The 72089-nt window shown below is 37.6% G+C and overlaps 1 protein-coding gene across 1 annotated transcript; it reads left to right on the forward strand.

Moving 5' to 3' along the window:
• Positions 1–31420: 31420 nt before the first annotated feature.
• Positions 31421–46201, forward strand: LOC139471045 (uncharacterized). Its single transcript, XM_071253346.1, has 2 exons — positions 31421–32323; positions 46187–46201. The coding sequence occupies exons 1-2, from the start codon at positions 31421–31423 to the stop codon at positions 46199–46201; spliced, it is 918 nt and encodes a 305-aa protein (XP_071109447.1).
• The last annotated feature ends 25888 nt before the right edge of the window (positions 46202–72089 follow it).

Here is a 72089-nt window from a genome sequence, read left to right on the forward strand (position 1 = left end):
GAGGTTTGAATTGTCGGATGGAGGCGATAATAATTATTTCGTAAGGAATAGTCTGACATGGGTGCACATCTGTCATTTTGCAGTGTGGTGCACAAAACTTGCCTTGTAGTGTATACTTGACTGCAATGTCAAAATTCCTCTGATCAATAAATACAGTTTGTTCTTAAGGGTAATATTGTCGACGTGTCTGTCTTGGAGACGAGATGATGTAGAAGTGGTCCAATGCATCATTGATCACACGGGTGAGATGAAGTAAGACATGTAAACTGATGCACAAGTGATGAATGGCAGATGCGTTTTTGACATTTCGCAACAGCGGCAGCCCGACAAGAAGCCAGACAAATGTAATTGAACATTCTTCCGGGGGATGCATAATGACCATCCAGTTGATTATACTGTGTATGTAATTATTTCGACAAATAAATATAACTATTGCAGTGTCTATGTAAATTGTCTGAAGTACACGAAGTCTCTGCACAACTTATTATAAAGGGATAATTTATATATGTCAGCTTCTTTATTATGAGGAACACAACGTTTCGGAGTATAATCTTACACCTTCATAATGCCATTCAAACACTTATTTATTGTAACTACATACCTTAGGGAGATGACTTACGTAACAAAGTACACAAAACCTGTCTTACGTATAGCCTACCTCCGCGACGAACGGGCGGTCAGGCTCGCTGACTTGGAGGATGATGTTATCGTATCCCAATTGCGTCGACCAATGCAGATGTCAATCTCTCGATTATTTACAGACCGCCGTCATATAGCTGGATTATTGCGGAGTGCGGCGTTAAACAAACAGAGACAAATGGAAAATTGACACATACAACAGGTACCTACATGTGCCTTCCTACCTGTACCGTAAGTGAATGCAATTTGGCAAAATACATGTAGAAAAGCAATCCGCAATTTAGCATCGTCAAGGAAATAAGTACTTTTTACTATTTATATTATCTTATCAATGGTAACTTTCCATCATACATTCATTGCTATTCTTTTCCGTTAAAAGAGGCAATATAAGTACCATTTTTTTACATATGTGTAGTGATCTGATTTTAGATCTGGTCGGTTGGGTAGCCTTGTGGTTAAACGGTTGGCCCTTCACACCGCAAGTCTGGTTTGAGGGTACAACGTCAGATGGACATTTCTGGTTTCCCTCAGCTGGGACGTGGCGTAATACGACACCCCCTCACTCTTTCTTAAACCAGCAGTTATCAACAGTTCAACATAGAAGCCTATAAACACCCTACTTATTGTAAATGTAGGTTCCTAATCACATGCACATTGTTCCAACAGCGCTGCTGCATTGTATGTCTTCTGTCTAAGAAGACATACAATGCAGCAGCGCTGAATGGAACAATGTATTTGGTTTTGGCGTTACATGCATAAATGGAGTGACTTATTATGTTGATAACAATCAATGCAAAATTAAATACACTCTACAGTGTTTCAATATAGAAACTGAGATACTATGATTACTGATCGCAATATTCCTCATCAACATGAACAACTATATTTAGACTCCCTTTATCATATGATCGCGAACAGTATCGGCGGTGTAGTACGCGGGAAGCAGAAGGTCGGTGGTTCGATCCCCCGCCTCGTCTGGAATGACGTTTGGAATGAAAGGGATAAAACCAGGACTTGTCGCCTGTCCGGACCAGTCGCGTGCGCACACACACATCGCTATATAATAGAAATCGTCATGGACCTGATTTCAGCTGTTCTCACTGTATATATTTGTGTAATTTCTAAACCCAAATCAAACTGTATGGTGTTATATAAAACAATTAGCTTTGGGTGCTTTTGAAGCTTTGATATATTGTGTAATTAATCATTTTTTGTTCAGTAACATGTAAATGTTACATGTTTCTTCTGAGGGAACTTTTGTAGGCCGATCTGGGCATATGTCTACATATTTCACCAAGAGTGATTTATATGTTACTCAGTTCAGTGTTCATATTCCCATAATCCTTTACGGTGAAGCTAGGGGAAGCCAATGTGACCACACTTTCCTTTGCCAGTATTGGTATTTCTTGGCAAATTAAGTTAGATGTTCACATATGCTATAGTTATTGCACCAAGTTTTTCGAAAACTAGCAAGTCACCAAAACAAAGAAACTTCGCATCATTTCTCACCTTTTCTTGAGAGAGTCGTCGCCATTAATCAAACAATTTCAATAATTGATTTGTAATCTAGTGTAACAGACGGAGCAATAGAGATATATACAGAAACTTCTTTATCATAGATTGTAATACGACAAAATCGCTCAGATTAGATAATAACGGTAGTCGTGTAGTTGACAAAGGTCGAAGTACAAAGAACTGTGAGTCTTTCTGGACGGACTGTGGCCATAGTCTGCCGAGGAGCGTGCTAGTTTTGTGATGGATTACATGATTATACACGTATGTATTCTTGTTGAATCACTTATTATTGTGTCGTTTGCAAACTTGTATCAGCATCCTTCGATCAGTATAATTTAGATTGACCACATATGCAACAATACTGCGCCATCAGGTACAGCCCCGCACAACGTTTAATCGAGACAAGGGATACTCAGATCAGATATTTGATTTGACGCGGATGTTCCTGCATTTCCGAGCTGGTAAACGTAACTTGACTCCAGTCTGCGAAAGCTTCGAATGATCTCCCTTTTTCATGATTCCCCCTCACAATACGACATCGTCATGGTATTGGTTGAAAAAAGTGACCACCGGCGCGCTCGTTACCTTACTCTCTCGCTTTCGTAGTGTGGTTGTATACTCCTTCATTCACATGTGGTATTACATACACATTACTGTAGCAGCTGTTAGACGGTGTAAATGCTGTAACACGTCATTCGTGTGGCATCCACCACGGCTGAAGATGATACTCCACTCACAAAAGTATTGCAAGTATTATCTTCAGTCAACATACACTTTAAATGCTGCTCAAGACCACTATTGGTGTTCATGATACAGTTTGAATCGTACAATCGATTGCTTTTAGCAGATATTTCTATTGACTTTGGAAAGTGTCTTGTCCGTTTTATGTACGTAAAGTATTTTGTAGATGTTTACAGTGATGGGGGAACAGATATTCAATATGTTATCAGTCGCGATGCGCTCCCATCCGTTCCTGACACTTTAGCAACTTTAGCTGAACCAGTACCACGGCTTGTATCTGCATGCGCCGCGCGGTTCACTGAACCACGTATCCACGAACATACACTCTGGCGCCTTCATCCATGATCATTAACATCCTTGTCATCAAAGCAGTTGTCCTAAGATGACCAATCCGCCAATGAGGTATTGATAGCAGTTCTGTTTGTCATAGCATATGATATCACACTTACGAACGGCACGTGCCAAAATCAAAAACATTTGTTATAACAAAAGGCTAAATCTATGGAATGCTTTCATTCTCGCACTTTTTGCATATGTCCATTTAGCTTGTGTCGAAAGGTCGAATTCGCGAGGACTCGAGAATGCCTCTTACAGTACTGAATACAAATGTCACCAATTTTCGAAATAGATTTTCTTTACTTCATTTTAATAATAATTCATACCCACGAGTAACTGTCCTCCTTCCAGGAAGACCAGTCACTACCACCATGTCGACTTCAGTTCCACCCAGCGTGTAATCAGGCCTTTTGTCTTCCTCTACAACATCACCCCGGGGTTACATTCAGTGCCTATTATTCCAGAGAGGTCTCTTCATTGTAACTGGTGCTTGATTTAAATGACAATTCTGCCATGTCTTCCGGCATATCTGATTTGTCAGTGAAATGTCAGAGGCATCAGGAACAATGGGTAACAGATTCGTCTCTCATACTCTGCACATTACTCTGACGTGAACCTTGCACAATCGACATTTACAGCCATCTTGGCACTTCAACACCTACTTATGTAGAGTTACTTGTCAAGATTTAATGAGAAAAAAGAAATCCGTTTAAATGGATGGGTTGCTATGTACAGAGGTAGCAACAAGTCAGGACATGGTCGATCCCCTTCAGAACTGACCGACAAATGTGACAATTCCTGTCTTTTCAGAATGAAAAACTAATGTTGTTATATGCCATTCGGGTACCTGAATTTCTAAGTACATGCATATGCTTAGCTTGATTAGCCAGTTAAGATACTAACTATGGCTTTGACAGAACTACCGTATACACCCACAGACTGAGACAAGGATGTGCGACTAGGTACAACATTGACCGTTATACTGGATGGCTGCCCATGTGTTTATCACCATAGTTGAAAGAGCATTCTTCTGTCTGCTTATCCAATACATGTTCTCTCAATGAGATCTCTTCATTATTCATCACACAACATCCTAAAGAAAGTTTTCTTCTAATTTTATTTCTAAAATACATGCTTCTCTGATGCTGAAATAATTTAAGTAGCCAATCAATTTAATAGTATTTAGTACCACATGTAGAGTTATCGTGCAGTTTTATTCACGAAATGAGAACCAGAAACATCAATTGCGAAATGAATTGCCAATTAATGTTACAAATTCAAACAAGAAACCGCTGCTGACTTCGTCTTTTTGTCTCATTTAACTTTAAGAAGAGATTATGTGTTAGACTGGGAAAATGTTTAACACTTTCTCGTTCTGTGTGACTGTGTACTAATCTACTCATGGTGTAGCATCTACGGTGCATTTCTTATGTGTGTTTATGTTACACTCGGACTGGTATTTCATGTGATACATATATATCATATAATTATGCAGTAAATCGTTTATTATTATTGGTAATATCAATCATCACATTACAAATGATGTGCAAACAGTTAATGTATTAATATGCATTATATTGTGTACAATGTATTTTGAACCCTGAATAAACAGATTATTACAAAAATAAAAATAAAAATATCTGTTAGGCAGTACGACACGATGCATTCAACTATTATTTCATTTGTCATACTGACAAGGTAAAATAAACCAAATGAGCAAAATGGTTGCATAAATATTGATCGGTGCGTCTCCCTATGGAGGAAGACAGTATCAAGGGCATCATGGCTTACGCGCTCAACGTTAAAAGGATATCAATTGGTAATATGTCCTGGTATATTCGTATATGTAGTTATGTGTGTTATATGATCTTCGTACTTAAAACGTGTGAACAGGGCATTCTTCAAACTATAAACAATTGGTTAGTTTTATTGAAATAGGTATCTATTTATTGAAACAAGGGAACATAGATATTACTCCTTATCAAAGACCATTCCCAGCAGCATCTTCATATGTATATTCAAACACTGAACGATATTATTAGCTCGTCAAAAATTAGCTTAACGTGAATGTTTCAGTTATATACATTGAATACAGAATGAAACAACTGATCATTTTTTATCCAAACTACGCCTCAACGTTGATTTGCAAAATATAATGTAAATATGAAGTTCATATAGGAGATGAAAGTACATGTAGCTGCGTTTACGGACATAACATTATCTTAACCTAGCTTAGACTAGACTGAATCTTGTGGCTCATTTGTTTCTCTGTCTGGAAGGTCTCACAATGCACTGTCTAAGTCTACTCGTCAAAGAGCCTGAATGGTTTGCAAATGATAGCAGTCAAGGTCAGTACAGTTTGGAAGCCCATTTTTCCAATAAACTAATATATAAAGGTGTTTTGAAATAGACACATACCTTTTCAATAGACAGATGAAAAAGACCAATGACACACTTGAACACACAACTCGTCGTTCTACATCTATAACAGAAAACCGTTAGGTCGTTTTTGGAAGTTTATGGATCACAATAATACATAGCATCAATGTTAGCTTTAAGGTTCCTTTGACGTGCTGGCATGGTGAACGCACCCAAAGTAACCGAAATGCAAAGAATAATGTTCGCAACAAAGACAAGATGTTTAGAAACAGAACTAAACACAGTAATTAAGTGTAATCAGTCACATAAATCAGATAGCATAACCATTATATCACATGCACGTCTAGATGTACTGCAGTAAACACCACTGTACATGCAGCTGGGAGGGTCTGGTTCTTCACGCGATAGAAATATATGTTCACGAGGAAAGGTGCTGACACATTACGTCATTACAACGTTGCAATGATACAAGAGTGGAACAGCGACACCTGTACATACTGACATTGAAACATGGCCACAACATGTAGGTTGCACTTGTATTGTGTTCAATAACCTACTGCATAAAGGAGGCGTGAAAGTAGAGCTTTAGAGGTGATCCTCTGAGATCCTCTGAGATAGCAATGTGTAAATGAAGGACACCTCGTGTTTCTAGTCCCAAACCTTGAAGGCATAGTACGAATTGCGTGTCAGAAATGTTTTAGGAAAAATAAATTATGAAAATCATAATTGGCACTATACAATTCTTGCACCAGAATCAATGGGCACCTTGTCACGATACCAATTAAATCTAAGTCAATACAAGGATGGCATTAGTCTGTTCTAACGTGCTCTTGAGACAGAATTACGTTACTGTCGACACAAGCTCATCCGATCTAGCACGCGACGAACCATACTCCATCTCCCTGTCACTATCTGTAATTCAGATGTGATAAATAAATAACATTCCCAATATTATATTGGTCACACCAATTAGCAGCACATAACATAACCACATTACATGTCCGTTGTGGAACACAAGTGAACATATGTCGACAACAATGATGATATTTCGTAGACAAATATCATACGCCACGCTCATGTTTATACTTTACGAGCATGATTTCTCAACATGATTACATGTGACAAATGAAGCTTAACACAGATGTATCTATGAACGAGTGATGATAATATGTTGCGAAAATATAAATATATATTCGGGGAGTGAACCTTTGTGACTAGTTACTGGTTGCGCAGTTTATGTGAACTTTTAGGTGTGAGGATGCCGAACGGAAACGTTAAGAATAGTAAAAGCAAATGCCCTACTAAATGAGTAAGGCTTTGTGTTACTGTTCAGGGAAATAGAGCTGTGCTCTGTCAGCTTGTGAATGATGAATATGTGTTGACATCACAACCTGCAGTCGTGGAACTAGTGTCACCGTGGGATCTCCGTTCATGTTTTTTCAAGAAGTGACGATGCCCATGATTCATATACTCGGGACATTTCAAAACAATATGCAATATAAGTTGTTGAAGAATTCTTTATTTGAAAAAATATTCCGTTGCACATACCTTCAGCTACGTGCATGTATGAAAGCTTCAGATCTGTTTGCCAAATATGGAAAAAAAATCAAACACTTTCCAAAGAATTACGATCACAGGTTAATTCAATGTAAGGCGGGACAGCGAATGAAGCGTATTTTTCTGATCGTTCTGATGAATTCAATACTTGATTAACGAAATTACTCTTAATGAAACAACACGTTGAGTTGCCACGTACTCCAGGAAACTGCACCATTGATTGTCCACAAACTTATGGACTGGGGTGTACTTTTACATCCTGCTACAGGGGTCTCTCAAGATGGAACGTGACACGCCGTGTGACTGTAGTGAGGACATACAAGGACAGTCGTTACAAAGGCCCATATCAGGTCAGGCCAAAGACTCGTCACCAGTTCTGGAGAATCTCAGGTCATTGTAAACATGTTTAAGGTCTGACAGGAAGTCTTCAAATACAGAGGACATTCTCAAATAACAATTAATATTGGTGTTGACTGGCGATACAATGGTTTCAACGTTAGGCATATATAAATATGTGTCTTATACTTTTTGAGGATATCTCTGAGTCAACTATTGTCGACGGACACAAGCAAATTATTTCATGGTCCAGAAGATAGTATTACGTTGACATTAATTTGCAAACTTATATATTATATAACACTAACACACTGTTACAACAGAAGGTTAAGTGACAATAAAATTCAATAAATATCAGTCACTGGCATATCCTCTAAATGGAATACGTCATCAAACATATCTCCTAACAAAGTCCAGTTATGATAAATTTCCATGTTAGGATTAGTCGATGTTTTCCCCCATAAACAATTAAAACCACTACACTTTTGTCTTTATGTATTACCTTTTTTACTTGGGTTGATAGTAGTACAGTGAGTTAATAGTTCCTTTATGTCTGAGATACATTGAATTTGTCTGTTGAATGTCAGTGTGTTAGATACAGCTGTGTGTTCTGGATGGAACTACGGCTGTCATTGTCGTAGATGCCTGATGTGTTCGTGCTACTTCAGTGGTCGGTCTGCCTGTATTTGTCTCACTGCCTCCGTCCAGAGGTTATATATCTTGGTATTGCTTTCAGTACAAACAATATCTAAAGATTAAACACGTGTAATTGTCTTTTATCCTCGAATGCTATGAAATCAATAATAGCTAACTAAAATATCACGTCGTGTTTGAAGCGCTTGATCAATTGTGTAAAATACCATATCATCTTTCAGTTTAAAGAGCCGACAATTGTTTGAAGTGTGTGTTGACGATGGGCCAACTGCCATTGTGCTCGGTGTCAAGTTTCACGTGATGTGACAACTGATGCTGCTCCCGACGCTCAATGCATGAGTTCCTCATCCTCTCAGTCAACTACCGCTGTAACACACGTCGTTCTTGTCTTTCGAGGGAAGGTGTAGATCTCTTTGAACAGTCGCCATTCATAACTTCAGCTTGGTGCTTGGTCTCATGTACAAGTAATATACAATAATAATGTTCATCAATTACATATACTGGCTGAGCACTGTGTACAAATTCATTAACAGCAATGGAGCAATTCACTGCTAAACACTTAAGAGAAACCTGAATAATACCACATGTACACAGATTGCAAGACATTCGTCAGTAGTATGTTCAGCTTGGTGCCGACGTCGTCTTCTGACACAAAGTCGGTTTCATGTACAAGTGATATAGAATTATAACGAATACACAATACATATTAAAAAGTGGTCAAATGTAACAAATGCTACATTTGGTAATATTATAATGATCACCAAATGTATATACTGACTGAGTACCGTGCTTGACATATCTTGTAAAACAATCGAGCAGTGTACTGCTAAATACTTAAGATGCATCTTATTTCTCTAGACACCCGGGTTTAATTCGTAAGGCGACCACATGGATTGATAGATTGTAGGTCATTTTTCCTCGACGACGTGGATCGACGGTCACTGGTTTGTCTCATTAATATTTACCGGCCGTCGTCAAACTGCTGAAATATTGCTAGGTGTGCCTTGGACAACAAGCAACTTCAGTTAGTGATTGTTACAGTTAATCGCTATGCAGGTTAATGTATTCTCTCTGTAAGATAGCCTGTTGCCACATAATTGACCACATAACACAGATTCATCATTTGCAGCGTTTGAATCACCATTTGGCATTTGTTTTAATCTGATGTACAGCGAAAAATTCTGAAATAACTCTCTTTCTGAAACAGCACTTTTAAACCTCATTACACATGTCAATTGCACGTTTTCAACTATCAAGAAAGGTATAGTCGCCTGGGAACAGAAGTTAGCTGAATAACAATTAGATCCAAAGATAAACCACATGAAACATATTTCGAGCGACCCATATGTACTTAACTGATGGGCGGTTATTTTAAGACAGCGAATGCATGTATGAGTATTTTGAGAGAGACCGACATGCAAGATGAATAGTACTTTACTTGCACTTATGTGTAATCCCGTCACTGGAGCATGTATTTATTGTCTGAGAAGAACACAACTCCTACTGATACTATCACCACATTGTACAGGTCGTGCCTATATTGGACGACGTTAATTTGGAGAGGGAAGTGTCTAGTGAGTTATTCCCCACAGATGTAGCTGGGCTACACAGATAAACGCAGTGGCCGATCGATCACATCCAAAAGTGGAAGAAGTATGATAATCGGTATTAGGGGAAAAGGTGCTGTACCGATGATCAATATGAGGATTTTGAGTATATGCGGTAAATTCCAAACTTAAAGAACCTGTTCGTACAATGGGCTTGTCCAACATTGCCGAGGTCGGATTCTATTCAGCAAGTCTTCATTATTTACATACGGGTAAATATTTTTAAAGCTTGTACATTTTAGTAACATCCTTAAAGAGGTTGCCTTTGCATATATTGCAATATATTTTTTATATTGTATATATTCTATAATGAAGTATTTCCTTCTTTTACACAACATATGTTATGCAACGATTTTAACAAATATTTTAAAACATATCACCACTTATGTTTCTTTTTTTTACTTCATGAATTTGGAAGCTCGTCTGATGTCATGAACATTTTTCGGAAATGTTTTGTCTATTGTTGTGCCTCATCGACCGGTTTACCCTGTCTGGGCATCTTTTGTCAGTTATCTTCATGTTTACCTGTGTGCATTTTGTGTGTGTAGATATTGTGTGACAACATTGCGTCATAACCGGGTCAGTTGAAACCGGTCTTGATGTGAGAGCGACTGTAAAGTTCATTTGGGTGTAAGTTCACGCTGTTATCATACCATTTACGACGTTTGTTTAGGAAATTTGAATATTTAAATAAATAAAAACTGAGTACATTTCAGTGGTACTATAACACGTCTGTGTTTGTACACATAAATACGTTTAATATTCGCCCCGACAACACATTTCTTGTAAATTGATCAATTGACACGATATTCAAATGTGAACATTAGACTTGGTAATAGTAAACAACACAATCTGTTGGAGGTATTCGTGGAGGAGTATCAACCAGCAATTAATGGTATAATAATCACTAAGCTACTGTCGGTGAAGTATACAAAACCTGATCTGCCTTCAGGAAAGAAAACTCGCAAGAAATCACAAATGCTTATTCAGGTCTGTCAAGGTACGCTTTCAGTTTCATTTTCTCTTTTGATCCCCGCCTACGTGATAAATTCCTATCAATTGCTATTATTTTAGAGAAGTCTTGATTTATGCTAGATTTAAACAGCAATTCTATCACGTCTTCTTGTATATTTGATTTGTCTGTGAAATAACAAAGTTTCAGGAACAATTGATTACCCATTATATGCCCTCTACTTTACACCTCCTGAGATGTACGACGATTACACATGTTTCTGTTGGGCCTCACACAAAATAGACAGTTACAGTCACCAGGGTGCTTCAACGCTATTTGGAACGGGAAGTAGTCGTGGGCAAATTCACAGTCCCAGCAAGTTACAATCAAGTCCCACAAACAGAGTGTTTCCATTTTTGTTTGTCTGTAGACATGGTATGAATTTATCAACCCTCAAATAGTCAATTGACATCTCTAATCCCTCTGTCGTAGCTGGTTACAGTACTTGTTACACTCAATGCACTGATCATTACTGTTTACAAACTGAAAAAGTTGGAACAATGATTTTGGATGCTGATCATGTCTGAATAAAGGCTCAAGTCTAAGCTCCCAATATTGGAAAGAAACCTCGTTTCAGAAATCTCCCAGAAAGATTAACTTTAGGAGCATGTCCAACACAGTGGTGATTGTTAGGGGATGGGGGGAGATTGTCATGTGTCAGTGTGTACTGTTACTTTATGTCTGATGAAAGCAAGTGCCACATTAATTGAGGTGCTTGTATAGTGTTAACCTAGGTAGTGACTCCGATATAGAGTGACCTCCATTCGTGGTTTATGGTCAAACTCCGACTCAGCGTTTGACACATTCGTTAACCTACCAGAATAGAAAGCTCCGCTGTAAGGAGCTTGTCTCCTGCTTGTTTTCCGTTATCGTCCATTCTGGAAAGAACGACCTGGTTCATGATGGAACAAACTTTAGAAGGCTGTCTGTGCTTCTGTAAGTGAGACATGAGGGTGATTCGACTACTTACTTCTACAACCTGACTTGCGCCTGGAGTCAAAATTGGAGCACGTGTCTCAATCACAACATTCAAGTGTGACAAATACTGGACATTCTCGAGTTCACTGGCCTTTGAAATAGGGCCTGTTGGTATTGTATATTGCTGCTGTCTTTTGACATCATATATATTTATAGCAGTCGATACAAGGCTAAATCCCAAAAGCTTGCCGATGAGTTTCAAAACCGTTATCTAAGAGCGTTGCTATATTTATCAGACTTGAAAGGCGTGTTATCACTCCGAAATTGATATTATTGTTAATATGTTCTATTTTGCTCATTTCTATAAAATATATTATAACATCTCGTGTAAAGGCTTTCGGATTATCGTCATACACACAGTTCACCATTATCCTGGTGGACCAACTATTCACAAAATATCTTGGATTCATTCATATTTTCTTTATGTTAAAATTCGAAGGTGATTTGAAGATTGTTATTATGATAAAGGCCCCATTTATTCCATCCCTTAAATTTCATATAGAGCCAAGTTCCAGTTGCGTAAAACATAACAGTAATTAACTCATTATCAGAACCTGATGGCTAAGAATGAAAGCAACCCTTATATCATCTTGAATACGGAGATTCTTTTCGAAAATAGCACTTAATTTGTTTGTCTGTCAGGGAGGTTACAGAGTGCACTTTCTGCAGGTACTCCTCACAAAGCCTGAGCGGTTGGAAGCCCAATTATCCAATCAACTAATATGTAGAGGTAAAGGTGAATATATATGTAATTTCATGCATACCTAGCGACTGACCACAAATAACAAGGTATGTGTGACAGTTAAAAAATGAGCTTCTACCTTTTCAGGTCTGTCACAGATGATAAATTTACAATAATCTGCAAACTAAAAATCTCAAAATATAACTTCGAAGTTTACATATCAACAGCATATGAGTTGTTTAGTTTCATGTGCTACAACAGAAAGTTAATTTTAAAAATACAGAATAAATATCACAAGCAAATTATTTGCGTGCAATACGCCATCAACAATATCTACCAGCAATATCTCTTTAGTCGTTGTTTTCCCCTAAAAAAATCTCTACATGTTTTTCTTGGATACAATGTATGTATCGCATTTAACTTGGATGGATAGTAATTCGTTCTGTTTATTATTTGTTTATGTCTGCGGCATATTGGATTTGTCTATTGAATGTCAGTGTGTCAGATACAGGTGTTTGATCTGAATTGAAGCATGTGGAAACTACGGCTGTCATTGTCGTAGATGCCTTTGTGTTCGGGCTACTTCAATTGTCGGTCTGCTTGTATTTGTCTCACTGCAACCGTCCAGGGGTTATATATCTGCGTATTGCTTTCAGTACAAACAATATCTCAAATATTGAACACGGGTCATGAATGCAGCATGCATGTTTCACATACATTATGTTATTGTTGTGAGACTTAAATCGTCTGATCTTATCCCCGACGACAGGGTCATGTCGAAGGTCACAAAATTAAATAAAACAATGAAGACAATATTGGGACATAAAATATTACCAAACTGGTATGTGTAGTTAGGCAAGTGATTATTATTCGATAATAACCAGTTTTCGAAGCGTGGTTAATTGTTTAATGGAAGTTAATTGTCACAAAGGGGGTGCCAAAATGATGGTTGAAGGACTATAGGCTTCTCCACTGCCCCTGACACACTATGAGTGAGTAAGTTGGGTTTAACGCCCCATTTAACAGTATTCCAGTTATATCGCGGCGTGTCAGCTAAATGTGGGAGGAAAGCCCAAAGAGATGCAGGTCTCAGACGTTTACCAATTCGGTGACACCCACGAGCAAGAGTATGGTGCTGACAAACCTAGAAACATAATCGGGGCGAACCGGGATTCGAACCCACAATCATATGTTTCTGGCGTGCCCAGGGGACGCAACTCTGCAGAGCGAATCGCGGCGCTTTAGACGACTGGGCCATGCGTGCCCCCCTATACACACTATGAAGAAAGATCTTAATTCTATGCGTCATGGTCAGTACAGCAACACTGAAAAATCAACTCAATTGTTTTTTGAAATTACGAGTCGGTCGGATAGCCGGTGGTTAAAGCGTTAGCTCGACACGCCGAAGACCCAGTTCGAATTCCGACATGGGTAGAATGTGTGATAATGCTGGAACATTGCTAAAAGCGGCGTAAAACCATACTCACTCACCCACTTTGAAATGATGATTCGACGCATTTTTTTCAAATATGATTCATGATTTTGTGACCTTTGTAGTATCGATAAGATACATGTCTTCCTGTCTAAAATTAGTTGATCAGATTTTTTTTATTCCTGTTTAAGTAGCAAAAAGTAGTACACGTTGATATAGATGTATTACACAGAGTGACTCGTATGCAAACCCGCTATCAGCACGTGGCGCACGACCTTCAGTTGATCCTATAGCTATCGCAGCAGAGGGATCGCTGCAAGTAAGCCTATAGCATCATTCAATGTGAGAGGTCAACTATACTACGGTTGTGCAACCACAGTTACAAAACACGAATATACATTCTACAGCAGGTATATATACATGTTAACGCTAGGAAATTAATGTGGATGCTCTCAGTAATGGATAATGCAATTTTGCAATTTTTATCCAACGGGATATGCACAATTTAACTAACCAGCAAAACCCTTAGAAATCGTTACGAAAGTTTTTAACCTTTCAGAATTCACCTTGTCAATTTCAACAATTGTATATTTGGACTATTGACAACACTTATTGAAAAGGTTGAAGTTAAAATGTGTCAGGAAGCGTTTTAAACTTCTCAGGAGATTGTATAAAAAGTATATTCATACTGTAAAAAGATATAATGGGTAAGTTTGCTTGAAAGGTCCGTAATTCAGGCGGACTTTCTGGAGCCTGAAGCATGTAACTGATACAGACAAGTGAGAATCGACATGAGCTGATTCATATTACAAGGTATTGAAATCTCGCTTCCATGGAAACTGAATATATCAAGCACATTAGAATAAACTTAATTCAAATGAGCTTTCTATGTACAAGAGACATCACGTTGTATTGTGTCATAGTCATAGACTTGACGCCGAAATATTGAACACGAAGTCGTGACCTAGTCGGCCTTATCTCGCCTGTTATTTTTTAGAGTTGTGCATGTATGCTTGTTAGACTACAAAGGATTGTTGTGCGTACCATACTGAAATGGCAACAGTAATAAACTTCACCGTCTGCCTGTTACACATTGACAACAATGTTTTTGTATTGTATGGTCCTATCCTTCGCTGGGTATATTAACCATCTGTAGTGTTATTACTCCACAGTCTTTACTTTGATCTGAAAAAACAACCTTACAATCTGTGAAATTGCCATAACATGAGTTAAGCTTACTATATGGGTGCTGCTGCGGGCACTGAGATTAGATTGACGCTGTTAAGACCTCAATTACTCGTTGCTGTCACAAACCGTTATTTTACACATAGGTTTGAGGTATATCGTGGGACATAGAAACTGGCAATATTCATTCTAGCACTTCGGCGTGCAATTTCAGAAGGCAAATGTCATAGAAAAACGTAATTCAAATCTTCAAATTGGTCGTGTTAACAGCTCTTAGGGTGTATTGCGGATAATTGTCTCTGTTATTCGTAGAATTGGTGGCTGATTTTCGACAAGACGGTAATATAATTGGCTACACATGTGTGGCTAGAACTATACAGAGCGGACTATCTCCGTTGCCACCGGCCACATCCTGATCCTCTCATGTGTACAGTTGAAGTAACATTATCCAACTCCAAACGATGTCACACATCACTATCACTGACTTCGTCGTAATTCTTTATCCCTGACGTGAAAAAAGCAGATGCGAAAGCGTTCAACTTAAACGTAGTTCGGCGAACCCTGGCATATCTACTTTATATCAACATCACTTGAATACCTAGACGCATTTGTTTAGGCAGAGGCAAATGCAGTATGATGATTATAAACTCGATTATCAACTTGTTTCAGTCTCCGACGTCGAAATCAATACATGGTACATATAAATGGTTACCCTTGACCAGATACCTCACACTTTGACTCATGGAGCCTCACGATACCTTCAGAGATGCACTGTACAAGATGTATGAGGACAACAGGCGTGTCCTCATCCCGAAGGAGCTTTACTTGGAATCTATTAACAACTTGCTAGAAGCCTCCAGTACCACTAAGAAGACACCACACCACTACTACCTCCTGAAGAAGGTATCTGGTTACAGGAGCTAATCTAATTTCAAAACTAGCACACATTCTAAAAACAAGGCAGGGATATGCTTTCAGTAAACAAGTATAAAATCCCCTGGTTCATTTCAGTGATTATGTCTAATAACTGAAGATTTCAGTCATTAGACATAACCACCGAGTGAATCAGTTATTAGACATAATCACTGAAATTTTCAGTCATTAGACTTAATCATTGATTATACTTGTTTCCTGTAACATATACACAGACCAGCGGGACGTCACTGAACACTCGGGTATTAGATCTCAACTGCTCACTCACGGTATATTTCCTTCTACCAGACTAATAGCCATTCTGGTCATGAGATACATTTAACCAAACCAACTCACAGATTCAAATTTGAAACAACCTAAGACAGTGAGAATTTAAAACAACAGTGAGTGAGTGAGTGAGTGAATGAGTATGGTTTTACGCCGCTTTTAGCAATATTCCAGCAATATCACGGCGGGGGACACCAGAAATGGGCTTCACAGATTGTACCCATGTCGGGAATCGAACCCGGGTCTTCGGCGTGACGAGCGAACGCTTTAACCACTAAGCTACCCGACTGCCCCTAAGACAGCAGAAACATGCTGTTTATCGCGGTGACGCTGTTATACCTGAACAGTACACCGTCACGTTTAACTGACAATGTTGATACTGATATATCGGAACAGTACACCGTCACGTTTAACTGACAATGGTTATACTGATATATCGGAACAGTACACAGTCACGTTTAACTGACAATGCTGATACTGATATATCGGAACAGTACACCGTCACGTTTAACTGACAATGCTGATACTGATATATCGGAACAGTACACCGTCACGTTTAACTGACAATGCTGATACTGATATATCGGAACAGTATACCGTCACGTTTAACTGACAATGGTTATACTGATATATCGGAACAGTACACCGTCACGTTTAACTGACAATGTTGATACTGATATATCGGAACAGTACACCGTCTTTTTTAAATGACAATGGTGATACTGATATATCGGAACAGTGTAGTTTCGTGTTTACCTGATCATGGTGATACTGATATATCGGAACAGTATAGTTACGCGTTTACCTGATCATGGTGATACTGATATACATCAATTTCATAACGTCACGTTTACCTGACCATTTTTATACTGATATATTTGAACAGTATTACATCAGGTTTAACTGTTCATTGTGAAACTAACGTATCGGTACAGTAGACAGTCGTGTGCAACTGACCATGGTTCTATATATCAACTGCATAGCGTCACGTTTCACTGGCCGTCGTGTTTCTTATATATCGTTACTTTTGAATTATGACTCTGACATTTCTGCCTCGGCCTACTATTACTCACGGCATTATTTGACGAACAAGTGCAAATGACTTGGCATATTGGATACCAATCATCTTCAACCCGACTAATGCTAAAAGTTATTGACTTCATTACAAATTCTGGTACCAATCAATAGATCATTCAGAAAGCCCCAGACATCGTAACTAAGCTGATGATTAAAACCTCTTGGTTTGCACACCTTCTGAGGCGTTTGGTCTGGCAAAATATTCAGATCACGATATTAACTGAGTATGGAATTCACAGGGTATTTTATCGAGATAGTTGCCAGTTTCTTTCTTGGACATGCCAGGGAAAATGGAGTGCTAAATGTTGAGGCAAGTAGATATATAAAACATGATGCGGACAGTATTCATAGAGGACAATGTAGAAGTGTGTTACACACAGATGATAGATACTTGAAACACAAGTAGATAGACAAAACAGTTAATGATGTAGGACAAGATGGAGTATTTTGAAACACAACAAGCTTTATATGGGAAGTTCCTGCTGTATGTTTGTTTGGTGAACAAACTACACGTAATGCAAATCCAAAATATCGTTTGGCCTTATATTGCCACAGGTGTATTGACCGTATGTTATTATGCATACTTTAGCCGACAGCGTTAAATCCATATCACCCACAGAAGGGGCGCTAACCTACTTACACCACGTTGGCTACGAAAACGATCCACATTACGCAAGAGTGAAATACTCTGAAACAATGCATACCCCTGTTAATTATATTGAAATATCTAACCTTTGGCACGTGCACACACTTGTAGTTACAAATACAAGCACACAAACGCAAACATAACATGACGTGACAGAAACTTAACCCTAAAACGGCACGTACGTGGTTACAGGCCTGAGTGATATAGAGGGAATACAGATTTACCTCAACTCACAGTAAACTCGTCCAAGGGCGAATACAGTCGTAAACTGTGAGTCGTTGTTTTTAGATTTGTGTGTATTTGTACTGCAACATTGTGTTCTCTGGAGTAGTACAAAATGTAACATCTCATCACAATAAAACAGGATGTGCGTTTATTCACATTCCGGTTCTCAGGGGTTATCTTTTGAATAACGTGAATGGTGTAGGTTATGTATTTACCCGAAGAAATGGTTTGACACAGATCAAACTGTTTGTTTTGTTGCATGGATGTGCTAGACAGTCGAACCAGTGCCAACAAGTTGACTGGAAAGGTCTTCATGATGAGTGATGGAGAGTATTTCACATTGTTTTTACGACCAACGGGCGCTTTACGATGTTCTTATGCAGTGTGTACAAAGAATACATATACATCATCCTATATTTAAATAATTGATTTTAGAGACCGCTAATTGCTCCAAGCGAGAGTTCCAATTTTCTCAAGATGCGATAGAGTCAAGATAATATTGACCAATGGGCGCCAATATCAAATGTGTGTCAGTTATCACTGATTGAGGTTCAGTTGGTTTATTTCAGATTGTGGCATGATCTGACAGACACTATTCCTGTGAAGACCACTGGCCCCGTTTACAAATGGATTCCACATCATAGCCACATCCGAACTGAATCTCATTCACATATCCATAATTTATCATTATACTCTCTTGTAAAAAGAACGATAAAACCACGACGTTGACGTTATTGTATGTTATGGATAAGTATGGAATCACTAATCATTTGAATGGTACCCAGAGACAAGTAATTTTACCGAGCAAGGATTCACGGAGGATTGCCAATAATGAGTATGACCAAACAGAAAAATAAAGACACATTCTTGAAACGTATAATGTAGAAATTCTGGAAATTATGTAAAATTGTGTTCATATGAAGCCAAACGGCGGTCTTTATCGAAATAAAAAAAATGTTTTCCGTTTATCATTTTTAAGTATTATTTTGTCATCTAAATGTCGCACGTTTTTCATCATTAACTGGTATTTGCAACCTAATGTGAGAAGACCTACGCATCTATAATATTATGAATGCATGAAATGCGTATTTCTTACAAACAAAATAACACGTTATTTATTTTCCCAACACATAGACACGTTCCCTTAAATGGCCAATTCAATATCAATAAAGGTAATCAATATATAACATTTAAAGTTTAACGGCCATGGACCAACAAAAAGGAGGATATTAGTACATGGGAATTTACAGCGACCATCGTATTCAGCATCAGAGATGTATAGGCAAACCCTGTATGTGTCATTATTACAATTTAACTTTTAATCGTCTTCGAAGATCACTTTGAAACGAAACTGATTTTCACATTTGTTCACTCAGCCTTACTATTCAAGGGTCACAAATGTGGATATGAGAAGTAGATTTGAAGTTGTGAAAAAAATAGACCCATATGATGAACGATTTTAACATTATTACTGGAACCAATATGCAAACAGGATAACTGACACAAGAGCAGGTTAACACTGACGTCTTGATGTCATCACGGTTTTGGCAACATCGTTTACTTTTCTCGTTCTCCAAGTCATCAGTTCTGTTCTCAGATGCAGCATTCGTTCGCTCCTCCATGAGTGACTTTGGCGTATTTACAGCCGGTGTCATCACCCTCATGACTGTAAGTACTCGGTGGGTATGCGAAATGTTTGTTTTGCACCTTAACATTTTCAATCATATGAATGGATTTGCGCATGAGGTGGCGTATAAACATGTATTGAACATGTATTGGATCTTAACATCATGTTAATGGTTTCTTTTCGATCTGTTATATTTTCACCAGCCTGTCATAACAACATCCAAACATGATGTCGATCTTGTGCAACTCCTCCTCCAGCTGGCCATGTGCATGGATATTACCAACAATTGTCTCACAACATGTTTGTAGAATCGTATCAGTTCAATCGTAAATGTAACACATTACATATCTGACAGTACACATTACCTATTCCTCCAGCCAGTGTGTATTTATTGTCATGTGTCGTGGATATTCATTTAATCAACAGCCTCAAACAATCATTTGAAGTATTAAAGACAATGCACCTATTTAAGTGTACGTACATGTAGATCATTTAGAAGATGGTCTATATTTGTTTTATGTCGATGAAATATAGAAGATGACGTAAACGTTTCCCACTCCATATAAGTCACGTCATTTAAATGTACTTCACCTAACCCATTTTCAGCATACCGAGAATACATCCTCACCTTCGAGGAAGGAGAGCTCGCTGACTTCTGGTTGCTGCGCGTTAGAGCTGAAATACATATCAATCATTATTTACATTCGTGATATAGTAAATTGCCTGCGGATCCTTTTAAATCAGACAGGATAAAGGAACGAACAAAACGGGTTATGTACTCAAGCCAAGTTTATCATGTTAGTGTTACGAACATTTGTATTGAATGCAGAAGTTATTGTACTATTTGATCTGACATCTTGAGCAGCATATGAACATCTTCTTGCCCAACATTGCTTCCTGGTTGCGCAATGCAACATACCTTGCCAAGAACGTTCAACAAGGTGCATGAGTCACATATATTTTTTTCCCAGATCACTTCACATGAAGCATGTACTCAAATTACTCACACACGGCAGCAGTCTTTTGTAGGAAATATCACTCACATATTTTATGTTTGTAGCGTGTCTTGTAATACTTCGATAACAAAAGTCATGGAAGGGCATGTTTATGATATGAAGTATCTGCTAGACTGACATCATTTATGTCTTTACAAACTATTTATTTTACATTATAATAATAAGGTAATTACTGTACAGCAAGTTAACCTTATTTTGTTTGTTGCTTAACGCCATCCTCAGCAATGTTCCAGCTATATGACGGCGGCCTGTTAGTAATCGAGTCTGGACAAGACAACCCAATGGTTGACATCATGAGCATCGACCTACGACACAGTGCATCCACCAAGCCAGACCGCCCGCCAAACTTACGACACGTGTAGATTGTTTATTGAATGCAAGTACCAGATGTCAATCTGATAATGGCGTTGAAAACATCACGATTAAATACAAAATCTACGAGTTGAAACTTTGCATGTGTTCACAGTATTTCGTTTAAATTTTAAAACATGGTCATCATGGCAGTCATTGATATTTCCCATATTTATCAAGTACTCAATCATTAATACATGTATCATGACGAAGTTGTATATGTTGTAAGAATGCGGTATGCGGAGTAACATGCTTTATCGTGTACGTTATATAAAGCAACGGGTCGACATATAATTAAAGATAAGAACTCCTCCTGTCGTGATGAATGTATGCGCTTGATTACACATTAGATTAAAACCTATTTCATATATTTTTTCAGTTATTTGATATATGACATACGGAAGGTAATGCTGACAAATAACAAATAAAAACATGTAAACTGATACTTGGACAGTTTAATGGAAAAACTCAATCGCGATGACATGCCCAAACAAATTCCATTGGGCCTAAAAGGCAAAAGAGATGTAAATATTATATGAATAATAATTGAAAATCAGTGACGACACCAGTTGTTCGCGAAAAGGTAACACATGTCCTTTCGGACACAGAATATAGACGTAGCGTAAATATAAATCATAAATAAACTGTAGTTTCTGCCTAAATCAAGGGAAAATGACTATAATATTTGTCATTCTACAGAATGATATCTCCGTTTGTTATCATTTACATGAAACGGCGTCTCAATTCGCATTACACTGTGGCTTTAAAATCAAACATAACATGAAATAAGAACAATTTGATGTAACGTTGTATAGAAGAGTTGTCCAGAAAATAAATACACAGCCTTTATAATTAGTTTAAGGCCGATTGTTTTCAGTCATTAAGAGAAACTTTTTCTCCGATTCGATAATTTGGATCAAATAATCGACGAAAACATATTACATATATATCTTGTATATTGGATATTGTGATGTGTTGATATTGAAATCAATATTCTCAAATAACACGTAATGATGTTTGACAGAATATTCGTTCTCATCAAGTTACTGTGTAATATTTAATTCTGATATAGATGAAAAATATTACTGTCAAAGGCAAAACCTTCGTTTGTCAGTTCTCAGATAGGCTACGTTTCTTAACATTTCTTTTAATGCAATGTATTAATCATTCACAGTCATGTGAAAAATCTAAATCGTAATACCTCGTAAGCAATGTGGAGAATTTATAAGTGAGATTGATACACATATAAAGACACGCTGTTTTGTTTTTTGATAGCCCTTCATACTACTTTATTGTCACCCACCAGGCGGAGAGTGTACACCAGGGAACCAGCACCTGCTAACGTGGGCCTGTTTGGGGAAGCTCTTCAGGCGGAATTGCGGGGAATATCAAGTGCAACAATACACAAGATATCACGCATGTATCGTTCAACATGGTTTACACATACTGCACTTTCAATATAGAGCAAGGATACCTCTAGATTTAACTGCGCTAAATTGAATTTGGAACTGAAGGCTGAACTGGATGCGGCCGTCAAATCGGCTTTTTCAATCAAAGGGGTTTTTAATTGTGATTTGATAGCTCTGACTGACCAATCAGAATCGAATATTTCCCAAATTCATGTAATAATACACATTTACTATCATTTCATCGGTCCAATTATTTTCTGTCGATAGTTTTAAATTCCCAATTTATTGAGTTCATTATTGATTGAAAGCATCAAAGGCGATCCTCTGTTGAGGTTAAGACTGCACCACTAAATATTCCATACCCACACTATGTACATGCAACAGAGCTTCGTCGGGTAGGGTATCTTCCACTGAATATCCTCTTACCCTGGTTTTCAATGTGTTAGAGAAGCTGACAGTGTGGTAGATGAAACAGCTGCTCTCTAGACTGACTGACTGAGTATGGTTTTACGCCGCTCTAGCAATATTCCAGCAATATCACGGCGGGGGACACCAGAAATGGGTTTCACACATTGTACCCATGACGGGAATCGAACCCGGGTCTTCGGCGTGACGAGCGAACACTTTAACCACTAGGCTACCCGACCGCCCCCTGCTCTCTAGAAGTGTTGCACATATCACATAATCACCACACAAAACAAGAACAACAAGAAAAAGGGTTCAAAACCAAAATTGTAGTTACATGTATATGTTATGTAATGTCTTTACATGTATATGTTCTGTAATGCCTTTAGATGTATATGTTATGTAATGTCTTTACATGTATATGTTATGTAATGTATTTACATATATGTGTTATGCAATGTCTTGTCTTTAGATGCATGTGTTATATAATGTCTTGTCTTAACATGTATATGTTATGAAATGTCTTGTCTTTACATGTATCTGTTATGTAATAACTTTACATACATATGTTATTTAATGTCTTTATGTGTATATGTTATGTAATGCCTTTACATGCATATATTATGTAATGTCTTGTCTTAACATCTATATGTTATGTAATGTATTTACATGTATGTCTTAGGTAATGTCTTGTCTTTACATGTATATGTTATGTAATGTCTTTACTGGTATATGCAATGCAATCTCTTTAAATGTATAGGTTAAGAAATGTCTTTACATGTATAGGTTAAGCAATGGCTTTACAGGTATGTGTTATGCAATGTCTTGTCTTTACATGTATCTGTTATGTAATAACTTTACATATATATGTTATTTAATGTCTTTATGTGTATATGTTTTGTAATGCCTTCAAATGTATATGTTATTTAACGTATTTACATGTATGTGCTATGTAATGTCTTTACATGCATATATTATGTAATGTCTTGTCTTGTATATATTATCTAATGTCTTTACGTGTATATGTTATGTACTGTCTGTACATGTATATCTTATGTAATGTCTTTACTGGTATATGTTATAAAATGTCCTCACATGTACAGGTTAAGTGATGTCTTTACATTCATATGTTTTCTAATGTCTTTACATGTATATATTATGCAATGTATTTACTGGTATCTGTTATGTAATGTCTTAACATGTACATTGTATATGTTATGTAATGTCTTTACATGATTATGTTCTGTAATTTCTTTACATGTGTATATTATGCAATGTATTTACATGTATAGGCTAAGTAATGTCTTTACGTGTATATGTCATGTAATGTCTTCACATGTATATGTTATGTGATATCTTTACAGGTATATGTCATGTAATCTCTTTACATGTGTATGTTATGTGATATCTTTATAGGTATATGTCATGTCATGTCTTTACATGTATATGTTATGTAATGTATTTACGTGTTTATGTTATGCAATGTCTTGTTTTTACATGTATATGTTATATAATGTCTTTATGTGTATATGTTATGCAATGTCTTTACATGTATATGTTATGTAATGTCTTGTTTTTACATGTATATGTTATGTAATGTCTTTACGTGTATATGTTATGTAAAGATGTCTTTACGTCTATATGTTATGTAATATCTTTACATGTATATGTTATGTAATGTCTTGACATGTATATGTTGTGATATTTTTACCTGTGTATGCTATGTAGTGTCTTTAAAGGTATATGTTATGTAATATCTTCAAATGGATATGTTATTAAATGTCTTTTAATGTATATGTTATGTAATTTTTTTACATGTATATCTCATGTAATGTCTTTACATGTGTGTTATGTAATTTCTTTACATGTATATGTTATGTAATGTCTTATTTTTACATGGTTATGTTTTGTATTGTCTTTGCATGTATGTGTTTATGTACTCTCTTTACATACATAGATTAAGTATTGTCTGTACATGTATGTGTTATGCAATGTCTTTACATGTATATGTTATGTAATATCTTTACATGTATATGTTATGCAATGTTTCTACATGTATATGTTATGTAATGGCTTTACATGTATATGTTATGCAATATCTTTACATGTATATTTTATGTAATGTCTTTGCATGTATAGGTTATTAAATGTCTTTACGTGTATATGTCATGAAATTCCTTTATTTGTTATGTAATGTCATTACGTGTATATGTTATGTAATGTAATGTCTTTACTTTTATAGGTTATGTAATGTCTTTGCATGTATAGGTTATTAAATGTCTTTACTTGTTTATGTTATGATATGTCTTTAGATGTATATGTTATGTAATGTCTTGTCTTTAGATGTATATATTATGTAATGTCTTGTTTTTACATGTATATATTATGTAATGTGTTGTCTTTACATGTTTGTGTTATGTAATGTCTTTACGTGTATATGCTATGTAATGTCTTGTTTTTACATGTATATATTATGTAATGTCTTGTCTTTACATGTTTGTGGTATGTAATGTCTTTACATGTATATGCTATGTAATATCTTTACGTGTATATGTTATGTAATATATTTCCATGTCTAGATAAAATTAGGAACAGACAGTGTTCAAATATCAGATCGTCTGATTTCAAGAATTATAATTAAATTGAGTTCAAATAATATGTTCTCGAAAATAAGGTCCTGGGGAAATATCATTTATATTGTTTATGTTGGTTTACACAGATGTATAGACGCGTAATATTATTTTCATTTGTCCAGATTTTACATAACCCCGATGTGATTATTTTGATTAGAAAAATATCAAAAGTGAATTTTAGCCAAACTATATGAGAGATCATCTTCCCGAGCAAAGAGTTTACCTACTGTAAAAGTCAAGTTTCCACCCTTGCCGAACTAAGCTGTAATTATGCAGTTATATTTTTGCTGGACTACCGAGTCTATGCTTATTCCACGTTCGCGTAACGAAATTGACATCCTGTTCTTAAAGTGCAGATTTAAGTCGATTGCAGGATTTATAAAGCATGTGTACCTTGAACAGATAGTTTCCAATTTTTTCATGTTTTGGATAAAGGTACCCACGTGATTTGTTGCACTTCGTGAAGTAAGACTCGTTTTATTACAAATATATCTTGATGATCGACCAGCTAGTCTTAACGGGGCGACATCATTTTATTTGAAGCAAATGCATGTGATATGAGAGGTGGAATCTGATTTGCCAAGATAAGGGACATAGAAGGGACTGGTGGTTCAACGATCGAGGCCAAATATTACTGCCTGGTTCGGCAAGGATGGACTTTTACATTCAGTTAGCTCCTTGACTCGGCAAGATGAGAGATGTGACACTTGTCTGTGTAAAACATCCTTTCAGAGATGTAACAGGCGATTTATATCATGTCAATTCAACAAGGGAGTAATTTGAGCCTGCTACACTGGTATTCATGTCGGGGTCTTAAAGGTCTCTAAATCGTGTTTCACGTTAGTGTGTTTATACGCTCACAGCTGAACATGTTTACAGATGGGATATCGGTAACTGCTAAACGTATAACAAAAACACTGTTTGAAGAATTACGATCACAGGTTAACTCAATGTGAGGTGGGAAATAGGATGAAGCGTATATTGTTTACATTTGTGCTGATGAATTCAATTCTTGATGAATTTACTCTTAATGAAACCATACACTGTGTTGCAATGTATTCCAGAAAATGATATCAATCATTGTCTACGGACTTGTGGGCTGGTGTGTATATACATACTGCTACAGGGGTCTCTCAAGCTTGAACGTGACACGCCGTGTGACTGTAGTGAGGACATACAAGGACAGTCGTCACAAAGGCCCATGTCAGGTCAGGCCAATAACTCTTCACCAGTTGTGGAGAATCGCAGGTAATTGTAAACATTTGTAAGGTTTGATGGGAAGTCGACGAATACAAAAGGACAGTTTCAATTACCAATTAATGGTGGTGTTGACGATGGCTACAACGTAAGGAATATATTAATGTGTCTTTAGCACGTCCCAGTTTCATTCAAGAAACCCATTTGTCCAGAAACTCTCCATGCCGTGACCAGCCTCTGTCAAAGGTCCTTACAAAATTGAACATGCTGTTCTCATGGGTACATAAAAAGAAGCATACATTTAAAATAATCTTTCGAAAACTTAAAAGTTAAACTAAATACAAAAAGGTGTGTCTACAAGCATCATGACACATGATTCAATTCTTGATCGCTTGATCAGCGCTTGATCATTTGTGCGAAATACCATGCCATCTTTGAATTAAAAGAGTTGACAATTTGTGCGTGTTGACGATGGGCCAACTGCCATTGTGCTCGGTGTCAAGTTTCAGGTGGTGTGACAACTGATGCTGTTCCCGACGTCCACTGCATGTGAGTTCCTTTGTTGTAGTCTTTCGAGGGAAGGTGTAGATCTCTTTAAACAGTCGCCATTCATAACTTCAGCTTGGTGCTTGGTCTCATGTACAAGTAACATACAATAATAATGTTCATCAATTACATAAACTGGCTGAGCACCGTATATAAAATCATAAAATGCAATGAGCAATTTACCGCTAAACTCTGAAGAGAAACCAGAATTAACCCATATGTATGGAGATTAATTCACGTGTGTTTGTCAAATACCATTTACCTTTTACGGGTAAAGAATAACGGTCGTCGTTGTTGTCTGTCGAGGGAAGGCGTAGATCTCTTTTCATAACTTCAACTTGGTGCTGACGAAGTCTTCTCTTACAATAATCAGTCTCATGTTCAAATAATATAATTTCTGTAAACACCCTCCCTTCTCCCCTCCCTTCCTCTATATCCACATGTGATAGGAAGTCCGCGATGATAGCAAGAGTTGCTGACCACATAAACTGTAACCATTGTCTCAACTTAGTTGATCACTTCTTGTCCCATTAATTGAAGACGATTTTGAGTAATTCCATATATGGCGTGAGGGCACGGGTGGCCCAGTCGCCAAAGGCGTCACGATTCGTAGTGCAGAGTTGCGCCACTTGGGCACACAAGAAACCTGTAATTGAGGGTTTGAATCACGGTTCATCCAGATTATGTTTCTCAGTTTGTCAGCACCATACCCTTGCTCGTAGGTTTCACCAAAGTAGGAAACGTCTGAGACCTGAATCAGTTCGGGCTTTTCTTCAACATTTAATTGACAAGTCGTGATATAACTGAAATAATGTTCAAAGCGGCGTTAAACTCACTCACTCACTCACACAGTTGGTGTTCAACAAAAAACTTTCTATCCACAAGGATATCATGGCTATGACTAGCTCAAAGCGGTAATCTTTGTTCCAGTGTCATATTTACTACATTAAAAAGTTCCTCTTCCTATAGGCAGTCCTCCACCGCTAAACATGAATACAAGTTATATATATTACTGGTTAATTACACGTGGGATTCCAGGTAATAATTCATCCCCAGCAACCTTTGATGGTCGTAAGAGGCGACCACATGGGTTGTAAGGTCAGATTAGGTGACTTGGTTGATTGTGTGTCATTTTGACCCGATCGCGTAGATCGATGCTCACTGGTGTGTCTCATCCAGACATGATTATTTACATGCCACCATCACTGGAATATTGCTGAGCGCTGTGTTAGAAAACAAACAAATAAAAACAACACAACACAACAAACTACAGAACTTCATTTCGTAGTCGAAGTTAATCTCTACCTATGTTTATGTGTTCACTCTGCAGGATATCCTTTTGCCGTATCAGTGACCACATAATGCTGTTTTGTTCGTCATTTGCAGCGTTGAATCACCATTTGGCAACACATCGTTTAATCGAATGCATGGCAATTGTGTGTTCGCATGTATTAGAGAGTATATAATGCTCAACGTTAATAATATGATAGATACGTGCGGGTTTCGATGTAAATAAACTGGCCCACTAGTTGGTAGAATCGCCGTCAAAAGACATAACACTATTCGTTGATTTCATCTGATGAACATTCCATGATTTCCTTGACGCCCTTATTAAGATACAAAAATTGTTGTTAGTAAGATATGACTAATTATTGGAAAATTTCGAGTTAGTTTCTCATATCTAATTTAAACGAAAAAAAAAAATTTTCTGAAGCAGCACTTCTTAACCTCATTAAAAATGTCAATTTCACGTGTTCTTCTATTAAGAAAGGTCTAGTCGTATGGGAATAAATGTTAGCTGAATAATAATTAGATCCAAAGATAATGCACATGAAATAAGTTTCAAAATATCCTTTATGTAGTTAAATGTTAAGATAACACATGCATGCATGAACATTTGGAGAGATCAACATGAAAGATGAATCGTACCTGCTTGAACTTATGTCTAATCCCGTCACTGAAACATGTATTTCTTGTCTGAGAAGAACACAACTCCCACTGATACTATCACCATATTGTACAGGTCGAGCCCGACTACCCAGGAACAGCCCGAGGTGATAATGGCTACTGTAAACGTTTACTTTACAACGGATGACACTAATTCACGAACTAAATTGATACATGCGCATCCATAAATTATGTTAGGTATATTTCTATTTAAACCCCAATCTTAAATCAGAGTATTTTCACCAAGGGTCTTACTTTCATGCTCGGCTTATTAGAAACGTTCCATCAACATTTGTGTTATCGAGAAGATGTATGTTATTTGTTTGACATATTTTATATCAGGTGGTGGACAAAAACATTCATTTGAATAAATATACTGACTTGAATTGTTTTAGCGCCATAAAGTGTTGTGACCACAGAAACAAATTAGAACAGGAATGAATCGATCTGTTGAAAGTCATATTATTGATAGCCATGAGTCGAGATGTTCTAGCCTTGACATACATCTCAAATATGAAAGGAGGTCAGTCAGCCTCGACATGACGTCCCCGCTCACCCAGTATCGTGAAAACAGATAGTCAGCACCATTACAATCAGTACAAAGTCACGTTGACCTGCAGATCACGGCGGGGTCACTGTGTCCCATTTTTGCGCGACCTGACCACTTGGCTGGTGAATACCTATACCCACCCAGAGCACGAGTAGCAGCTGGATCAACATTAACAACATGGTTTATGTCAACTGATTCTAAGCGGAAGTCTGTAGTGTAATTAAAACCCAAATAAATCAGCTTCAGGAGATCCGGTGACATGGTACCCTTGTTTAAGTGGAAGTAAGACTTTCCCAATAAACATCAGTGTTCAAGACACTAACACTACACAAGTGTACCCAGGTATTAGTTTTCGGAATGCTGCTGAATATTCATCACATGATATATGTTAAAAGTTGATATTGCTCTTGTTCCGCACCTCAGCACAGGACGATGATTTTTGTATATATTATTTTGTCTATATCTAATGTCGAAAAATACATTTTCTACACGTATATTTATTTAATGACATCATTTGGTATCATCGTTCATCGATACCATTTTGGATGGGGAATAGTCTGTTGATCATTAATTGTTATGACTTACATATTCATAGGCGATGTGCAAGGTGTCGAAGTTCGCCCTTGGTGGTATTCACAACGATCACATGTCAACACATTGTCCCTGTCATACTGTGTGAGAACAATGGTAGAGGGGGTGAACTTTTCTACGATTGTGCATCCACAGCTGCAAGGCATTATGCATGTTAACAATAGAATATTAAGGTTCTCAGTTGTATTTAAAATAACGAGTTGCGACGGACTAAATGTGCTATAAGTTGTTGAAGTATGCCTGTCAGACTGTGAGTACCATGCTGAAATAGCAACAGTAATAAGCTTCACCGTCACATTGACAATGTTTTTGCATTCTTGTCCTAACCTGCCATTGGTATATTAATCATCTCGTGTGTTATTACTCCATAATCTTAACTTTGATCTTAGAACACAATCTTACAAGCTGTGAAATCGCCATGACATTAGTTAAGCTTCACAAATGTACCCAGAGACGAAGCCCTATCCATCCTCAGAAGAAGAATTGAAGCAGTATACCCGGATCTTGACACCCATCTATCTATAGACAGCATCATCAAACTTATAACCTCTTGTATTACCTCCACCTACTTCACCTGGCAAGACAAGATCTACCAACAGACACATGGACTTCCCATGGGATCCCCGCTGTCCCCCATCATCACAGAAATCTACATGACGGACCTAGAAGAAACCGCCCTCCATACATCACCTATCACCCCCCTCTGCTGGTTTAGGAAAGTCGACGACACTTTTGTCATTCTCCAATAAACATCAGTGTTCAAGACACTAACACTACACAAGTGTACCCAGGTATTAGTTTTCGGAATGCTGCTGAATATTCATCACATGATATATGTTAAAAGTTGATATTGCTCTTGTTCCGCACCTCGGCACAGGACGATGTTTTTTGTATATATTATTTTGTCTATATCTAACGTCGAAAAATACATCATCACAGAAATCTACATGACGGACCTAGAAGAAACCGCCCTCCATACATCACCTATCACCCCCCTCTGCTGGTTTAGGAAAGTCGACGACACTTTTGTCATTCTCCAACCTGACCATGACCCCAAGACCCTCCTCAACCACCTGAATGCCCAACACCCCAGGATGCAGTTCACTATGGAAGAAGAAGCTGAGAGACAACTACCATTCCTAGATGTAAGAGTACAGAAAGATCCCGATAACAAACTACACACCAGTGTCTACCGTAAACCCACACATACGGATCAGTATCTGCACAATTCCCCTAACCACCCACCACAAATCAAGAGAGGAATCATCGCCACCTTAGCCCGACGTGCTGTCAACATCTGTTCCACGCAACAACAGCTAAAAACTGAACTCAACCACCTCCGCCATGTATTCACTAACTTCAACAATGACCCTACCAGCCTAGTTGAACAAACAATCAACAGCATCCTCAGCCCTAGAGAGCGGCCTCCACGAGAACAGACAGCCCCGTTTGTCATCAGTCTTCCCTACATAGGAACAGCCAGCCACCAGATCCGCAGACTGCTCAAACACCACGCCAACATTGATACAGTATTCCAGAGAGGCAGGACAATCCAGAACATCCTCAGCGCCAATGGCAAGCCCCCTACATCAATGAAAGAAGACCCAGCTGGAGCCGTATATCACATACAATGTGACTGTGGCGACTCATATGTAGGAGAAACATCCAGGCCCCTACCCATTAGAATAAAAGAACACAAGACCTCAGTACAAAAAAATGACTCAAAATCAGCCATCTCCGACCACACCCAAACCCACCCCGATCACAACATCAAGATCCTGGCCAACAACCAATCAGACTACAAAATCAGGAAACTCCTAGAAGCCATCTACATCAAAAGGATCCAGCCAGCAATGAACAGAGACCAAGGCTATTACATCCCGCCTGCTTACCATCACCTAATTACTAAATCCCTTTGTCCATCCAATACAGTGGCTTCCATCATCTCCATCAGTCTGCTTGTTTACTCTGTGTTCATTAGTCATCCACTGGCTTCCAGATAGCTTAATCATCCCTCTGTGTCCATCAACTAGTCACTGTAACAACTTAGATGTCAATAAGTGTATATGTCAATAAGTGTATATATACCTATGTTGTTTAGCCCTATCCATGGTGGAATGAGGAAATAGAACAGACTAGACGGAAACGTAAATCAGCCTTCAATAAAGCAAAACGCGACTACAAACATCTAAAGTTAGCCCACGAACTAAACCACCAGGTTCAAAAACTAGTCCAAATAGCCAAAAGTAGAGACTGGAAAAAATTCTGCGAAGGTATAAATAACCGTACAGATGCCAAAACGGTCTGGCGCCACGCCATTAGAGGTTTAAAACGACATAAAAAAAACACCTAGCATGAACAACTCAACCAACCCCGCCCAAAAAGCAAATGATCTCGCCAACCACTTTTCGGCCGTTAGCAGTAACTCCAACTTCAGCCAAAAATTCCAAGAAAAAATTAAAACAGAAAACAAACCCACAAAAGAACCAAACAATAACAATCTGGAAATAAACCAACCCTACACAATGGAGGAGCTCCTCTACGTAATCCAAAACAAGAAAAAGGGCACAGCCCCAGGATTAGACCTAACTTCTTACCAAATAATTAAAAAAACTCCCCCTAAAACTACTCCAAGCACTACTCAAACTATACAATCTCATCTACCTAAACGGACAGGTTCCTACTCCTTGGAAACAGGCCCTAGTCATACCAATCCCCAAACCTAATAAACCAGCTAATCAAGCTAACTCATATAGACCAATATCCCTAACTTCAAACTTATGTAAAGTAATGGAATCAATGGCTAAAAATAGATTACAACATTAATTAACCCCCAAAAACATCATAAACCCAGATCAAATCGGTTTCACTCCTGGCCGCTCAACCCTAGATAACCTCGCCCGACTAGAGCAAGATATTAAGACAGGACAACTAAATAAACAATATACTACAGGCATCTTCTTAGACTTCTCTAAAGCTTTCGACATGGTATGGCACGACGGGCTAATACAAAAACTAAAAAAATAGGACTCAAAGGTCAGATAATAAACTACATCCAGGACTTCCTAAACAATCGTAAAATAACCGTGGGTATAGACCAAACACCATCGGACCAATGTCCCCTAGAAAATGGCACTCCCCGGGGCAGTATCCTCAGCCCCACCCTCTTCAATATAATGATAAACGATCTATTCGAGGGCCTATCCCCTAAAGTAAACATATTCGCGGATGATGGAGCCCTCTGGATCCGCACTAAAAGCATTAAAATGGCCCAAAATTTACTCCAAAAATCTCTTAATAAAATACAACAATGGGCTGACAAATGGGGCTTCTCCCTTAACTCAGAAAAAACAACAGGAATAGTATTCAAACATAAAAACATGAAACCCGCCTCCCCAATCCTCCAGCTAAACAACCAAACGATCAAATTTCAAAAACAAACCAAATTCTTAGGACTTATTTTCGATGAACATCTCACCTGGGATGCTCACATCCAAAACCTAACAACTAAATGCAGTAAAGACCTTAACACCCTAAGATGCCTAACTGGCTCTAACTGGGGAGCCTCCAAAGATACCCTCCTCTCTCTCTACATATCACTAATTAGATCAAAACTAGACTACGGCTGCGCCATATACAACACCCTAAACAACTCTCTATCTAAAAAACTTGACTCAATACAATATCAGGCTCTCAAACTAATTACACGCACCCAACAAGGCACCTCCTACACTTCACTTCAGGCCTTAACAGGAGAAATGCCACTAAGTCTACGCAGGGAACAGCTAAGCTTAAATTTCTGGGCCGCGTCCCAACCAAACCCTCTCATCCAAAACTTAATAAACCAAAATATCAGCCCCAAAAACCAAGCTCTAGCTCGTAAACACCCCTTCCTTACCCCAATATCCCAAAGAATAACACACTACCTCAATGAACACCAAATTAAAAATCTTAAACAAAACTGCAAACAATCAAATATCTTCACCCCTAAACTTAAAATACCCAAAATAGACACAACACTAGCTAGCCAAATAAATAAACAAACCGACCCAAACATAGCTAAAACCACCACACTAGCATACATACACGAAAATTGGCCAAATTGGTGTCACATTTACACGGACGGATCTTCAGATCCGACCTCCAAACACACAGGTTTCGAAGTCCATACCACACAACCAACAAAAACCACACAATCCTTCCGACTCCCAAACAACCAATCAATATTCACGGCAGAACTAATGGGCATGGCCTCAGCCCTCCATAATCAAGAATCCAAAAAAACACAAAAAAATCCTAATACTTACCGACTTCCTAAGTGGACTGCAAGCCCTCCAAAACAAAAATACCAAAAACCGACCTAAATTAATAAATCAAATACTTAAAAGCTCCAACGACCTAACTAAGGCAGGCAAACAAATAACCTTCTTGTGGATACCCGCCCAAGTAGGAATATACGGTAATGAAAACGCCGATAAAGCAGCTAAACTATCCCTCAAAATCCCAGAAATAAGCTTAAACTTACCAATCTCAAAATCAGAAATTAAAAGCGTAAACAAGAAAAAAATCACCAAAAAATGGCATAACCTTTATCTAAACTCAAATAGCCAAATCAAAAAAGTGCTCAGCAAACCACTAACCAAACCAAAAATTCTCCATCCATCAAAAAAAATCGACAGAGTAATCACTAAACTCCAAACAGGACACACCAACCTAAATAACCATCTAAACAAATTTAAAAAACATACTGCAAACAACTAGAAACCCCAGAACACGCACTCATCCACTGCACACACTACCTAACACATCGAACCGCATTACAAACCACCCCCAATCTAAACAAGGCTCTCACTCTAGAAGCAATACTAAACCCACAAAATAAACTAGAAAACTTCAAGGCCTTAGGCGTATTCTTAATCAAAACGGAACTAATAAAACGCATCTAAAAACACTATAATCTACCAAATCAAAATTACATAAACAAACAAACATCCACCATACCCAGCTCCCTTAGTTCTCCTCCCCAACCCCATCGGCACCTATTCCAAATCTCAAAATTCCAAAATTCTATATAAGCAACCCCTAAAGCCCCCTCTTGGGTTGCACACACCACTTTCGCCCCTTTCGGAAACACATTAAATGGCCTGACCGGGCCCGTGTGCGAAATACGCATCGGTCGGAAAGCGCACGTTAAATCTCCAAAGTAAGTAAGTAAGTAAGCCCTATCCATCAATTGCTTGATAAAGGTGTTAGGATCTACACCGAAACGTCGCACTAATTGTAATAAAGAAGTTGTTCATCCATAGAACTCGTATTACTTCATATATAGGTACAGTTGAAACGGAAAGGTCAAATCAACTTCTGCCGGTAATGAAACCGAGATAAAATAAAAATGTTGAAAAATACTATGTTGATGGAATGAGACAAAACAATCTAATCAGTAAATATCAATCCCTGTAAAGGTGAGGTGAGGTGAGGTGAAATTGGGTTTAACGTCGCGTCCAAGATTATTGCACTTATATAGCGACGTGCATGCACGTGTGTGTGTGTGGCTGCTTGTACTAGTCCGGACTGATGCCGATTTATAGTGCTAGCTCACTGAGATACCATGCCGCAGTTTAACATGAATACCCCACTCAGACACAGTATACTGACTCCGAGCCGACCAGTCCTTGTTTTAGCCCCTTAATGTTGAGCGCCAGACAGGGTAGCAACAAGTACCATCTTTTAACGTCTTTTCGTATGACGCGGCCGGGGATCGAACCCCGGACCTTCCGCTCTCCGGGCAGACGCTCTAACACAAGACCACGGAGGCGGCCAATCCCTGTAAAGAGGTTAAAATATGTGATGTGTCATTTTTTACATAAAACTGAAAGCAAATACAAGTTGGCTTTTCCTAGTTAGTCGTAGCAGAACAATAATTAATTATTTGTTTAATTTCAGAATGTCCATATAAATCTAAAATGGATTAATAAAGGTAGCGATCTGGGTCTGTGGATATATTTTGTTTCACTTCAGTTCAGAATGACATGAGTATACATGAACATTTCTTAATATCTACTTAACATAATTACACATTTATTGTGGATTGTGAAAATATATTTTACAACGTCCAGGATAAGAGTTGAAAGAGATTTCCTACTGAACAGGAAGTGTCTCTGGTATAAATAATGAAGTTCATGTAGATAAATGTATGATTTGATAACACTTATGACCAAACAAAAATAAGAAATATTTACAAAAATATACAAATATATATTTACAGTCTGAATACAATCTATCTTGAATGTTGGATATATGGACATATTACATGGTTTATGAATTACCCTTGGCTGATGATATTTACCATGTCATACATGTAGATTATCAAGTTTCTGGATGCCATATTAAGGGGAGATAATTTGAGTTTCGAGGAAAGTATTGAAATTATGTCATTGTCATGTGATTGCAACCATTTAATGATTGGGATAACTAACAAAAGGTTCAGCATGCTTAGAATATCTTCATCACGTTTACAGCTTTTTCAGATTTTATCAAAATATAAGTGGTGTTTTATATTTCTTGGGTCTATGAACACCCCAACCTGAAATTTTACCCCCCAAAACGAATTAAATGTAATCTTGGAGAATGAATACTCTTCCCACCGTATGTTCAGTGAGTAATAACATGTCAAGGTGGATCGGGAAAATACCTATCTGACATCATCCCCAAACATTGTTTTCTTTTCTATAGTTCCTAAACCTGACAATATATTTATGGAGTCTCTTTTATTCTGATAAAAGGAAAGGACAACCTTTCAACCAAATAATTCAAATCAATCCCTGTATATAGCAAATAAAATGTTTGTGGGTTGAATTGAACATTCCTGACCTTACTGCTGTGTGTCTAATGTGCAGCTGCCTAAAATAATCCGGATTTCCCATATTTAACATTCCGTATTTCTCATATTTAACAATCCGGATTTCCCATATTTTAAATTTCGGATTCCCAAAATTTTTGATAAAGCAAAACAAAACAAATTTGTCTTTATTTCTCACAACATGAGCGTCTTCATCAATCACTTTAATTAGTCAGACTTTTCAAAAATGAACATGGCATGCCCTTGGCCCTGGTGACTTTGTCAGTCAAAAACACCTAATTAAATTCCAGGAGAAATTTTTTTTCTTGCTTATCTTTGTTTAGAGTAGATTCATGTCTGATAAATGTTGGCCACATTGCAGGTGAGTGAGTGAATATGGTATTTCACTACTTCTAGCCCTATTTCAGCTAAATGTGACCGGAGAAACTTTGTACACAGTGTGTCAACTATCAGCAGAACACTCTTCCAGACCTGAGATGTTTACAGTTTTTACAGCAAACATCTTTTCATCGAAGAAAGGAAATCAACTAAGGGGACTCTGTGGACTGTGTAGATATTCATTGTGTTGTGTTCTCTTATTCAGAAACAATATTTTTTTCACTATTCTCCTGAAATAGAGAAGCTGTAGGAAACTTAATCAGAGTGAATAACTTTATGTGCTACTTTAGAAAATCTGGAAGGTGTCCATTCATCTGATATGTCTAAAACTCGAACAGCATAGTCTGTTTAAACACAAGATATGCATCAATTTAATGACACAAAGTGTACTGCATATATCAATGTCACACAGAAATCAATTCTTGTTTAAATATATGAGTAGGTATTATTTTTGACAGGGTTAGATGTTTATATAATATATTGGAATAATACATGATATATTTGATGTATCCTGGAATACTGTGTTTAACCTGTATATGCCAAAAACATACTTTCGCCGGAACAAAATAACGTATCAAAATCAGGTGAAATATTACGCGTTGTCTGCCTCATTGACACCATATGACTCACAGAAAGTATAACATGAATAATATCACTAGAAGAGATGCATACATGATGTAATGGTCATTTGACAAGGAATACAAATTTCCTTTATGTATTTTTCTTTTTCTTTATTTTTTTGGTCTTGATTGCATTATCAAATTATCAAAATGATCACAATACTTGACTTGATTTAAACAAACTAAACATGCTTTAAAATTGGCAAATATTACATCATAATAATATAATTAATGCACACTGACACAGAAAGCACAGTTATCTCTATGTTGTAAATTTGAAATATATTTACCTTGTAAGAGTTATCTGTTTGTGTATGTACCACATGGATCCACATGTCGATTGAACATATACAGGCTATTAATTAGTTTGGGTTTCGTTCATTTCATGCCATGATTTGGTTGGTACAGAGAAGTAAATATCTTTTTGGTACAAAAAGTGTTTACAAAGCAGGAGAAAACTGTATTTCTCTGGAAATATATTCATACCCTTTATGTTATAATTCATAAAAAAAATTAAACCTCATACTATCTAACCTGTCAACATTAACAATAAAAATAACTTCACAGCAGCGCCAGTAGATCCAGAGGTCTAATATTTTATTGGAATATATTAAAGTGCATTAAAATTTTCATGAAATGTAAAACCGATGCACATGCTGATTTGTTTTTGATTGTAATTTCTTAATAGGTTATAATAAGATAAATAAAATCAACATATCAATTTAATTAATTTCTAACATCTTACTTGATATGGTCAAAGGTCAATATTTTCTATTCACCGAAGACCCAGTTGCCTTCAAATGCAACTTGCAAATTTATTCAAATTCAAACCTTGATAAAAGCCAAATACTAACTTAGGTGAATGGTGTGTGCCTGTAGGATTTTGTATTCAGTCGGCGTTCATCTACTATAAACTGCACTGGGAGTTTAGTTGCCAGGTGATCATGAAATCACAACAGAACAGCCAAACGCACTTGCTAAATTATTTCAGCAAGGAGGGTAGATGACTGTAGAATACTTTGTCCATCCTAAGAATGTGAGCTGTTCAATAATTACGATAAATGTTGCCGTGGTCCTATCGGGTTGGTCAAAATGTTACGGTTTCTTCCGATTGCATGCCTTGTTGACATGGTCATAATGTAGCAAGCTCTATCAAGCCTTCGCCTTATGCTCTTCAAGCCTCGCTTTCAAACCAGAAGTAACGAAGTGTGAAAAAGGTCAATATCATCACGTTTAACAGATCACGGTGATAATGATCTATCTGAACCATACACGCCGCGTTTGACTGAATATGGTGATAATGATATTTGTTTGATTGAACATGGTGATACTGATTTGTGTTTGACTGAACTTTGTGATACTGATTTGTGTGTGACTGAACATGGCGATACTGATTTGTGTGTGACTGAACATTGGGATACTGATTTGTGTGTGACTGAACATTGTGATACTGATTTGTGTGTGACTGAACATTGTGGTACTGATTTGTGTGTGACTGAACATTGTGATACTGATTTATGTTTGACTGAACATGATGATACTGATTATTGTGTGTGACTCAACATTGTGATACTGATTTGTGTTTGACTGAACATGGTGATACTGATTTGTGTGTGACTGAACATGGTGATACTGATTTGTGTGTGACTGAACATGGTGATACTGATTTGGGTTTGACTGAACATGGTGATACTGATTTGTGTGTGACTGAACATGGTGATACTGATTTGTGTTTGACTGAACATGGTGATGCTGATTTATGTTTGACTGAACATTGTGATACTGATTTGTGTGTGACTGAACATGGTGATACTGATTTGTGTTTGACTGAACATGGTGATACTGATTATTGTGTGTGACTGAACATGGTGATACTGATTTGTGTGTGACTGAACATGGTGATACTGATATGTGTTTGACTGAACACGCTGATACTGATATTTGTTTGACTAAACATGGGGGACACTGAAATGTGTTTAACTAACCATGGTAATACTGATATATCTGAACTTGGTTATACTGATATGTATTTGACTCGACATGGGGACATGTTAATATACCTGAAACTACATAACGTAACTGTTCATAGACCCTCTTGTTATTGATATATCTGAGCAGTACAACAATGCGCCTATCAGACATGTCTGTCTTGAAACATGACTCGGCCTTCTATTAATCATAGCATCACTTGACGAACGAGTGCCAGTAACTAGGCATATTGGATACCAATCATCGTTAACAATAGTCAATGGAAAGAGTTATTGACCTCAGTACAAATTCTGATGCCACTCAATAGATCGAAAAGAATTTCCCAAAACATCGCAGCTAAGTTGATGATTAAAATCGCTTGATCTGCACATCATCTGAGATTTTTGGTGAGGTAAAATATTCAGATCACTATTGTAACCGAGTATGAAATTCACGGTAAGGGAGTTTTGGTGAGATAGTTGCCAGTGTCTTTCTTGAACAAGTCGGGAAAGTGGCGCACTTATATTTGAGAAAGTAGAAGTATAAAACACGACGAGGACAAGTATTGCTAGAGGACAATGTAGAAGTGTTCTGCACATAGGGCACATAGATGATCAAATAAATACAACTCAAACTGAGAGATAGAAGAGGTAAAGATGTAGGACGAGGTGAAGCATATGAGACACAACAACCCATTAAAACGTTGTCACTGCTCTATCTATAAGCAAACTACACATTATGCAAATCCATTATATCGTATGGACATATAATGCCACAGGTCCATTAACCGTATGTTATTATGCATACGTTCTCCCAGGGCATTGAAACCATATCACCAACTGAAGGGGCACTAACCTACTTACACCATGTGGACTTCGAAAACGACCCACTTTACAAAATAGAGACATACTCTGAAACAATGCTTACTCAGCCCTCATCTCAATCGAATTGTTCATCTTCGGCACGTTACACAGTAACGTTGCAACGAAAAATAGACATACGTAAACAAGAAATAATGTGACAAAAACTTCCTTCGAACGAGGTACTTGTTTACAGACTGAAAGATTTTGATTCAGATGATTTCAGATGGAATGTGGATACTGATTTGTGTACTTGTTTACAGACTGAAAGATTTTGATTCAGATGATTTCAGATGGAATGTGGATATTGATTTGTGTTTGACTGAACATGGTGATACTGATTATTGTGTGTGACTGAACATGGTGATACTGATTTGTGTGTGACTGAACATGGTGATACTGATTTTGTGTTTGACTGAACATGGTGATACTGATTTGTGTGTGACTGAACATGGTGATACTGATTTTGTGTTTGATTGAACATGGTGATACTGATGTGTGTTTGACTAAACATTGCGATACCGATCTGTGTTTGACTGAACATGGTGATACTGATATGTGTTTGACTGAACACGCTGATACTGATATTTGTTTGACTAAACATGGGGGACACTGAAATGTGTTTAACTAACCATGGTAATACTGATATATCTGAACTTGGTTATACTGATATGTATTTGACTCGACATGGGGACATGTTAATATACCTGAAACTACATAACGTAACTGTTCATAGACCCTCTTGTTATTGATATATCTGAGCAGTACAACAATGCGCCTATCAGACATGTCTGTCTTGAAACATGACTCGGCCTTCTATTAATCATAGCATCACTTGACGAACGAGTGCCAGTAACTAGGCATATTGGATACCAATCATCGTTAACAATAGTCAATGGAAAGAGTTATTGACCTCAGTACAAATTCTGATGCCACTCAATAGATCGAAAAGAATTTCCCAAAACATCGCAGCTAAGTTGATGATTAAAACCGCTTGATCTGCACATCATCTGAGATTTTTGGTGAGGTAAAATATTCAGATCACTATTGTAACCGAGTATGAAATTCACGGTAAGGGAGTTTTGTTGAGATAGTTGCCAGTGTCTTTCTTGAACAAGTCGGGAAAGTGGCGCACTTATATTTGAGAAAGTAGAAGTATAAAACACGACGAGGACAAGTATTGCTAGAGGACAATGTAGAAGTGTTCTGCACATAGGGCACATAGATGATCAAATAAATACAACTCAAACTGAGAGATAGAAGAGGTAAAGATGTAGGACGAGGTGAAGCATATGAGACACAACAACCCATTAAAACGTTGTCACTGCTCTATCTATAAGCAAACTACACATTATGCAAATCCATTATATCGTATGGACATATAATGCCACAGGTCCATTAACCGTATGTTATTATGCATACGTTCTCCCAGGGCATTGAAACCATATCACCAACTGAAGGGGCACTAACCTACTTACACCATGTGGACTTCGAAAACGACCCACTTTACAAAATAGAGACATACTCTGAAACAATGCTTACTCAGCCCTCATCTCAATCGAATTGTTCATCTTCGGCACGTTACACAGTAACGTTGCAACGAAAAATAGACATACGTAAACAAGAAATAATGTGACAAAAACTTCCTTCGAAAGAGGTACTTGTTTACAGACTGAAAGATTTTGATTCAGATGATTTCAGATGGAATGTAGAATTGCAAGAGCTCATAGCATACTCGTCCAAGGACAAATACAGTCGTTAACTTTGTGAGGCGTTGTTTTTAGTTTTGTGTGTCTTTGTACTGCAATATTGTGTTTTCAGGAGTATAAAATGTAACATCTCATCGCAATGACACAGGGGTTTTCTTTTCAAATAGTGTGAATGGTGTAGGTTATGTATATTTATTTACCCGAAGAAATGGCCCAAGTCCGATCTCTTGGGATTGGCCCATGGATGTGCTGGACAGTCGAACCAGTGCCATGGAAATGGGAACCTTTGAATACAAGTTGACCGGAAGGGTCTTCATAGTGAGTGACACACAGTCTTTCACCTTGTTTTTACGACCAAAGTGCACTTTTCGACGTTCTTATGCAGTGTGAACAAAGAATACATATACATAACCCTATATTTGAATAAAGGATTTTAGAGACCGCTAATTGCTCCAAACGAGAGCTCTTATTCTCTCAAGTTAAGACAGAATCAGGTAAAATATCGACCAATGGGCGCCAATATCAAATGTGTGTCAGTTATCACTGATTGAGGTTCAGTTGGTTTATTTCAGATTGTGGCATGACCTGACAGACACTGGCCCCGTTTGCCAATGGATTCCACATCATAGCTTCATCCAAACAGACGACTCATACACATATCCATGATTTGTCATTTTTCTCTCTTGTAAAATGAATGATCAAACCACGACGTTGACGTTATTGTATGTTATGGATAAGTATGTAATCACTAATCATTTGGATGATATAGAATTCGATAATAGGCGTTTGGCACAATTTAACCATGCCCAGGCACGGAGAGTATTTTTTACATGTTAAGGATGCATGCTTAATTGTCAATAATGAGTATGACTTAGTAGAAAAATAAAGACACATTCTTGAAAAGGATAACGTAGAATAATGAAAATGTATTGCTATGAAGCCAAACGGCGGTCTTTATCGACTGACATTTAGTTTTCCGTGGTCAACTGATGAAGTATGTGAAAAGATCTGCTTATCTATAATATTGTGAATACATGAACTGCGTATTGATTCCGTCAAAATAACACTCGCTATTTATTTTGAATACGTAAATACTTTGTTCTAGAAGTTAAAGGGCCACTTTCTCCATGATCACTCATATTCTAAAGCGTAAAAGAAATCAAGACATAAACATGACTATTTAGTTATTATAACATACATTTAAAGTTTAACGGCCACGGACAGACAAAAAAAGTAATAATATTCTCAAAACATGGGAATTCACAGAGAGACTCGTATTCGGTATCACAGAAAAACAAATGAACATGTAAGCGTTACTATTACAATTTAACTTCCAATTGTCTTCAAAAATCATTTTGAAACGAAACTGAATGTCACATTTGTTCACTCAGTTCTCCTATTCATGGGTCACCAATGTGGATATGAAAAGTGGATTTGAAGCTGTTAAAAACAAGATCATCACGATGAATTGTTTTTAACATCATTAATGTAGCCAATATGCAAACGGGAAAACTGACACAAGATCAGGTTAATACTGACGTCTTGACGTCCAGAAATTCGCTCACCACTGTCGCCGTGTTGTAGGCAACCTCGTTCACTATGCCAGTTCGCAAACATCATCATTTCTGTTCTCAGATAAAGCATTTGTTTTTCTTTTCAATGGTGGTCTTTAATCAACTTGGTTCTATAATGGTATAGACAACAATACATCTTCTATATGTTGTTAGGAATCTCACCACAAGAGATGACATATTTGATTTGTTTTCAAATCATGAGGAGTGTACGTTGTTACAGAGGTGTCCCAATCATTCACGATGATCATGCTAATAATCACCGTGGGAAAGTAACCAATTTATTCAATATGTCGTGACCTGCTTGCTATTCTTGCTCTAATGGACATCTCTGGGATGACCTTGGGCGCAGTGTTTGCAGAAGCCTACCAGTGACACATGACTTTGGTATTCTCATCCGATCGTGTAACGCCATAGATCAAACGGACAGTGCGACTTTGGTTATAGACCAGAAGAAAATGACGTCACAATTAATTAGCATTTGTGACAACAACCCAATTGTTGCCCGAAATCAATCTTCAGTGTGTCCTTTTTATGTATACAAAACCCAAGGAAAAATCAAGCTTGGGGAAACCATTTTTTTAGGGTCTCCTAAAAGGCCCCTATGCTTTCTTTTCAGCGAACTATACAAAACCAGTTGTGAGAAGATAGTACTGTTGCCAAGTAAACAAGCAGCTGTCGACTGTACAGCTTCTGTCCAAATGGACCAAAACTTATATACATATGGAGAACATGGAACACAGTCAGTTACCGAATACAGTTAGATATACCTTAGACAACATATCAATACGTTAAATGACATAAAAATATTAATAAAAATGCAATGACTAAGCAGAGACATGATGACAGCATCATACGCTCAATGTTCCTATTCTCCAAATAGGATCAAGTCACATGCAATATAAATGATAGATATATATAATGTCAAATTTATACTGGGTTAGTTGGCAGTACTTTTTCGTTACTATAAACAGACCACAGCCATCTAGATTTAATGTTCATAAGTGTTTGTCGGGAATTATACCTCTCGCCAAGATGTATAGCAAGTATTGTATTTTGTATAATAATTATGTTTGCATATTGTGACAACATTAGCTAAAAACACGATCATGAAATACTCATATCCCCCGCCGATATGACGGTTGTGTGCAAGGTGTACCGAGAAGTACAGCACCGATCATCTGATGATCTCAGTAGAAGACTGGTATCTGGAATGCCACAGCACTGGCATGATCAGTAAACATCAAGTCCAGTGTAGCTCCAAGACACTTTTTTGGAGAGTGCATGAGTTCAGTCATTTACTACACATTACAGAAATCTTCAAATTGTTTCACTCAGATCACAATTGGAATCCCCAGTTACTAGGACATGTTCACATTCATGCTGCTCGGAGAGATCCGGAAGTTTCTGCATGAAATCAGTAAGTGAATGTGATAACCGTGTCCGAGACACTTTTGGAGGAACATACACACACGCAATGCAGAACTGCTAACAAGAAAGGAAATGCATTCAATACTGCGAGATGACGTTACATGACGTTCTTGAAACACATACACTGCAAATACCATGTGTAGTATCTCCTGTCAAGACTTGATATTCACTGAAATCATTGATGTGAGTTTCTCTGAAACACAAAACATGAAAAACAACCACAAACTTATCATTCTTCACATTTTCAAAATGAACATTGTGTGATCAAACATTCAAGTGAGCCACTTTGAGTCCATCACCATGACTGTTCTCTGCAGAGTGTGACCAAGTGAACAGTCTTTCATTCCACATTCTAGTCATCTCATCCAATGTTTTTTTTGTTTTTTTCTACAAATTTGTGTTCATCAAAACCTACATGTCTTAGTACTTTTATTGATTTGACCAGACTGAGCTTTGTATACACTTGACCAGGATGGGCTTTATGTGGCACGTCAAGAGGTATACATCTCAATTAGATAATTATGGCAACATTGCATAGATCCTTTTGTGGAATGTGTCAACAGTTTTGCTCCCGAAACAGATTCTACACGTATTTTCCTGCCAAACTGTCAAAAAGGCACCAGTTCACCACTAGACCAAACTATGTGCAAAGTTTGGGGAAGAAATAGTGTACGTTTTTCAAGATCTGCTCAGGAAACGAGCACTACAACTAGTTTCAGTCAAAGTCCTTGCTATAGAAACTAAAAAAATAAGTTTGTAAAAAGTCCAAAACTATAAAAAGGCATCAGTTCACCACTAGACCTATGTGCCAAGTTTGGTTAAGATAACTTCTTATGATTTCTTTACTTTTCTCCGGAAACCAAGAGCTTGCATTGGTGCCAAACAATGTAGATATTGCATTTTCGACAACATGCTATAAATATGTGTTACAAAGACCTTCGGATCAACATATATTGTTATAGGCAAAATATAAACTGACCATTTTCTTGATAATGGAACTTCCCAATTCATTAATAATATACTTTTTGGACGATATTTCACTTATTTAAATGTTAACATAAAGGTTTGTTGAAGTGTAAGAATAGTAACCAGGTATATTAATGTAGATACTTTGTGACATAACTTGACAAAACACAAACATGTTTAACAAACAACACGTGATAAACAACCTGTAATTTTTAACTTAAAATCTAAATTTTAAACCAAATATGATTATGTCAATTTGACTGAAACAAAATTGAAGTGAATATTGAAATTTTGTCTTCATTTAATTGATTATATATTTATACATTTCTCATAAAATTATCTTTTAGTTTGTCATGTCACAAAAAGCATTAATGGGTGACCCATGATCCAACTTTGGGGCCACAGTTTGTTGTCACCCAATTCTTGTTTAAAGTGACTCTAATGACGATCATACTTCTGTTCTGGTATTCCCAAATAACTCATGAACAGAGTTAGAGGATCAGTTGAATCAGCCCGGGAGTTTGAAAAGGAAAGAAAAGTAAACTGGACCTGGAACATATACAACATTAAGTTTCTCCATTGTTGGGTTTGGAAAAGGACAGCAGGGTTTCTTAATGTTACAGGTGCACAAGAACAAATCCTTACCTGAAAAAAATATCTCTATACCCACTTGACTATCGCGTCAGGTTCCACAGATCGGATGAGAAAAAAAGGTGGTGGATCATGATCGTTTGATGGTGCTGCTTCAAGACAATATTCCGTCGACATATTTCGGAAGCTAGAATTGTGACTGTGATATAATTAGGTCAAATGTATGTAATACATTAAAATGACATTTCTTTCGCTACTAGTTCAAAAAGCAGTTTCTTTCTGCTATTAGTTTTAGATGTATTGAAGACAATTTGAAGAAATATATTATAAACGTGATTATATGCACAAAGGCCAATGAGCATATGAACACTACGTAAGGCTGCCAAGCATTCAGTTAATTTACCAATACATTAGTTACAGGCCGTGTGGGTACCATTGGCCTGTTAATAGTTCATTTGAGTTTGCAATTATTTACACATGGCAGAGAACGACGTAATGAGGCGATAAACAACCCGTATTCCTACAAGTAAATCCATACAATTGCATCACGAAAAATCAACCCCAAATATCTATCTTATAAAAGAGCAGCTTAAGTCTACAAAATTATGGCATTAACCGTTCTTGTTGAGTGTAATGTGAAGAATGGTATAGGTTCCCGGTCTTCCCATCAACATATGTGGTACTGTTATCTGTAGAATTGTTGTTCATGTTGCAATAGGCAGCGTAGTTATCTGTTGACGTGCGTTACTGTGTACAGCACTGAATGAACAGCTATTAGACGAGACCAATAAAAACGTCAATCAGCGATTAGTCGTATACACTTACACCGTACAATATGTCTTTCATTTTTGTTGCTGAAGAGAATTTCTGTAGAACAGCTTCACTTGGGAAATCGGTCTACTCATTCCGTCACTTCTACCCGGTTTGTATTCTCAAGAGTATGAAAGATTGTCTTTATCGGTTGCATATAGTTCGTAAACGTTAGTTTACTATGCGTCGGCACAAAGCCGTGCGTAACTTTAGCTATTTTCGCCACCTTTAAGCAGTTATTTGTGTCGGTGGTCAATACATCACCCAACGCTGCCAGCGATACTTTGAGACAATTACAACTTAGTGCGTCTCGTTTATAGCTTGGAAAAGGTATCACTTGTTTAACATATAAGTGAGTCGAAGAAGAAAATACCTGCTACAGCTGGCCTCTTAATGCCTCTGAACAAATCGGTCGGTTAACCAAACGATGAGAGCACATAAAAGCATCAGTTTCTTTGCAGGAGTTAATAGGTGACAATAAAAAATTGTTAAGGGCATCTAGAAGAACACAAGAAACGTGTCTTTGTTTGTTTACCACTATATATATACATATGTACTCGCCGTCCAGAGTTCTATTCCGTTCTCATGCCAGAAACCAGTTCCAATTCCGGATTCGTACTGATAATGAGCGTGACACTCTGTGGACGTGTGGACGTGAAATACTGTTCAAAGTGTCTCCAAACTCCTTTACAGAAACAAACTTGCATATGACTTTTTGAATAAACAATTATCTATTTCATGAATTGACACAAAACATTATTTGTAATGTGTTACGTTTACAATTTTTCTGATACTTGATAGGATTCTACGAACATGTTGTGAGACAATTGTCAGGAGTAACCATGCACCTGGCCAGCTGAAAATATAAGAGATACATGTACGAAAAAAACCATTAACATTTGTAGGCATCTTATACATGTTCAAAACATATCCATACGTCACTTAATGGGCAAATTAAAACATAACATTCTAGGGTATAGAATAAACAATATGCATACCCACATACATACAATGATTAAACTCCAAGCAGTACACAAACATTTACAAAAATATTTTGTAATACTCCAGACGAAGAATGGGCAGTATATTGTTGTGTGTGTGTGAGTAAGGATCTAGGCAGTAGATTCTGAGTGTTGGGTTTATAGCAGTGGGTGTTTGAGTTTGATTTTACACGTCGATATTCAAACTTAAAACATATTACCTTGATCTGTTACTGTTTCGTGACAATTAATGAAGGATACACGCTCAGTTTTCCATGTACATCAACCAACTGGAAACTGACCTAGAATCTGACTTTTCGAGTGAAGTGGTGGCGACAGACTGCTAGCTGTCATTACTCCTTTAACATCCGACGCGTTGGAAACAACCCCGTAAGTACTGGAACGCGTTATACTATGGTGTCAACAACTCACATTGTTGGGATAAAAACGTTCTTCAATATCGACCTGTTTTATCATATTACTTTCAGCCTATGCGCTCATATTTACAATTATACATGTCAGATGTAGACAGGTTTAGTCGGCCTTAAGATCGTATCCTGTGTCCTTCCAACTGATACACAGTGATCAACAATAACCAATAATGTAGTGAGCGAAACCACATTACATCAGCACTCAGATATCTCAATGCCATTTTATCTTCAAGTAGAGACAGGCGTGATGCAAATTGGTCTTCGACTGTAGAGAAATAATCAATGGTTAACATTCCACCCACACAAGTAGCTGTCTCAGGGTGCGGCAAATATTTGACATAAGGTTATTTGTAGCAATAAAAACACCGTTAATGTAGCTTCCCAAACACTACGACAGGCTTAAAGTTCCTATATACGGTCGGAATTAAACTGTTATTGTCAGTGTTCTGCCGAGACCAAATTGTACAGGATGTGTTGATGTATTTGTGATGAGGAAATGAGACGCTTCAGACACTCTGACTTCAGATCAAGAAACACAATACATCTGATACTTTGATCCACATCAACTTAAGAAGACAGAATACTTTCTCCCACGTTACTTCACGTATACAACACAGAACATGAGACATAAATCGGCGATATTTATTACATGAACATTAACATTGCAAAGTTAACATTTACCGTTCGCTTTATAAACTTGAAACACATAACATGATTAAATTCATTCATGATGACTGATATTGAAACCATAATTGGGGAGTATTAAATGATATGTTTTGTTACTATCATTGAAATGCTGGCCAGGTAATGATTGTAAGGACAAAGTCGGTAATACAATGTATATTGTTCGTTATATATCTGAGCATCGTCAATAACTTATTGGAATCTGCGCATCAAGTGGCATAAGAAACACAACTCTGCACAGCAAATTAAATTGCGGAGCATTAGACGGCCAGGCCGCCCGCGCCATTACCTGTATGTGCATGTTGGTGAATGTACGAAGCTAGTTTTACTGCGCCCGATGAAACCCACTACCTGATGTGGTTTCATGTGCAAGGCGTCTTTATAGTCGTACATGTATGAACCAGACGAAGAAACTACGATGAGTTACGAAGTAGTTGACCACTTTTCTCTTTCTAAATTTTGTTGTGATTTATCAAATATTCCATTCTATTGTAATGGTTGACAACATAACTACATATTCCTCCGGTATGTATTTGTTGTCATGGGACGTGAATATTCATTTAATCAATCGCCTTAAACAATCATTTGAAGTATTAAAGACTAAGCTCGTGCGGCTATTCAACTGTACGTACATGTAGATCATTTTTAAGATGGTCTTTATTTGTTTTATATCGATAAACGATATATATGTTATGCTTATAGCGTGTCTTGTAATACTTCGATAACAAAAGTCATGGAAGGACATGTTTGTAGCCTGAAGTATACGTTACACTGACATCATTTATGTATCTTGGCGAAAATAATGTTGTAATTGTATTACATTGTTTTAGTGAGATTCAGTAGAAGTTCATATCATTGTGTTTTGACAGATGATTAGTTGTCGGGAATGTTTTACTAGCTAAAAGCAGTGGTGTGGAAGTTACTATATTTAGGTCATTTTGGAGTCATGTATAATCTATACTGTTCATTAGCAGCCAGACAAATCCAGCACTGTATATAACCTTCTAGGAAGTATTTCGGCTATAAACGGGGCAAGGGCGTGCCTCCCTCATCTCACATCACATCTCACATTAAAACAAGATCAGCGGATGGGTGAAGACAAACTGGTTATCCAGCCGATGCCTTTTTTGAAAGCTTGACCACTGTTGCTGCTAGGTGAATATTATTATCACTGACTGGCTCTCACCTTCGCTATTGTATTTCATACTGCTATTGTAACGGTACAGCCATTGGATTTTGTACTACCTCTCTATTGTGTATCGCCATTGTAATTGCTGTTCAGTAGTTTGTATTGATTTGTAAATCTAGTTAAATTTATAATACAATTGTTAATTGTACGAGGGATGGTCAAAAGGTTCATAGAACTCAATATAAAAACAAGGTGTAAGTGGAGTTTCATGTTTTTATTTTTCCATATAATCTCCCTGCACTTGAATACACTTTTCCCATTTATGCTGTAGACTCACAATTCCCTGAAAATAGAAGTCTTCTGCTTGCCCCCCAAACCAAGCTTCTGTAGCAATTATGAGGTCGTCATCATTGGCGAATCTCGTTCCACGCAGGTGTGACTTGAGATTTCGAAACAGATAATAGTCACTTGGTGCCAGATGTGGACTATATGGGGGATGATTCACTTGTTCAAACTTGCATTCACGAATGGCGGCTTGCGCAAATCTACTCTTGTGGACAGGTGCATAGTCGTGAAGAAGCAAAACACCAGCAGTTAACATTCCGTGCCGTTTCTCTTTGATTGAATTTCGCAATTTCTTCATAAGATCTGCATAGTAAGCACCAGTGATTGTCTTCTTTGGTGGCTTATAATCTATCATTAAGACGCCCGTTGAATCCCAGAAAACGGTGGCCATGATCTTTCCAGCAGATGACTGAGTCTTAAACTTCTTTGGCGGCGGAGATGTCTTGTGCTTCCACTGCTTAGAATCCTTTTTGGTTTCTGGATCCCAATGATGAATCAAGGTTTCATCTCCAGTCACATGGCGAGCATGAAAAATCTCTGGATCTGCCCTATAAATGTCCAAGAGTTCTCGACTTGAATCCACTCGTTGGTGACGATCTTGCGCATTCAGATTTTGGGGTACCCATCGGGCAGGAACTTTAGACATATGCAAACGTTCATGGATGATATTGCAAACACTTCCATGAGAAATACCACACTCTGAGGCAATGTCATCCACCTTGATGCGGCGATCAGTCATAATTATATTTTGAACTTTGGCCACAATTTCATCTGTGATGACATCTGCTGGTCTGCCAGACCGTCGGTCATCATCAAGTGATGTACGTCCGCGCTTAAACTCAGCATTCCATTTTGCTACGGTGGAATATTGAGGAGCATCCTCACTGTAGACATTAACCATGCGCTCATGAATTGTGCGAGCATTTACTCTTTCTTTGGTAAGAAATTTGATCACAGCCCTATACTCAGTTTTGGAGCTATCCATATTTTAACAAGGGCACCTCACATCAAATAAGTACTGTAACATTACTAATGGGTGTAACCACCTACACTCTTGTAGTCACTGGTATGAAAGATGTCAGAATACGATAAAAACATCAAATCTTCTGCTGGGTTCATTTAGATACCATGTTCTATGACTTTATTGACCATCCATATCATTTCTTTGTTGTTGGTTTCACACTGAATTCTTTTTACGAGGAGACATCTGGGTTAAGTTGTCTTTTTATTTTGGAAGTTAACAGGTAGCAGTTTCAGTGGGCATGCCCTCACTGACAAAGTATACAAAAGTACTTGTATTTGTACTAAGGAATTCTACAATAACACTTACTCTAATGTAAGTAATCAGTTACTTTGTTAGCAAAAGTGTGGTTTCTTTCTAAATGAGGAAACATTGACTATAATATTGTAAAAGAACAGACGGAGGACATCTTTAGTTGTAATTTGAAATAAACTTGGACATTTAGGTGGTTCTACAGAATGATATCTCCATTTGTTGTTATATCGCTTATTCACTCATGGAGGTGCCTTAAGACATTCTCACGTATGTGTATGTAACCTTCCCCAACCAGGTTACGAATGTAGTGGCATGTCTTTCGAATGTAAATGTATCTGATGCGACAAGGCTACATGAAACGGCGACACGATTCTCGTCATTCAATGACTTCGACAATCCAAACTAAATTGAATCAGAGCCATTTGATGTAACGTTGAATAGAAGAGTTGTCCAGGAGAAGATGTCCACGTCCTGATGTAAGGGCTTATTTTGTCAGACGTTCAGAGTTAGTAACTTTTTCTCCTTTTTAGAGGCTCAGATGTTTTCATTCCTGTTTCTCAGTCGTCTGAAGTGGACACATTAACATTGATCTGACATACTCTGTCTCTGATAAATATATATCTATAATGGCCAGATCATCCATCAAGCATTTGACAAAACGAAATATCTCCTGGAACGTTTTTTTTATGATACCAGATTATAAGATATATATGAGCCAATAGAATTGTAATGCGTAAAATAAAAGCAACAAACCCTTTCTACGGCTACCAAAAGCAGAGTCGACTGTATGATTCCGAAATGTATCATGCGTATGTGTTTTTGAATCACTATCCAGATACCAGGTCTTGGCCAGAAGGTTACCGTATCCTGACCCATCGGTTTCACAAACACATGCAAAGGCACGTCAATTGTTCACCTGTAAAAAAACGGGACACATGGTACACGTCAAAATAATAAGTTGCATCGGACAATAGTTTTGTCGTGGTTATAAAACCTAGCGCGGGACGCACAAACCCATATGTACCCAATGTGAAATTGTGTATCCTAATTTGAATCAGTGAATCGAATATAATCTTCTGGGATTTACTGATGTATTGAAATAAATATCTGGAAGAATAACATGTAATACCGTTGGTCAGGATATGGGTCAAGTTGCTGTGTAATATTTCATAATGATAGCGATGGAAATTATTACTGCCAAAAGACACGCGTTGTATACCAGTTCTCAGACAGACGACGTTCTCTTTCTATAAATTCAATGTATTCATTTTTTACATTCATGTGAAAACATTTAAGTCGTAACTTATTTTAAGATGTATATTAAATATATATATACGTACGAGTCTCATCAGGTCATAACTGAATAACGGACACGAAGTAGTAACATATAGTTACGTGACGCCATAACATTTAGGAGAACTATGACGTCACAATACCAAGGTGACAATGGACAAATAACTTACGCCTTTACATTTAACTTAGGCGCGTATTAATGAATGGAATGTTGCTCTTTGTGAAACAATTTAGGTTCATGATCAAAATTTAGCTTATATAGCGGGAAAACTAAAAAGTGAAAGAAATCCAAGGGAAGATCAATGTACTTTCTGGAAAAGTTGAAACAACAAACGAACTGTTGAAAGATTTATTGACGGTTGCAAAGGAAACAGATGAAACAACAACGAAACATCACAAGTGAGCTAATCATAGATTTAGCAGTGACAATGAAGGGTGAACACGTGGGCACCCGTATGGAAACGCCGAATTCACGGGATTCGGTTGGACATCCTCAGGACAATGAAGGTGAGCCCATTAAAATCCGTACATTGCAGAAATACAGAATCTTACGGTAGAAATAGAAGCATATAGACAGAGGAAGTTAATGGAACACCTATGGAAATCTATCCGTAATGCACGGAGTAAAGCTTTTTGGAACTATCTAAATGTTAGAAACCACTGCATCATTTATGAAACGTGGTTGAATGAAGAACACACTATGCTGCCTCTTAAATATCGCATTTGACCAATAGAAGGCGAGAGTGGTGAAGCAAAAGATATTCGTATCAAGCTAGCGCTTCAGAGATTTCGAAGTAACATTCAGCTGATGCAAATAAACGCGGATAATTATCGCCGTCAGTTTGATGAACATATGCGGTAATTGCTAGATAGAAGAAATTCAGGGCATGTACTTGATCAACTTCATAAAATCTGGAAAGATGAATGCAACAAAGAAACGCATTTGAAAAGTGGCGACAAAAAGACAACTGATTGCTGAGATATCAAGAAAGATATAGGAACAGTTTTTTTCAAAAATATGAAGCAAACAGATCACACCCTTCATGCATCTGTTAATAAACACGCTGTGATGAGGAATCAAGCATCCTAGATAAAAATGTCTAAGACAACTAACAACAAGTTAAAGGTTGTTAAATGTGAGAAAACCTTTGCCCATGCAGTTGCAGATTGGAATTCTGAACCAGTTCATTCACAACAGCAACCCCTTTCACAAGAAGAGATACGAAGGCGCATCAGTAATGGATACAACGGTGGGGATAAACTAAAGAATATTATATCATATGGCCGACACCGGGGTCCCAGCGGACCAGGACGTGATCATAAAAACAAATTGTTTGGAAACAAGTGTGATGGTGACAACGTTACCTACATCGGCAATGCAATCAAGAAATATTTTTTTAGGAAGAGGCAGTTTCCCCGAAAAGCCAAGACTTTTCCAAGGTGGAAAAGGCAGGGAATCACATTAAAGATCCTCAGATCATAAACCTGTCTTGTCATCCCCTCAGTGTAAATGAAGTCAGTTTACTGAAAAAAGGTATAAAGTTTACACCTACACCTACGCCCAATCCGGAGGCTATCCAAACAGATTTAAAGAACTTTACTCGAAATCTGAGACTGGCTGAATATTTTGAACCTGAAGAGGACAACGACGTTAAATGGGATGATGACGCAGGCAATAAGAAAAATGGTGAAAGTCTGGTGAAAAATATATCCAGTTTTATACCTTGTCGCGGGAGAGAAAAATATTTGGAAGACTTTTGTGATAGACTTGAATGTGCTCCTATTCATGTAAAAGAAACAAAACAAAACCTATCTGAATGTGAATTGAAAGACTAATCTGAAAAATAATACAGACATCGTTATTAAAGAAGTCGTTAAGGGGGTGCTATTGTTTTTATGAATAAATCATTATAGCAAAGAAAGATAATGTCCATTTTAAATGATGATCAATATTATAGCAATTCTAGTAAAAGAGAAGAAAAATCTGCATGTCCAGAATAAGGTTAAGAAATTGTTAGTTAAGTATGATGACGAAATTCTAGACAATTGTGAACCTAAAACCGCTAATTTCTATGGCCTACCCAAAGTACATAAAGTAAATGTATTCAGAAGGAAATTTATGATAAAATTTTGAAGTTATTTCTGTTGAAAATCCCGAAGATTTACCATTTAGACCAATTGTGGGAGGACCCGAGAGCTATAATCAGCGTCTTAGCAATTTCATAGATATTATTCTTAAGCCTTTGTGTAAACATGTAAAATGTTTTCTCAGGGATGACATTGATTTTTTATGTAAATTACCAACTGAGGTACCAGAAGGATCTATGTTAGTTAGTTTTGATGTTGTTAGTTTGTATAGTAATATTGAAACTGGAAGCTATCAGATACTGGCTGAAATAATACCGCCATGAAATACCAGATAGATTTTCGGATGAGTTTTTCATTGATGCACTGAAGTTGGTTATTACCAATAACATATTCTATTCAAATGATCTTATTATTCACAAAAGAAAGGAGTGATTTATTTGATTTAAACATATTTATTCACAAGGAGTGAACGGGATTGGGGGACAAGTTCTTCCAACTTAGAATGCCCTCTCCCTGGTATTTACAAAATATTCACAATTTCAAATTCAATATATATGCATAAAACATAAAACACTATAGATGAGAGAGAGAGAGAGAGAGAGAGAGAGACAGACAGACAGACAGACAGACAGACAGACAGACATTGTTGAATGAACAGTTCTTTACACAAATCTTTTAGTTGTACATATATAATGTTGTACTGCCTTACATATAGCTTCATTTTCTGTAACAACGTGATCTGCATTGCCGTGTAACAGTAAGTGTACATCAATAGGTATGTTATGAACAATATGTTTAAGGCTGTTTAACATAATTTCACGCTGATGACTAAAGAATGGACATTCCATGAGATAATGATATGCATTTTCACATGTATTCGAACATGTACAGTTCGGGTGATCTTTTATACCAATTCTATATAAATCATAATTCAATTGACTGCACATGTATCTCAGTTTTGTGTGTAAGATATTATATTTTCTTTTTCCATAAGCGAAGTACGCAGGTGACGTGGGGTGGTGCTTTTGTAGCGAATTTTTAAAACAAGAAATCGTAGAATTTCGATCTGATAACGGAATAGAGTTCCACAATCGGATAGACGATGGGTAAAAGGATTCACACGAATGTCTTAGTCTTGTGACTGGAACACTGATGTTTTCAGAGTTTCTGAGACTGTATGAGTTTTTTGCTGCAACCGTTTTGGGTAGAATATCTGTTAGATAGGAAGGGGCCATGTTATGATTAATTTTGAAGAAAAGACAAAGTTTACGTTTCTTTCTACGCTCAACTAAGGGTTCCCAACCGGTTTCGTAATATAATGAATGCCGGGGGGCATATTTAGGTAGACCAGTTACAATGCGTGCAGCTTCTAATTGTAATTGTTCTAATTTCTCACTTTGTCCTTCGGTGCAACCATCCCAAACCTCACATGCATATTCAAAGTGTGGTCTTATGAACATTTTATATATATTGTTAATAGTATTTCTGTGAAGTAGATGTTTGAGTTTTCTCATTGAGTAAATCATCTTGGAAGTTGTTTTAATTATGGTATCTATATGACAAGACCATTTGCCACTGGCTTCAAGTATAACACCCAAGTGCTTATGACTGTTTGCAGAGCTGATTTCTTTTCCGTTGAAATATAGTTTTAGACCTCCGTTGTTGTCTTTGCGAGAGAATAGAACCGATTTGGTCTTATCGGGATTGTAAGTTATGAGCCAAAGTTTCGCCCATTCACTTAAGATTGCTAAATTTGTGCTTAAGGAACGTTCCAGTACACTGTTATCATTGGATGACATGCCAATCGATGTATCGTCGGCAAACAGTCTTGTCATACAGTCTAATTTATCAGCAATGTCATTAACATAAACAATAAAGAGTAAAGGACCAAGCACGGACCCCTGTGGCACACCAGCCTTCATGTATCTTGGTTTGGATATTTCCCCATTCACAAATACGCTTTGGCTACGATTACTTATGTAACTGGTGATCCATTTTAACAATTGGCCTTTTATACCATACCTCTCTAATTTATACACAAGCCCACTGTGCCATACACGATCAAAGGCTTTTGATACATCACAGAATACAATACAATAGTTTTCTTTGTTATCTAACGCTGTACAAATTTGGTGGTAAAGTTCTATTAGTTGATGGACAGTTGAGTGACCAGCCTGAAACCCAGATTGGTACTTATACAACAATTTGTTCTCATGAAAATAATTATATAAATGTTTGAACACTACTCTCTCAAACAATTTTCCTAAACAACTAATGAGTGATATCGGTCTATAATTAGAAACGATAGTGTGATCACCTTTCTTAAATAATGGCATAACGTTTGCTTTTTTCCACACTGATGGAAATATACTTGATTGTAGTGACATATTGAACAGTAAACACAATGCTTCGCTTATAGAATATACAGTTTTCTTTAATAATTTATGACAAATTTTATCCGGTCCGGAGGCTTTATTAAGAGGCAAACATTGTATTATGTCTTCAATTTCCTTTTTAGATATGATTATGTTGTTTATCTCTGTCTCTGTACGAAATGTGAAGTCGGGCATAGTTGTTCTTGTATCGTGGACATCAGATATAGATTGAAAATATTTATTCAGTTTCTCTGCCTTTTCAATATCAGTAAAAATTGTCGGGTGTTCGTCCGTATCATACATTTTAAGAGCGGCTATGTTGTTAGCTGAGCCAGAGTTCTTCACAACATAACGTAAAACTTTCCAGTAAGAGGGTTTGTTTTCTGCATGCAATTCTGATAGCAATTCATCGAGATTTGAGTAAAAATGTTCTTTAGCGTGACATTTCATGTTATTTACTTTGTTCCTCTGATTTTTATAGGCCCGAATGTCTTTTTCCTTTTTACTTTTTCTAGCCTTCTTTTTTAATCTATCTCTTTTCCTGGATTCTCGTCTTAAACTGAAGTCATACCAAGGTTTGTCATTTGGACGAATGGTTACTACTTTGGTTGGAATGCATATTTTAACATATTTTTTCAAGTATTTATAGAACAGATTACATGCTTCATCAACATTTGAATTTTGACTAAATAATTCATTCCAGCAAGTATTTTCAATGAGCGAATTGAGCTTATCATAGTCACCGTTTTTGAAACATGAAATTTCTCTTTTATATGCTAATTTTGTTCGCAAACCAGTGTCTATTTCAATGTAAGTTCCCCTATGGTCGCTAATTTTACTATCAAAATCAATTACACCACTGTCGATGACTTTTATATCTTCACTGATAATAATAGGATCCAATAAACTACTGGTATGGTTCGTAATTCTGGTAGGCTCGGTTATGATATTTTGTAGATTTTTCCTATTTATTAATTCATTTACGTTTAAGCTCCTAGACAATAACATGTTTTCATTTATGTCACCAACAATAGTAATCTTGCACGAAATATCCAGGGCATTTTCAATGCTATCATCTAAGCGAGTCCAAAAGTTCACTGAATTATGTTCAGGTCTGTAGACAGAGCACAATAAAATTGAGCTTTGAGGTAAGCATATTTGAATCCATATCGATTCGTCTTGCATGTTTTCTAATTCGTGTCTTCTTTTAAAAGATAACAGCTTATTTACATATATCATAACACCACCACCGAACATATTTCTGTCTTTTCGTACCGGTTCATAAAAGTTTTCCCAGCTCAAGTCTTCATTTTTAATACTGTCATCTAGGTGTGTCTCGGTAAAACAAACGACGCTGTAATCTGAAAGGTATTCACTTAAATAAGAGAGTTGGTTACGTATACTTCTAGCATTTAGGTGAAATATAGACAGTGACTGGTCAGCGTTGTCACGGTTCGGTGGTCCAGGATTTGGATGTACGTCCCCGGCTAGCATGAGCAACAATAACAATACAATTGTTACATTAGCGTTTCTGATCTGAGCTTGTATGAAACAAAGAAATACAAACACGCTGCACGCTCTGCATTCGACATGTAGTATATCACACAATTTGTAAAATTCGTTCAGAAAAAATACAGTCAATGAAGTACAACTTAGGCTGAGTTTAAGTGTGCAACGCAGACTCTTTTGACACAAAATACAATTGAAAACCCCGATCACCACACGGTGTTGAATTACATCATTACCCATTGGGTAAGATAAATATATACATACTTCTCAAAGGTGTGTGGTAGTGTGATCGGGAACACTGACAATAGTAAGATAACTGCGAGAACAAAATATCATGCATATTTAACAAAACCGGCAATGCAGATCTTGACAAAGAATTATGGCAAGGATAGTTAGTCATCATAAAACTGTGTGCACCAGAAAGCAATAGGAAAAGGATACAGGAAGGTTTCGGTAGGACTACATAGGAAGGCTGACAGAAGGTAGAGACAGAGGTAAACTTATATACAATTATAGTACATGACTCAAGTAACAGTAACAACAGATACATGGAGTGTTTTCCGTTGTGTGGACACGTGACAGTAGTTAGTTTTGATGACATTACTATAATTATACGTTGGCGGATCCTTTTGTATCACTGTTTCATCGCAGTATGGATTACTTGTAACTGAAGATGTACAGTGCAGGGTACAAATCTTATCTAATGTAAGTTCTCAATAAAGTTAGCGATATCTGTCCAGGTCAGACTCGCACAGAATCACCCTCATAACACCCTCGGGTTGTTCCTCAACATACACTCGGCCATCATAAGTCCACGTGGAAGAGATTAGGTGTTTTGCTTTTAAATCTCGGGTCAGTTTGAACAGTTTACTTCGATGCTTGGTTAGGTCCTCGTTTATATAGACTGAACTTCTATTTTGTCTCAGCATTCTTCTGTTTGAGATTACTTTGTGCCTGTTTCTATAGCTGACGAACTTTACGATGACCTGTCTGTTCCTATCCATGTTTTTCTTACCGACTCGGTGGCATCTGTCGATGTCCGATGCTGTAAGGTCAGGGTGTAAGTCTCTGAGGACCTCCATCACTAGTGCCTCCGTGTTTTCCTCCTTGGACTCAGGTAGGCCACTAATACGTAGAGAGTTTCTTCTACTGTACTGTTCAAGATCATCAGTTTTCATCTCGAGTTCATGTCGAAGATGAATGATTTCTTGCTTTAGCGGTTGTACAATATCTCTGGCTAGACCTTCGATAAGATCTTTAGCTACACTTTCAAATAACTTGGCAAACTTGTCTTGAAGTTGGGGCAACATGAGAGCTCTGCTAAGTTTAGTTGTGAGAATGTCAATGGAGGCATCATTTATAAAGTTAAATATTGTTGATGGATACGATATATCCTTCTGATTAGCTGACACGTTCATAGAAAAGCTGTCCTGTGAGAGATTTTGATTTTGATCACAGTGTTGTTTCTCACTTACCGGTTCAGTTTCCTGGTTTTCAGCCGTTTGTTCAGGTGTACTGGCTTCGAATGTAAAAACGGAAGGAGTATCCATGGGTACTAAGGTAGCCCCTGCTTATGCAACCCTTGTGCTGGATTTTTTGGAGAATATGTTTTATGATAAGGTGAGAGATACTCTTGGTGAATCTATGAAAGAACAAATTGAATATTCATGGAAAAGGTTTTTAGACGACTGTTTTATCATATCAAAAACCAGTGAAAGTCAACTTACAGCAGTTCATGAAATTTTAAATTCACTTAATGCGTCACTCAATTTCACTATGGAAAAAAGGCGAATACAAATTAACCTTTCTCGATGTAAGAATCAATTTAATCAAATTCATTTATCTGGGAGATTTGTACAAACTGATGTATTATATAAAGATACTGATACGAAACCATATTTGGATTTTGGATCATGTCAATCGTATCATACAAAACGTAATATCCCTTGCTGTCTCGCAAGACGTATTTGTACCAGTGTTTCCGGGAATGATGTTAAAACTACCCGCCTTGCTGAACTTAAGAGTTTCCTACTGCATCAAAATTATCCCGCAAAGCTAATTGAAGAAAGCATACAGAAGGCGCTTAGTATTGAGCAACTAAAACTGAGAGAAAAGTCTGAAGAAAACAATATGGGGAATCATTTAACTCTAGTATCTACCTTCAACCCTAATCATGAAAAAACTTTATCCATGGTTCAGGGATACCTGCCTATTTTGAATCAAAGTATTAAAATGGAGAAGATATTGAGCAAATACAAATTTATCAACAGCCAAAGACAACCCAAAAATGTTAGACAGATTTTGACAAGTTCTAAATTTGATTCTGATGTCATCACCTGTCATCACAGGTTTCTAAGTGCGGTGATACATGTAGAAAAACCTCCTCAATGTTCTTGAGAATACAAACTTGGTGACGTACAAGTGGCGAAATCAATAGACTGATTTCTCAAGTGAAACTGTTTTTCGGAAATTCTCTTCCAACACAATGATAAACGACTCATTGTACGTAGTAAGTGTATACGCCTAAACGCTGATTGACGTTTTTATTGGTTTCGTCCAACAGCTGTTCATTCTGGACTGTACACAGTAACACACGTCAGCAGATAACCACGCTGCCTATTGAAACACGAACCAACCAATCAACAGATAACAGTACCACACATGTAGATGGGAACACCGGCAACCATTCTTCACATTACAGTCATCAAGAAAGGTTAATGCCACCAATTTGTAGACTTAAACAGAAAGTTTGGGTTGTATTTTTGTGAGGTTTAATGTGTAGAGGTAGGTGAATGAATATGGGCCGTTTATTGTCTCATTACGTCGTTCTCTGCATGTGTAAATAATCGCTAGGTTCAAAAGTAAACTCAAATGAATCCTTAATAGACTAAGGGTACCCTCACAGTCACACTAAGCCAGATCTATGGCGTTCCACAATCGGATAAAAACACCAAGGTCATGACATTGTGTCAAAAGGTGGCTTCGTGGTTCCATAAGTCCTGGTTTTGAACAGAACCTGCTTCAACTCTACTTTTCATATCCACATGAGTGACACGTCAATAAAGAGCGTTGAATGTATTTACAACAAATGTAAAATTCAGTTTCGTTTCAAGCTGGTTTACGAAGACGTTCAATTAAGAAGTTTCTTCTGTGTGCCAATCATACCGACTACCACTGTCGCAGTGAATGTCCATACACTGAATATAAAATATCCTCCTTTCTGTTGGTAGGTGGATTTTTAACTGCCAATACATGTACTGTTAATCCATGATAAAATAATCATGTTTATCTCTTGATCCATGATATGCTTCAGAAAATGAGTGATAATGACCTAATAGGCCTGTTAGCTTCTATCTTACAAAAACGTATTAGCGTGTCTGAAAATAAGAAACGTTTTTACACATTTCACGTATCTACAATGTTACAGACGAGCAGATCTTATCACATACTGCAAATACTTCATCAGATGAAAGTCGTGATGGAAACAGATGCCTATTCCTTTTCTTCAAGACTGTGTCTGTGTTGTTCTGTTTCCTCATACTCATAATCCTCCCTTAATTCTTGCTAAAGATCCGTGCAAGACGCCCATTATCGAATATTACATCATCCAAATGTTCAGTGATTCTATAGCTAGTTTACCACGTATAGATATAGCAGTGACCACGATAAACAGTTCCAAATGCTTCACCTTGCCCTTCATGTTTACCTGTCCTATCTTTCAGCTTGGGTTTTGTATTTGATACAATGTATACATCTGTGTGCCCTTTGTACAGCACGCGTGTACATCGTCCTCTATCAGTACGTGTCCTGATGGTGTTTTAAACATCTACTTGCCAAAACATCAGCACTTCATTTTCCCTGACATGTTCAAGAAAGACACTGGCAACTATCTCAACAAAACACCCTTACTGTGCATTTCATACTCAGTTAAAATCGTGATCTGAATATTTTGCCAGACCAAAAGCCTCAGATGATGTGCATATCAAGAGGTTTTAATCATCAACCTGGCTACAATGTCTAGGGATTTCTTTTAGATCTATTGATTGGCATCAGAATCTGTAATGAAGTCAATAACTGTTTGCATGATTGGGATTAAAGATGATTGGTATCCAATATGCCAAGTCACAGGCACTCGTTCGTAATATGATGCTGTGATAAATAGTATGCCGAGTCAGATACGTCAGTATCATGACAACCATGTCAGTCAAAAGTAATGTAATTCTGCTCAGATACATCAGTTGCACCATGGTCAGTCAAATGAGACGCTAGCTGTTCAGATAAACGTTACCTACTGTCCAGAGATATAAGCGTCACTGCGACAAAAAAACATATCCATAATAAAGCTGTTATGGCTACTGTTGAATTAAATTCATATTGTCCTCAGTCGTTTCAAATTTGAATCTGTCATTTGGTTTGGTTTTATGTATCTCATGAACAGAATTGCTTGGGACTCAGTCGTTCTGTGTCGTCCCGCTGGTCGGGGGGTCAGGCATCGGGCATTAGGCAGTCATCAGTAACACCCTTTACCCCGAAAGGTCACAGCCCCCTGCCGCCATGAAGACCATTTTAAAATGTCCACCGGTCCGATGACAACGAATTTATCAAACAACCCCAGTTTGATATATACTGACTCGCAAAAGAAACGTCACCCCAAGTAACATTGCATGAAAGGTTGTCATTTAAATATCTGGATAATTTTTGTCAAAGTCTCTAAAATTTAACATTACCTTGTACGGAAAAATGAAATTTGATGATAAAAAAACAAAGCAGATGACAATAAAACCGATCGCCCAAACGCATCACGGCAACGGCCGAATTCCGTGCAAATTGAAATGCACATGTGTTCCCCCATTTCTTGCCCGATAAAAAATCCACCCAGATTGGATAACATTCATTCGTTAGTGAATTGCTACCAGATGCCAAGATTGACAAGAAATCAGCGACACCAAGCTCTTGGACGATTGCAAGCAAGTAGCCAATGCATTTCAAGTCCACGTGAGGGCCAAATACAGGCTCCAGCAACGGTACCAGACCACCAACACTACAAATCACGACCACGTAGTGGAAGACCAAGGGTCATCACCTGACGTCAGGATCGTCAGATTGTGCGACAGCATCTTCAAGATCGCTTCGTTACTGCTGCGGAAACTGCTCGACAGGCCATGGGGACACACCAGCGACACATTAGTGCGGACACCGTGCGACTACGATTGACGAGCAGACACCTCCACTGTCACAGGCCACACCGAGGACCCATACTGACACCACGTCATCACCGGGGCCGTCTTCAGTGGGCAACACAGCACCAGCATTGGCGCCACAAGCAGTGGAGAGGAGTTACTGTATCTCAACGGCAGATGGCAGAGAGAGAGAGTCTGGCGATGCCGTAGGAAACGTTATTTGAATGCTTGTGTTGTTGAGAGAGACTCGTGGGGTGGTCCGAGCATCATGGTGTAGGGTGGAATTAGTATTGCACAGAGGATCGCTCCTGTGGTCTTCAAGAACATCGGTCCAGGGAGAGGCATTGATGTCACAGCAGCTCGGTACATTGATCAAGTCTTGAGACCACACGCCATACCTCATTTGGCACGTCGCCGCAACCCCAAGATTCAGCATGTTCCAACACTGTGAGAGCAACACGAGACTTCCTCCAGCTGTATGGCATCAGAACCATGCAGTGGCCTGCCCTCAGTCCCGATTTAAATCCCACTGAGCACCTGTGGGACGAGATTCATAGACGGCTGAAAGACGTCCGACCAAGGCCGACAACTGCAGCTAAAGTGCATCAGGCGTTCCTCGGAATGTGGGCTCAAGTGCCTATGCCCTTCATCAATCGCCTCATCCATTCCATGTATCGACGGCAGTCATCAAAGCACATGACCTGTGATGCCAATTTCTCAGAGACTAGTGTTGTGTTTCACTTTAAGAACATTTGACACTTTAATTTCAACCTAAATGATAAGTTTTGCCAAGTTTCATCTCTTTTCTTTCAAAATATATGTTTACAGTGTTTGGACAAATAAGGTTTCTCATATATCTATCCATGGTAACGTTTCTTTAGCGGTTTAGTATATATCCACTTCTGGACCTCATTCATCGAAAAATAGCAGACGACAGAAAACAAACTATTTACACTGGACATTTTGCATATGGAAAATATCGTAAATATCCGGAGAATGGCGTCTATCATTAATTCGAGTTACAAAATTGCGGTTTGCAAAACAGTTCGATAAGTCTAGCGGGGAACATATGAAAAGTACCTTATATGTTAGCGGCGTATTTGGATAAAATGGGTTTCAGCCAACCAGACTCCGACATTCCTGATAAGGTAAGCATGGATACGTACTCATTTGCATTGGTCAGGTCGGAAATAAAGAATAACGATGTAGTCAATGAAGGTGATACTCGTAGTTGGGAATATACTAATTCAATATAATAATAATAATAATAATAATAATAATAATAATAGCTCTATTTATATAGCGCTCAGCACAAATCTAAGCACGCTCAAAGCGCATATAAACAAATAGAAAAGTAAACATGCTTTATAAAAATATATGTCTTGAACTGGGATTTGAATGTTGAAGGTGGTTTCAGAATTCATGAGACAGTCTGGAAGTTTATTTCATTTCATTAAAGCAACAGATCTAAACGATTTATCACCCAAGGTGACACGGAATCTTATATACATGTGAGGATCAGTAGCAAGGGAGGTCGTCCGTTCTGTATAGTTCTAGACGCCATGTTGAGACAATGTTGAGCCTGATATCGCACCAGGGCCAGCTGTATTTATTACCGTCTGATGCCAAATCAAGTTCCAATTTCGGGAATACCAGGTTGTTGTTTTCATGGTATCACATTTATTGGATGTTGACTGATATAATTGACATTCACTGCTGACTGATATACTTGACATTCACTCACTTGTTTCTTTAATTAAATATTAAACATGCATATTTTATCAATACCATTGTAAAATAGTGTGCTATAATGTTGTAAAATATTGCTTTACACACAGTCATACATTCATTTATAAGTTGTGTATTAGAAAATGTATAAAGTTACACATAACATTAACCATGTTAGCATGAATTAGATAATAAACAGTATCAATTTTGTTTTTATAGGTTCTAAACCTTATAAAGCTTTCATGGAGGTTGTCAGCAGTGGTTACCTTGTGAGAGATTTGCCAAATCCGTCTCCAGTGTATCAGACGTTTGCTTTGGAGGTTTTCCACAATGTGGTAAATCACTTTGCACCTAAGAACACCCACTACTTTTATGCTGCAATGATGGCAAGGTCATCATAGAGAACCCAAACAATACTTCATAATAATTGCATTTTACACTCTGCATTAAAGAAACGCAAAAGTAGTAAAATCGCAAATATCTGAGTGTTGTCGACATCCATATAAACTTTATACCACTGCATGGATTGTGAGGAAAGAATGTGGTACTGCAGAAGCTAAGATGCTTGGTTTACACATGGTAGAAGTCCAATAGCCATTGTAATTACACTTTTAAAACAATCTGGGGGTATGGGTGGCCCAGTCGTCTGAGGTTGCGTCCATTGGGCATGGCAGAAACCTGTGATCGTGGGTTCGAATCATGGTTCACCCCGATTATGTTTCTAGGTTTGTCAGCACCATACCCATGTTTGTGGGTTTTCCCGAAGTGGTAAACGTCTGAGACCGGCATCACTTCAGGCTTTTCTCCCATATATAAATCGAATAATGTTAAAAGCGTCATTAAACCCAACTCACTCACTCACACTTTCAAACAAACTTTTAGACTAAAACATTGACCATTTCAGGATGTTCCTCGCAGCTCTCCACTTCAGTGAAAATGGAAACCGTGTACAAGCAACAGATTGTGAGGGAAATTTGAGATGGAAGATGGTGTATCCCAAATTAAAGAAACGAGAGGATGCTGTTGTAAAACCTGTTAAACAACCGGTTACTTTCAGTAAGTTTAAGCACTGTAGATGTTTCTAGCTCATGGTGAAGTAAGACTGAAGTGAAAATAATTGTTTTCCTAATAACAAATTTGTTCAGAATTATAGCTTTCACTTTTTCATAAAGACCATTTTCAGCATATGAATTATTTATTTTATTCATTTTACCTTATGCACCAAATAACATATAGAAGATTTCTATTTACATGTCGTTACAAATGTAAAATTTTATAACCTGTGTCTCACCTGTACTTTCTTAATTTGTGTACAGTGAAATTGTTAATTGCTATTTTGTATTGTGCAGACTATGCCGAAGACCTGCGGCAGGCTGTAATAGAGAGAAGAACAGCTTTGCCAAACTACACCACCGCAAGGAAAGATGCAGACAAGCATTTCTTCAGTAAACCGTTGCCGCTTACCAAGAGCTTTAAACCCTTTGTGAAGGAGGAATTGGTCTCCCAACAAAAGTCAAGATTCTGTATTCCAAAATAGTGACATTTCAAGACTGTCATTATTTGTATGACTGTTGTGACTGTTCTGAATGTAACCCCTGTGACCTCATTACCTGCTGTGCATGGCTTATGAATGTTACTAAGGGGGTGGCTTAGCCAGGTAGAACAAGAGACCAGTAGTACAATATATGCAGATTTATTAACATGATCCATGCAAGTAGCTTACAGATATGTACAACAATGGTGAGCATACCTCACAGGGACCAAGCATGTTCCTATGAAGGTGAGAGGTAGATAAGTAAAAGAAGCACCAGTCAGCTCAGCATGTTGTTTTTTATGCAGCGGTTATAAATCTTTGTTGTTGAACAAATCATCGGTGATATTCATACAAGTACATTTTTCTAAGAAAGTCAGCTTGTCTGTTACATTAGGGTTTTACCTTGTCTATTTCTAGGTTAAATATCCATTTGTCACGACTTTGTCTTGAAATATTAAAAACAGTTGGGACTGGCAAAAATTAGGGGGTGCTGGTAATTTTTAGAGTTTATGATAAGTTTAAATCACAGTTGAACAGTCGACAGTTTTTATTACAACAGCTGCATCTTCCATACATCTATTTTGGCAAATAGTGATCTGGAAATTCACTTAGATACAAGGAGTAGGAGACTCTGTATAAAAACTGGTGTTGTTGATTTGAACTTGATGTCTTGAGAAACTCTGCCTAATCTGATGAATTAGTGGTATTATTCCTTCATTAAAATGTATATATATATATTTAGTAAGTGTCTCAAAATTTATTCATCATATTTCATGGATAAACTGGCTAGGAGCAGTTTACATCAGTTTGTGCTTATTGTTTCTTAGATGGTCAGCACTATACTAGTGCTTTCAGGTTTCGCAAAATTGGCGAACATCAGAGACATGCATTACTTCGGGTTTTCCTCCCACATTAATATGTGACATGAATGGAAAACTGTTGAAAGCAGGGTTAATCCCAACATACTGACCAACTGAATTGTTAGTGATCCCATGAATCAACTATGTTCAATGATTGTTACTGAGTTGTGATGCTCATATTAATGCTACCATGATTACAGCTTTAATGATTTGGCAATGTTTTGTTGTTATTCTGGTCTCAGCTGACAAGAAATGGTTTCATCACATCAGACTTCTCGCAGATGAAAATAACTAATCTGACACAACATGGTTACAACTATATTAAGCAAATCTGTTCGACAGACAAACTTTGATATACAGTTTATTTAATTGACAGAATACAATAATGTAATGATAAATTAGCCTGATAAGGCGAAAAGACCTGAGAAGCAACCAATGCTTGCCGTAAAAGGCGGGATCGGGTGGTCAGACTCGCTGACTTGATTGATGTATGTCATCGTATCCCAATTGCGTGGATCAATGCTCATGTCAGTCACTGGATTGTCTGGCCCAGACTCGATATTTACAGACTGCTGTCATACAGCTGGAATACTGCTGAGTGGTGCAGACAATAAATAAACAAACAATAAGACAAAAGTCTTTCCCCTTAGTTCATACTCCACGCAATCATCAAAATTCATTTCATACATGGTTAGAAAATAAATATCTATGGAACAAGACTTCCAATATAGTCAGGGCGGTCGGGTAGCCTAGTGGTTAAAGCGTTCTCTCGTCACGCCGAAGACCCGAGTTCGATTCCCGACATGGGTACAATGTGTGAAGCCCATTTCTGGTGTCCCCCGCCGTGATATTGCTAGAATATTGCTAAAACCGGCGTAAAATCAAACTCGCTCACACTCACTCCAAGATAGTCATGGTTTTGCATACTTGAAGCCAGTGTACGAGTCATATTCTGCTGGGAATGCCTCTCTTATTTTCTTCACAACACACGAAGGATGACTTTTCCGGCATTTCTTTGGAAGACTATGGTAAACCAGTCTGGAGAAGCGACGATATGAACAGTATCTGTATGTCCTGTAATCAAACAGTAGTATGATAACATTTTCATTTAGTATATGCTTTCACAAAGCAGACATGCCATCATTTGGCCATTCCCCAAACGCTATGACAGCTTTTGTAGTACATGTAATGGTACTGACAATAAATTAATAGAGCTGACTTACACCTTTCACTGATTGAACTGAACATAATTTTGGAACATTTGATGAGGAAAAACAGTTCCAACAGTGATGAAAATATAACATTTGGCAATAAACTTTTATTAATATCAATTGGTGAAAGGAAATGTCTTCATATCTGTAGTTTTACAAAGACTACACAGATCTACTCATTGTTTCATTGTGTCAAACTTTTTAATAAACAATTTTCCGTTCATCATTTAATCTTAACAACACACAACAACTTACTCATGTACTGGTTCGTTATCCTCGAGTGGTCCATCCCGCTGAACAAATTCCAGTAATGAAACCCAAATGACTCCTCTCCGTAGGCAGTTGTCTATGAAGAATTCATGTTCAGTGATGAACTGCACACCTGCTTTAACGCACGTGTTCCGTTTGCTGAATCTCCTGGCAACAAGTGCTCTCAAGACCAGTTGGCATTGTGATGCACTGACCACAGTCACACCTAAAAAATAAGTTACAGTCCATTAATAGCAAACTGGTATGTCTAAAATTATAAAGATTAATCATGTTAATTGAGCCTACCGCCGACTATACACATCGTTACCTATTAACCAGAAAACGGGCATTTTGTTGTTTCGAATATAATTTAAAATAAATATCACATAAACTATGTATTTTACAAGAATATTTGTTAAAACGAAACGAATTCCAATAAATATGGATTCGATTGTAAGGGGTGAAAAACTTGCCAACAGCGTCAAAAGTAAAGATAACCCAAAACTGTTCTTAGACAACAGCTTATTACATAACATATATGTCAAATACAGTTTATAAGTCACAATTTGGGACATTAACAATATAATCGTACCGATAAACCCGATTATTCAATAGTTGTTTATATGACGAACTTACCAGTCCGTGTTCCCGAGTCTTTCGATGTTGACATCATGATCTGGGTGCCTCCGTTTTGCTTGAGTCTTCTTCTTCACTGGAAGTTTTCCTTGCAAGATTTAAAATCGGCTCGTACTGATACGGCCTAACATCAATATCAAAAATGACATCGGGAACGTCTTTTACTGCTTCAGAATCCATGGTTACTGTCAAGTTGTCACGTTAGTTCTATGGGAAATCGGCAATAGGCACGTATGACGTCACGTCACGTGATACCCGCTTCGGCTCTTTAACTATCGGGTGTTTCCGTAGTAGGTGGAAATACGAGTGCGTTTTTTACGTATTTATTGCCATTTTACCAACTTT

The sequence above is a fragment of the Haliotis cracherodii genome, unplaced genomic scaffold (assembly GCF_022045235.1).
Source record: "Haliotis cracherodii isolate W230 unplaced genomic scaffold, xgHalCrac1.p SCAF_21, whole genome shotgun sequence".
NCBI classification, from domain to species: Eukaryota; Metazoa; Mollusca; class Gastropoda; order Lepetellida; family Haliotidae; genus Haliotis; species Haliotis cracherodii.

What these genes read in the sequence shown, in the direction of transcription:
- LOC139471045 (XM_071253346.1), top strand. Translation starts at nt 31,421, where the DNA reads ATGACGGACCTAGAAGAAACCGCCCTCCATACATCACCTATCACCCCC.